Raw genomic sequence first — 72,089 nt, 5'->3', positions numbered from 1 at the left:
TTCAAAATCTGAGAAAGCTTTTCCAGAGATTGAGGAAATATCAATTAAAGCTCAACCCCGCAAAATGCACTTTTGGGGTAACTTCTGGGAAACTTTTGGGATTTGTGGTCAGCAAAAAAGGAATCGAGATTGATCCAGATAAAGTAAAAGCAATTCAAGATCTTCCACCACCCAATACAAAAAAAGAAGTTCGAGGCTTTTTGGGAAGATTAAATTATATATCTCGTTTCATTTCTCAATTAACTGACAAATGTGATCCAGTGTTCAAATTACTTCGAAAGAACAATCCTGAAGTCTGGAATGAAGAATGTCAAGAAACTTTGGATATTATTAAGAAATATTTATCCAATACCCCCATTTTAGTATCACCAATGCCTGATAGACCATTAATTTTCTACTTGACGGTCTTCAAAAATTCGATGGGATGTGTACTAGGACAGCATGATGAATCTGGAAGAAAAGAAAAAGCTATTTATTATCTGAGCAAGAAATTTACTGATTGTGAAATTCGATATCCACCAATACAAAAATTATGTTGTGCTTTGGTGTGGACTACTCGAAGACTCAGACAATATATGTTATACCATACTACTTGGTTGATATCCAAACTTGATCCTTTGAAATTCTTAATGGAATCACCAGCTTTGACAGGCAGAATGGCTAGATGGCAGATGTTATTATCTGAGTTTGATATTGTATATGTCAACCAAAAAGCAATAAAAGGAAGTGTAATAGCTGATTTTCTGGCCAGTCGTGTATCAAATGATTATCAGCCTTTGAGTTTCAATTTTCCTAATGAAGATTTGTTATGTATATCCATGAATGAAGAAATCAGAACAAATGATGCATTTACAACTTGGAAGCTTTACTTTGACGGAGCATCTAATGCTTTGGGACGAGGAATCGGGGCAGTGTTAATTTCTCCAGAAAATATTTATTATCCCTTTACAAGTAGACTGGAGTTCTTTTGCACCAATAACATGGCAGAATATGAAGCTTGTGTCATGAGATTGAAAGCAGCTATAGAAAGAAAAATCAAATGTCTCAAAATATATGGAGATTCATCTTTAGTGGTGTATCAATTGCGAGGAGAATGGGAAACAAAAGATCCCAAATTGTTGGAATATCGAAATTTTACCCTTGATTTAGTGAAAGAATTTGAGAGAGTTACCTTCAATTATCTCCCTCGAGAAGAAAATCAAATGGCAGATGCTTTGGCTACATTAGCTGCTATGTTTCAAGCAACTAAAAAAGTTGATATGATGCCAATCAAAATGCAAGTATATGAAATTCCTGCACATTGTTATAGTGTGGAAGAAGAGGTAGACGGTAAACCATGGTATCATGATATTCTGCAATATATCAAAAATCAAAGTTATCCACCAAATGCATCGGAAATTGATAAAAGAACCTTGAGAAGAATGGTTGCTGGATATTTTCTTGATGGAGAGATTATGTATAGAAGAAGCAATGATCAAATGCTATTGAGATGTTTAAATACCAGCGAAGCTAAAAGCATCATTGAAGAAGTACACAGTGGAATATGTGGAACACATGCAAATGGTCTTTCCATGGCCAGAAAAATAATGAGATATGGATACTATTAGGCTACCATGCACACAGATTGCATTGATTATGCAAGGAAATGTCATAAATGCCAGATATATGCAGACAAGATTCATGTACCCCCATCTCCTTTACATGTAATGACAGCACCCTGGCCATTTTCTATGTGGGGAATAGATGTCATTGGTGCAATCACACCAAAAGCATCGAATGGACATTGTTTCATTCTTGTGGCAATTGATTATTTTACCAAATGGGTTGAAGCTATTTCATATACCAATATTAAGAGGTCCACAGTCTGTAAATTCATAAAGAAAGAGATAGTTTGCCGATATGGTCTACCAGAAAGGATCATTACAGATAATGCTCTGAACCTAAACAACAAAATGATGACCAAACTTTGTGCACAGTTTAAAATCAAACATGCAAACTCAGTGGCATATCGTCCAAAGATGAATGGGGCAGTTGAAGCAGCAAATAAGAACATCAAGAGAATCATTACAAAGACCACTGAAACTTACAAAGATTGGCACGAAAAGTTACCTTTTGCTCTATATGCATACCGAACTACTGTTCGAACATCTATTGGGGAAACACCGTTTTCTTTAGTCTACGGGATGGAAGCAGTCTTACCAATTGAAGTTGAGATTCCATCGCTTCGAATATTGAGAGAAACAAAATTGGATGAATCTGAATGGATCCAAGCTAGAGTTGATCAATTGAACCTTGTTGAGGAGAAAATATTGAAAGCTATTTGCCATGGACAGATGTATCAAAAACGGAGGATGAAGTCTCATGACAAAAAAGTACATCCAAGAGAATTCCAAGAGGGTGATCTAGTACTAAAAAAGATCTTGCCTATACATAAAGATTTCCGTGGGAAATGGATGCCTAATTGGGAAGGGCCATACGTTGTAAAAAAGGCCTTTTCCGGAGGAGCATTGATCTTAGCAGAAATGGATGGAAAAATTCTGAGAAATCCAATAAAATCGGATTATGTCAAGAAATATTATGCTTGAAGAAAAAAGAAAAAAAAAGAAAAAGAAAAAAAAGAAGAGAGAAAAAAGAAAAAAAGAGAAAAAAGAAAAAAAGGGGGGTCAAGGTGAAAACCCGCAAAGGGCATCTTGTAACCAAATGAAGGATTTGAGTTGAAAACCTGAAAAGGCGGCTCAAATGTAGGTTGATATTAGGCATCTGGCAATTGAACTCTTTTAAGATTTTGACAGTTTGGGAGAAACTTCACATCTACAAGCATTTCGACAACGTTTGAGATCTTCCAGACAAAAGCTTACATCATTTCTCTAAGTTGTGTCAACTTGATTAATTTAGAAATACTTATGCTTATAATTTGTTGAGACATTTGAATTTTTATCATTCTTATGCTTGCCAGAACTTTGAATACAATTCTATCTATTTCAAGTTCAATTTATTTGAGATTCAATTTATTTTTGAAAATTCAATTTATTCTTTTATATGAATTAACATAATTTTGAAATAATTTAAAGATTTCTGAATATCACTTTATGTTAATACTTTTAAATACATGGAATACAAAGTAAGCAAATCATCACCATCTTAAAGCCATGAACATCAAGAATGTTACACGGGATGCTACCGACAACAAGGTCGAATCCGTCAAATCTACTCATCAATTGCTCCAACCGATCACCATTCAGTTCTTGCACCTCTGTTTTCAAAGATATACTAAGACAGTAGAAGGCGATCTTTGCAGCACTGATTCCAGCAAAAAGAAACAAGACATTGATATCACTGGGAAACATGTCTCTATACAGATCCTTGTGTATGGTTTTTAAGGAAACCTAGAAGTATTTCCACCTCATCAGGTTCAAGTGGAGCAACTTTATTCCTTCCAACCCATACTAGATTCCATTTTCAGCACTCATTAAGAACATACTTCTGGACACTCGAAGGTGGCTCATTGTCATAAGCTTCAAGAACCTTACAGATCCTTTCTGTCAATTTGGCACTTCCTGTACATGTTTATAAACAGTTCAACTTTGTTCTTGGATCCCAGGAAGGCCATCATTTCTTTGTCAATGGAAAAGCATCAGCACATGGAGGAAGCAGAATAAAGAGAAAATCTGTTCTTAATTAGCAGAATTATGAATATAACCCTTGTCAGTGTAGTAGCATGAAAATGTTTCGAATCTACAAATTATGGCTTTACATCTAATAAGTACTGTGATATCCCAGTCCAAACCTTAACTGGAATAAATGCAATGTGCTTATAGCATCTTCTGGAAGTGTTCTTTGAGTTATCTGATCTGGTTTGGCAGAACCAATCATTGAATTTGGAAGATGAATGTGCTCATAGCATCTTCTGGAAGTGTTCTTTGAGTTATCTAATCTGGTTTGGCATAACCAATCATTGAATTTGGAAGATGAATGTGCTCATAGCATCTTCTGGAAGTGTTCTTTGAGTTATCTGATCTGGTTTGGCATAACCAATCATTGAATTTGGAAGATGAATTTGCTAATAGCATCTTCTGGAAGTGTTCTTTGAGTTATCTGATCTGGTTTGGCAGAACCAATCATTGAATTTGGAAGATGAATTTGCTCATAGTAGAAATAAGGAGACTCAATAGCATCTTCTGGAAGTGTTCTTTGAGTTATCTGATCTGGTTTGGTAGGAACTACAGAACCAATCATTGGAATTAAAAGATGAACTGCATGATCGTCTTCATTAAGAAGCTTCTTTTCAAGCTTCTTTTGCTTATTCCTTTCCCAAAAATCATAGCCCAGGTTTCGCCTTTTCTTGTAATTGGGATCATCACATAATGGCTTCCCATCTTTTACCGGAAGAAGTGCGTCAGCATCTTTAGTCATTTGAGAAGCACATATAAAATCTATCAATTTTGCAATTGATGAATCTGGACCACATTTCTCCAGGGCTATTGAAGTTTCAGCCTCTGAGAATCCCATTTTTGTCAAGTATAACAGTTTATTCTCCTCATCAGAATCAGAATTCAAGATTTCTCGATATTAAAAGAACTATCGATATCTGTGAAATCATCTGAAAAGGTCACTTCATAATCAGATGAGTTGTTATCAGAATCAACATGTTGCCTGAATGCAAGCTTTTCAAGAGCCTATACTATTGAGTTTTATTCTCAAGAGGTTTTTGTGACATTATATCTACATCTACATTTGTCAAAGATGATAGATTCTCTGATTTGAAGAAGAAAGATCTATTGGGTTTTTACAATTGAAGAAATACTCAATTCACCAATCTGAAATCAAATAACTTAACATTCATGCATCATATTTAGATGTTTGCAAAAATAGGTGCATTTTCATTCATTTTCATCTATGTTGAATTTTTAACAGGAATTTCAAAGATTTTAGCAAAGATTCAAATCTATCATTTGATGGATTGACATTTCCAGAGAAAGTTCATAATGAGAAGAACTCATCTGAAGAAGGAAGAAGAAGTTCATAATGAGAAGAATTTGTTCAACCTTTTGCCTGAATTCATCACTTGATGGATCAGCTTTTCCAGAGAAAGTTCATAATGAGAAGAACTCATCTGAAGAAGGAAGAAGAAGTTCATAATAAGAAGAACTTGTTCAACCTTTTACCTGAATTCATCAATTGATGGATCAGCCTTTCCAGAGAAAGTTCATAATGAGAAGAACTCATCTGAAGAAGGAAGAAGAAGTTCATAATGAGAAGAATTTGTTCAACCTTTTGCCTGAATTCATCACTTGATGGATTATCTTTTCCAGAAAGAGTTCATAATGAGAAGAACTCATCTGAAGAAGGAATAAGAAGTTCATAATGAGAAGAATTTGTTCAACCTTTTGCTCAAATCTATCACTTGATAGATTAGCTTTTCCAGTTCGAGTTCATAATAAGAAGAACTCATCTGAAGAAGGATGAAGAAGTTCATAATGAGAAGAATTTGTTCAACCTTTTGCTCAAATCTATCACTTGATAGATTAGCTTTTCCAGTTCGAGTTCATAATAAGAAGAACTCATCTGAAGAAGGATGAAGAAGTTCATAATGAGAAGAATTTGTTCAGATTTTTGCTCAAATCCATCACTTGATGGATCAACTTTTCTAGAGAAAGTTCATAATGAGAAGAACTCATCGAAAGAAGGATGAAGAAGTTCATAATGAGAAGAACTCATCAAGAGCTTATTCAACCTTTTGAATGACTCTATCACAAAAAGAAAGAGGTCAACATCATCCCCAACGGAAAGTTCATAATGAGAAGAACTCATTTGAAAGAAAGAGAAGAAGTTATTCAACATCTCCATGCATAATCAAGTGAAGCCAAATGGATAAAAAATTTTATTATCTTTTCATCTTTGCCCTATTCCTGTTAACACAAGAATGAGCAAAGAGGGGCAGCTGAAGATACTAATTTTTTACCCATATTGATTTATTATTATTATTTTTATTATTATTATTATTATTATTATTATTATTATTATTATTATTAAATATATTAAATGCATATATAAATAATAATAAAAAAATATATACAAGCCCAATCGACCGGCCCAATTACAATGGCCCAAATACAGAAGCCCAATGAAACCCTAAACCAGATTAGGGTTTCTCTCTACCCAGCCGCCTCAGCTTGCTGCCGTTGGATCTGGCATGATCCAACGGTCCAAGAACCTCCAGATGCAAACCCTAGGGTATGATACCCTAGGGCCACGCGGCCGCCGCTGCTGCTCTCGCCGTCTCCACCGCTGCCACGTCCCAACCGAAGGCTCCAGAAGCTCCAACGCCAGCCGTCCACGCCATGGCTATGGGGTGAGTCACCACTGGTAGTCCGGTGACTCACCGAAGGGTAGTCTATTACCCGGTCCGATGACCACACCGGTGATGGCTATAAAGCCATCACCCCATCTGCGAGCAAAAAAGAGAACAGACAGAGACGGAGAGAAAAACAGAGAAACAAGATACTAAAAAAAACTACTACCAACGATCTCAGCAGCAAAGAAACAGAAAAGAAAGAAAAGAAAAAGAAAGAAGAGAAACTTACCGAGGAAGCCCCGACCACCGGACCTCACCAAAACCTTCGAAAAACCGAAGGTATATTTCTTAGATTTGCTCCGATCGGGAGTCGTTTAAAGGAAAAAGCCATCGGGACCGTCATTAGGACGGTCCGATCTATGTTTTAGTATAAAAAAAAAAATTCCGGCCACCGAAGGCGGTGGCCGGCGGCGGTGGTTGGCGGCGGACGAACACCGACAGACGGATGCCGGCCGTCTGGCTTCTCTCTATTTTAGAGAGAAGCGAGAGAAAAATTCTCTCTCTCAGAGAAGAGAGAGAGAGGAAAAATAGAGAAATGAAGCTGGCCCTTCGGGCCAGCCGGGTTTGGGCATTAAATAGCCCTTCCCAAACGACGCCGTTTTGGGGAGGGCTATTCGTGTAATTAATAATAGTTAAATCCTTTCCGCAGTCCTCTGAATTTGTAAACTTTACATTTTAGTCACTAAATCGAATTTATAATCCTTTTAATTTGATCTCTAAATTTTAATTTTATTTATTTTAGTCCTTTATATTAAAATAATATATTTAGGGTAAATAACAGATTTAGTCCTATAACTTTAATAATTAATATTTTAATCCCGAGTTTATATTTTTAATTTATTTTAATTTGATATTCGAATTTTAGATAAGTTTTATTTTAGTCACTAAATTAATAAAAAAAAAATATGTTTAATCCCTATAATTTTGATTAATTATGAATTAGATTTTTAATTTTAATTTTAATATAATTTAGTCACTATTTTAAATGTGTTCATTTATTTTACTGCTTTTAAATATATCATTCTAATTGTATTTTTATCGTTATTTATCTTACTGCTTTTAAATATATCATTCTAACTGTATTTTTATTGCTTTATTTAAATATTTTTATTATATAGTCATAAATATATATAATAAATAATAATTTATATTTTTTCAATAAATTATTTTAATATTTTTCAATATCGAAGAAAAGGACAGTCTTAATATAACTGGATGTCCTATTCTGGTATTTTAAAATTAAATATTATTAAAAATTATTATTTAATTTTATTTAAATTTAATTTTATTAATATCAAAGAAAAGAGCTGTCTTAAGGCACCTAGAAGTCCTTTTCTGATTTTTTTTTAATAAATAAATAAATTCTATATAATTTTGAAATAATAGGATTATAAATTAAATATATTTTGAATTTTTTAATTTTTAATAATAGAGACAATTTATAAAAAAAAAGTACCAATTTTGGGCGTTGTAGGGGTGCTAATCCTTCCCTAAACGTAACCGACCACGAATCCCTTTTTATTATTAAAAAGAACGAATTTTTGGTTAAAACGCAGATCAGTTTATCTTTTAATTGATGTTTTCTTAAAAACTCTTTTAAAAGATATTTTTTAGGTATTCGACCTACCTGACCCAAAAGGCCGATGGCGACTCCCAAATTATTTTCAAAACCATTTATTCACATCACTTTTCCCGTCAAGTAAATATTTCGTGCCCGGACGAAAACCGGTTACGACAACCATTATTATTATTATTATTATTTTTCTATATTATTCTGGATTAACTTGTTTTTTCTAACAAATATTTAGATATATGGATAGGACTTTAAATTTTTTCAAACATATACATACTTTTATAAAAAAATTAATCATACTTATATTGGAATATATTTTCTTCAAAATCCGAGTAATAGTTATTGATGGAAGAAAAGGTTGTGATTTTTTATGGTTCTCCCATTCTGATTTGAATAGAGAGTTGAAGAAAATGATGAACAATCGAGAGAGATCAAGGAAAGTGAGGTGTGTGATCCCCACCTTTCTTCAACTCGTTTGTTCTCTCTGATCTTCTTTCCAAGAAAAGTGAGAGTGTGTAATCCCCACCTTTCTTCAGCTCGTTTGCTCTCTCTCATCTTCTTTCCAAAATTCCTCTAATGTGCTCAATTTTTTCCGGCCAACAACATCAAAGCGTGCATGACTCGACGTATTACTAAACTTATCATATTATATACGACCAAACCGATTAACATCATCCCAAAACAAAATAATCAGAACTTCGTTTCTCTCGTCAACAATAATATACACAAAAGAAGAAATGAAAGGCAACTTTGAGATTGTGATGTTTAGGGCATAGATTGAGGATAGCGATACGACAAAGAAAGGATGGAAACTCAAGTATCCCCCCACACAGTCCACATTCAGTGGATCCTCTTTCTTCAACTCCAAGCTGCTGGACAACGACATGCAATCTCATCTCTTTTAAATCCAAACTTCATTTATTTTCCACATTTGGATTTAGATGAAGGACTTATAATGGGTGTGTGTACAAATTTGAATAGATCCAGCTGTAGTAGAGGTCCGTGCATATCTGCACGCTGAAATTTATTTAAGATATGAGTTTTCGCAGCATTATAGTTGAGGATGATTCGCTAACTCTAATTGAAAATCTCGAGTTTTTTTCCTTAGAAGATTGTTGATGAGAATGAATAAGGTTATATTAATCGTACATAGTTCGCTTCTTGATCTTTATTTTATCCCTTTAATGACGATCTTAGTAAATTAGTGAGAAAGTTATATGCTTGAGAGTGAAGTTACAAAAATAAATCGATGGTACAGCTCACAAGAAATCAAAACACGAACCCAAGGTTTTCAAACTGTCATTTTCCATAGCCTTTTAAGAGTTTATGTTTGCTTTTTCTTTATTTTGATCCGTCCATATAAATTCTACTCTTCTCAAAGGAATACAAAGATCAACTGTTATGTTCAAAAAAATAAAATTATTGCAACTACATGCGATTACTTGCTGATTATGTTCGACAATTTTAAGTGCCAAATTTAGATTTACTCGACGTGTACAAATCAAATGATTTAAATAATTAAAAGGATGATTGTTATTTTCAAAGATTTAAAGTTTGAGCACGATATTTGTAGAAGTATTTGAGTGTTGATTAAGAGTATTTTAAAACATATATTATATTACAATTATCCTATACTAATAAAAAAAAATTACTCGACATAATTTAATTTTTCTACTTTCATAAATTATTATTAGTTACTCCAAAGAGTTAATTACATTAATTTAAAAGGCCAACATGGATATTTCTTTAAAATACCTCTTCTGATCGTAGTTCTTAGCATTAAGTTTGGAGGGATAAATTATATAACATCTCAAACTCTATCTAAATTATTTAGGGTAAATTACACAAATGGTCCTCTGACTATATGGCTTTGCTTTATCAAGTCCCTCAACAATTAAAAAAATATAAATGGTCCTTTGACTATAGGATGTTACTTTGTTAAGTCCCCCAACTATTAAAAGTTACAAAATGATCACTGAACTATTCATATGTTTCAGACTCGCCATTTTCTGTTAAATATTGACATTCGTATGAGCTGGATGTTAATTTGATGGGTTAAATATGATAAAATATGATCCTAGAATAGTTTGAGTTGTGTTTTTTTGGTTGAGTCATCGTTTACATTATACTGTCGAGACAATGCTTGAAACATTATATCGTCGTACTAGTGCTTGAAAGCAACAACAATACCAATAGACTTCATTAAAATATGATTTTACCATATCTCAATCAGTAGGTTAAAGTTCAATTCAAATGACCGTTTTTTTTAATGAAAAATGACAAGTATGAAATATATGAATAATAGATTGATCATTTTGCAACTTTTAATAGTTGGGGGACTCAACAAAGTAATATCTTATAGTCGGGGAACTGTTTTGTAACTTTTAATAGTCAAAGGACTCAACAAAACAACATCCTATAGTCAAGGAGACCATTTGTGTATTTTACCCAAATATTCAGCAGATTCGTAAGTATCACATTCACGTCGTCGAAATGGCTCACAATTTAATACTTTCATTTCAGTACCTAAAGTGGATTATCGAACCAACTGAAACATTTAAAATCATAAATTTCTTAGAACAATATATATATATATATATATATATATATATATATATAATCAAAACTCGTTTACTTTAAAATCATATACGAGGACAAATCGATATATAAATAAATTACAGAAGCGATTCATTAAGATTCCACATTATACAAGCCCACTAAATAAAAATATCACATCAATTAATAAAAAATTAAATAAACTTGAACTAAAACATAATTTTGATATTTATCACTTAAATCATCACCAACTACTTTATTAGAGGCTAAATCCTCGAACCACAACAAATTTAGAAGTCCCAAATCAAAACAACACTTCAAAAGAGGGTTAAAACTTTTAGACTCCAATTAAAATTTTGAATTTTAGAATTAACATTATGAATAAAATAACCAAATGAAATTTTTTAAAACTTTTAGAGGCATTAATGGATGTTTCCCAAAATTTTGAGAATGAGAATGATATTTTTTTAGGTTGTCCTCCGGTTTCAAGGATTCGCCCTGATTAATCTGGACCGACTCAGGTCGTACACTTAGCTTTGGTGGATGAGTCTCCCAACGGGAATTTTCTACCTACCCAAGGACTCGAACCTAAAGACCTTGCTTAATCAATATCAAACTGCTTACCACTTAAATCAATCTGTTGGTTGGGAATGATTATTTTAAAAAAATAAACATTCATGTTATAATCATGATTTGGATATGGTATTAAAAAATATCTATTAAACTAATAATAATATTAAATATTTATATTAAAAATAAAATTATAAAATAAATAATTATATTATATTAAAGTAATTAAAATCACTGTATGTTTGATAAACGTTTGAAACTTTTCAACTGATTAATTTTTTAAAAAATTTGATTTTTCAAATATATTTGATAATGATATTAAATTTTTTATTTAGTATAAAATTTTTAACACAAAAAGTTTTGAATAGGATAAGTGGGTACATAGCAACTTTTCACATAATGTTGAAAATTTTAAGGTGATTTTATTTTCAAAAAGTATACTTCAAATAAATTATCCAAAGCTACTCAAAATAATATGACACATTATATTTATAAGATTTAAATTACAAATCAATTATATTCAGGTTTATTTTAATCAAATAACATAATCATCATAGCCACTACTTAATTTAAACTAATATAGCAAATTATTTTATAAAAAAAATTTATTAGTTATTATTTTATCAAATAATACATTATACTTTTAAATAGAATTTGATTTCTTTTAAATGTCAAGTTGTCAACTCATAAAATAATAATTTAATTTAATTCTTTAGTTTATTATAATATAAAAGCATTTAGTCTCTGATGATGTTACATGTGATTATTCTGATTTATTTGGAGAAATAACTTCATTTGATTTTCAAGGCTTGGGTAAGTATAATCCCATAATCTTTTTGACAAAACATTCCTCTTAGTTTGGTTTAAAAGTTTAAGTCCAAGTGTTGAACTCTACAGTCAACTGAGTTATCAACCAAATGTTTGATTTATTTATATATGAGAACAAAGGATGTCAACTATTGATTTCCCATCAATTTCACCATGTTTCCATACACAATTTGTGTCAAGTTTACATACCCTCCCAGTGTGCAGGATTGAACTAACATGGTCATCGTTCGAGTTAGGTCAAGTTTTTCGTTAATTTAAATCTGATTATGACTCGAACAGTATATATAGTTTTATTAAACACTAAATTTGATCCTTCTAATAAAGCGAGAATGGATGGTAACTGGTAAGCTTCATGCATATCCGAAGAGTTGCGAATAAAATAGGAGATTTTCTGGCAAAGAAAGCACAAAAGGACGACTTTGAAGGAACAGTCTTCATGGAACCACATGGAGAGGCTATCGCAAGCTTACAGGAGGATGGGAACACAATAGAGTTTAATTAGGATGCACTAATTGTCTTTCATTTCCTCACCCCAAAAAAATGAAACATACTTTGAACTCAGTGGCATTGTCTCTAAAGTGGAAACTGCAAAGACTGAAACATACTTTGTGGTTTAATCCTACACGTGCGAGGCATTCAGATGGTTAAAATCCAACAAATAAATAGGTCATTTGTAGTTGATTCAGGCTGTAGTACATCAAAACACAAGAGATGTGCAGCATGGATGGACCGAAGTAGAAGCGGGTGGGAAATGTAGTTACCCTTAAAAATTTTAAATTATTTATTGATAATATGTTTTTATTACTAAAATTTTATAAATTTGTTATTCCTTCAAATTTTATAAGATCGTCATCTCTAGCATAAAATCTTACGTTCGTCCCTAAAAGTACCCATATTTGAGAGTAGAGATAAATATAAAAAAAATTATAATAAGAAATCAATGTTTCATGAACCACTCTGCCTAAAGGTTTGAAAAAAAGTAATCTAGTCAAACAAAAGGTTTTACAAAAGTTAATTAATTAAGCAAGTAAAAGATTCAACTAATCAAGTTTTACCTACACAAAAAAGGATATAATAATAAGTAATTTTAAGCAAAATGGGTCAATTCCCCATTCATCAATACTGCATTTAATACAATGCTTGAGATGGTGATTATTGTCTCATTGAATCTGGAACTACCAAAGCCCATTAGGTAATTAATTATATTGGAAAATACTAATTTGCACCAACACCTAATTGCCTTTTGACATTCAAAAGTGAGTCCTAATTATTCAATCTCATCATAGAAATTTTCGTTCAAACTATGAGCTCAACACCTATAATTTGTCATTTGGTATCAAGAAATAATTGTGTGCACACTTACGTTCCTTAATCCTTATTTGTTTATAGATAGAATGGACAAATGATCTTTAAACTATACTGAAGTGATTTTTTTATCACTAAACTTATTGTGCGCTATAAAATACTGACAGATTTTGATAAGTGTTTACGCAACAAAGTCGTCACGAGGGTCACGGGATGGACCAAACGCCTCTTGTCCTATGGAAGCGAGAGGTCTTCTTAAATTAGGTAACCCAAGCCTTACCACAATATGCAATGTCGTGTTATCTCCTCCCAGAATAGTTGCTTGATGAGATGACCTCTGTCATGCGTCATTTTTGGTGGACCGGGAAAATTTCAGAACGAGAATGGCCTCTTATAGCTTGGACTACTATTTGTAAACAGAGGGGATAAGGAGGAGTAGGATTACGAAGATCTTTAGTCGTTCAATTTGACTATGGTTGGCAAATAGATTTGGCTTCTTATCTCAAATCCTGATTGCTTATTATCTAGAGTGTTACGAGCAAAATACTTCCCTAAGAGTGACCTTCTTAATGCACCTATTGGTAATAGGAGCTCGTATGCATGGAAAGGTATTCATAAGACACTTCAGACGCTTAAAGGATTTTTCTACTAGCGGATAGGGAATGATAGCAATCTAAACTTTCTCCGGGACAGTTAGGACAGATAAAAAGTTGCGCCTATTTTAGGTGACTAGTTTGCACTTCCTATTAATTTTTCAAGGATTCTTTGTTCCAGAAAGATGGGTGTAACGTCCCGATTTTCGGGTTAGTACTTTCGAGTAAACCCGAATGGGTTTTAAATGGCCTAAGGAAACATTAATGAGTTTTGGACTAAGGTATAATTGTTTTGATTTGGGCTTGAGCCCAATAAGGTTAAAAAATGTATTTTTAAAGTGTGCATCAAATATGGAGGACTATGAGTGCAATTTTCCCTAGCTTGGTCAGAAGGTTGAATTCTTTTAATTGCTTGGTGAAGTCACGACAGAAACATATCACCATTTTGAAAGAGCTCTTGCACCTATTTTTTTCTTCACCATTCTCTTGTCTTATTCTTCATTTCTTCTTGAGTGGTAAGAACACAACGGTGGGAACTTGTTAGTGCTCATCTATAATATGAAATTAAAAATGTAAGATTTAGAATCATTTTCTCAAGAGCTTCAAAATGAGCTCTCAACCTTGAGGTTTTTGCGAGAAAACATGGTCGAGCTCCCCCACAACACATGATCGGATACCAGTGGCAGATCCAAAAATTTATAAATAAGGGTCTAAAATTTTAATTTTCTTTTTTTTTAAATAATGGGAGTGTAATTTTTTTTTTATTTTTTCCATTTTTCTTTAACATATTATACTAAATTTCACTTTTTTTTCTTAAATAATGGGGATGCACTTGGCCCCTAGGGTGCTTAGTGCATCCGCCCTTGTCGGATACTGCCAGCAGTGCCCGGAGAAAGTTAGATGGCCAAACCACGAATTGGGATCTCCTCCTCCACTTTACTTCAACGCCGGCATGTTCGTTTATCACCTGAATCTTGTTACTTAGAGTTAAACTATTGGAAACGCTAGAAGTCACAGCTCCTACATCATTTACCGAGCAGGTTTTGCTTGAAAAAAACTTTTTCCCCCTGTTCTTTTTTTACATTAATGGTGTTTTTTTAATGATAAATTTAATTTGGGTTTTGGTTTTTTTTGGGGGAAACTGCAGGATTTTCTCAATATGTTCTTCAGGGAAATTTATATGCCTATCCCATTGGTTTACAACCTTGTTTTGGCCCTCCTATGGCGCCACCCTAGAAATGTAGAGCCTGACAAAGTGAAGGACGTTCATTATTGTGCTAAGGTAATATTTATCTTAACCCTAAATCCTAACTTCTAGATTTTAATGTCTTATTATAGAATAGTATAGGGTGATAATAGACATTTTATATCGTAGAGGATATAATTGGAGGTACTATTTATTAGTTGTCATGTAAAATTATTAGTTGTCATATAATTAATAATAGTTGTATAATGCATAATAATGGTTCATAATGCATTATAAGTTAGCAACAATAATGATTCATAGTTGGCACTAATAATGGTTGAAAAGTGATATGGCAAAATCTCACATTTAGTCATTGTAATTTAAGGTATTTTTAAGATTAGTCCTTAAAGCTTCTACTATAAATACCCTAGCTCATTTAGCTTCAAAACCATCCCAAAGCATTCTAGCTTTCTTCCAATGCTAGAGAGAATTTAGAGAGTTTCTTGAGAGTTGTTTTCTCCTTTTTATCAAGAGAGAATTATCATTGTTTTCTCCTTGGTAGATCGAGAGAGGTTGTAATTCCTATTTTCTCATAGTGAAATTCTTCTATCGTTGCCCGTGATTTTTACCCTATATTATTTAGGGGTTTTCCATGTAAATTTTGTGTCTTCTTTATTTTCATTTTTATTTTCTCAAATTATCAGTTGCGATTTTGCTCTATCCGATAGCCGTCTTCCGTAATAATTGGTATCCGAGCCAGATTTGAGTGTGTAATATCTGCTTATTGTCTTTGTGGTTGCCACCAAAAGGTGGATCCTCCAACATAAGAAAGTAAGAAGGTATTACCCATTCTTTGAAGGTTCCAGAGAACTATTCACGATAGTGAAATAGTGAGAGTTATCCGTAATAGAAGCTATGACAACGAAATTTGATATTGAAAAATTTAATGGGAGAAATTTCTCATTGTGGAAATTGAAGATGAAGGTCATCCTGAGGAAAGACGGTTGTCTAGCAGCTATCAGTGAAAGGCCAGTAGATTTCACAGAAGACAACAAATAGATCGAAATGGACGGGAGTGCTATGGCAAATTTTCATCTGGCATTAGCAGATGAAGTATTGTCAAGCATCGAGGAAAAGAAGACAGCTAAGGAGATATGAGATCATCTCACCAAATTGTACGAGGCCACATCGTTGCACAATAAAATTTTCCGTAAGAGAAAATTGTACACTCTCCGGATGCCAGAATTTACTTCAGTGACAGAGCACTTAAATACACTTAACACTTTATTTTCTCAGCTTACATCCTTAAGCTGTAAAATAGGAGAACAAGAACGTGCTGAACTTCTACTTCAAAGTCTACCGGATTCGTATGATCAACTCATTATCAACTTGACAAACAGTAATTTCACCAGTCTATTCTTCGACGACGTTGCAACTGCTATTCTACAAGAAGATAATCAGCGCAAGAATAAGGAAGACAGACAAGTAAATCTACAACAAGCAGAAGCGTTGACAATGATGAGAGGGATATCAATAGAACGTGGCCAAAGCAGCAGTCACAAATATGGTAGATCGAAGTCGAGAAACAAGAAGAATTTAAAGTGCTATAATTGTGGAAAAAAAGGGTCACTTGAAGAAGGATTGTTGGAGTCTAAATAAAAACTCCAATCCACAAGGTAATACCGCAAACACTTCAGATGATGGAGATGCTCTATGCTGTGAAGAGTCAACCACCGTGGGAGGTAGAAAAAGATATGCAGATATATGGCTCATTGATTCGGGAGCAACATATCACATGACCTCAAGAAGAGAATGGTTCCATCATTATGAATCTGTCTCAGGAGGATCAGTGTATAGTTGCAATGATCATGCCTTAGAGATCGTTGGAGTGGGAACCATCAAATTGAAGATGTATGATGGAACAATCAAAGTTATTCGAGATGTGCGGCACGTGAAAGGCCTGAAGAAAAATTTATTATCCTACGGATTGTTGGATAATAATGCAAGCAAGATTGAAACACGGAAAGGAATCATGAAGGTGTTCTGTGGAGCGCTTGTGGTGCTGAAAGGCGAAAAGATAGAAGCAAACTTGTACATGCTGAAGGGATAGACTTTGCTAGAAGCAGAAGCCTCTATTGCCTCATATAGTTCAGATTCTGCAATGCTATGGCATCAGAAACTTAGACACATGTCAGAACAAGGAATGAAAGTTCTTGTGGAGCAAAAGCTACTTACAGGCTTAACAAAGGTATCAATTACTTTGTGTGAGCATTGCATAACAAGTAAGCAGCACCGATTGAAATTCAACACACCAAATTCTAGAGGCAAAAATGTTCTAGAATTGGTTCATTCTGACGTATGGCAAGCACCAGTTATATCCCTAGGTGGAGCAAAATACTTTGTCTCATTTATTGATGACTACTCTAGGAGATGTTGGGTGTATCCTATTAAGAAGAAGTTAGATGCGTTTTCAACTTTCAAAATATTCAAAGCGCGGGTGGAACTTGATTCTGGAAATAAGATCAAGTGTTTCAGAACAGATAATGGAGGAGAATACACAAGCGAAGAATTTGATGACTTTTGCAGGAAAGAATGCATCAAAAGACAGTTCAAAGTGGCAAACACTCCTCAACAAAATGGAGTGGCAGAGCGGATGAACAGAACCTTATTAGAAAGAACAAGAGCAATGTTAAGGGATGCAGGCCTAGAAAAATCATTCTGGGCAAAAGTAGTCAATACCGCCTGTTATTTGGTGAATCGAGCTCCATCAAGTGCAATAGAGCTGAAGACACCAATGGAGATGTGGAATGGTAAACCAGCTGATTATTCAAACCTCCATGTATTTGGAAGTATTGTGTACGTGATGTATAACTCCCAAGAAATCTCAAAGCTGGATCCAAAATCCAGGAAATACAAATTATTGGGGTATGTTGATGGTGTAAAGGGGTATCGCTTGTGGGATCCCACTGCCCGTAAAGTGATAATTAACAGGGATGTTATCTTTGTAGAAGATAAGCTACAAAGAAAAGAAGAAGATGGTAGCGCTGAAAAATCAGAGACTACACAGATACATATGGAAAAGGAGTTTGAACAAGGAGATTCTTTTGAAGCAGAACCAGCACATGATGAACAAGAACCAGAGAGTTCTGAAGCTCAAACAACTCGTCAATCAGATCGTGTGAGAAGATGTTCCAATTGGCACTCAGATTATGTTATAGAAGGTAATATTGCATACTGCCTTTTAACAGAAGACGGTGAGCCATCAACATACCAGGAGGGAATAAACAGCTCAGATGTTTCACTGTGGATGATGGCGATGCAAGAAGAAATCGAAGCCCTTCATAAAAATAATACATGAGACCTTGTGCCACTACCACAAAGAAGAAAGGCAATTAGGAACAATTGGGTCTTCAAAATCAAGCGAAATGGTGACAATCAAGTTGAGAGGTATCGTGCAAGACTGGTGGTCAAAGGATATGCTCAAAAAGAAGGTATTGATTTCAATGAAATATTTTCTCCTGTGGTTCGACTAACAACAGTTCGAGTAGTTTTGGCAATGTATGCTACATTGGACTTACATCTAGTGCAGCTAGATGTTAAAACAGCTTTTCTTCATGGAAATCTTTAAGAAGAAATTTATATGCTCCAGCCTGAAGGTTTTGAAGAAAAAGAAAAGAAGAACTTGGTTTGCAGGTTGAACAAATCTCTGTACGGTCTGAAGCAGGCACCGAGGTATTGGTATAAGAGATTTGATTCCTTCATTATGTGCCTTGGATATAACAAACTTAATGCAGACCCTTGTGCTTATTTCAAGAGGTCTGGTGATAACGATTTTGTTATATTACTGTTGTATATGGATGACATGTTGGTTGCAAGACCCAACAAAGATCATATTGAAGAATTGAAGGCACAACTGGCTAGGGAATTTGAAATGAAGGACTTGGGATCAGAAAACAAGATTCTAGGGATGTAAATTCACCGAGACATAAGTAATAGGAAGATTTGACTTTCACAAAAGAATTACTTAAAGAAGATCTTGTCACGATTCAGCATGCAAGATTGTAAGCCAATTTCTACCCCTCTTCCTATTAACTTCAAATTATCCTCCAGTATGAGTCCTAGCAGTGAAGAAGAGATGATGGAGATGTCTCGAGTATCGTATGCATCGGCAGTGGGAAGTTTAATGTTCGTTATGATATGCACAAGACCAGACATTGCACAAGCAGTGGGAGTGATTAGTCGGTATATGGCGAATCCAGTCAAAGAGCATTGGAATATAGTAAAGAGGATCCTGAGATATATCAAAGGGACCTCAAATATTGCATTATGTTACGGAGGATCAAATTTACTTATCAATGGGTATGTTGATTCTGACTATGCAGGGGATTTGGATAAAAGCAAATCTACTACAGGATATGTGTTTAAAGTTGTTGGTGGAGCTGTAAGATGGCTTTCAAAATTACAGTCAGTTGTGGCTACATCCACAACAGAAGCAGAATATGTAGCATCTACACAAGCCAGTAAAGAAGAAATTTGGTTGAAGATGCTATTAGAGGAGCTTGGGCACAATCAAGAGTATGTCTCTATGTTTTGTGATAGTCAAAGCGCCTTGCATCTAGCAAGGAATACAACATTTCATTCAAGGACAAAGCACATTCGAGTTTAATACCATTTCATTCTTGAAAAGGTTGAAGAAGGACGGTAGATATGCAGAAGATCCATACCAAAGATTGTTACAGAAGACGGTTATCGGATAGAGCAAAATCGTAACTGATAATTTGGGAAAATAAAAATGAAGATAAAAGAGATACAAAATTTACGTGAAAAACCCCTAAATAATATAAGGTAAAAACCACGGGAAACGGTAGAAGAATTTCACTATGAGAAAATAGGAATTACAACCTCTCTCAATCTACCAAGGAGAAAACAATGATAATTCTCTCTTGATAAAAAAAGGAGAAAACAACTCTCAAGAAACTCTCTAAATTCTCTAGTATTTGAAGAAAGCTAGAATGCTTTGGGATGGTTTTGAAGCTAAATGAGCTAGGGTATTTATAGTTAAAACTTAAGGACTAATCTTGTAAATACCCTAAAATTAAAGTGACTAAATTGGGTATTTTACCCTTGCTATTTTTCAACAATTTTGGCTCCTAATTAATTTTTAGCCGCCCATGTGTTAGACATTCAACAATTAGCCGCCCATGTGTTGCCTCTTTCTTAGACTTTCAATAATCTCCCACTTGAAGATTTGATTGGAACAATCATATCTTCACACCATTCTTTCTACCTTGTACCTTCATGTTGCTTATGTTTCTGTCAGGCCACAAGAGGATCGGCACCGGGTAAATTTATCAGCGTTGATCGTCTTCGTCATGAAATCTGCTATGTTGTCTTTGGTATGGATCTTCTACATATCTACCGTTCCTTCTTCCACTTTTTCACGAAGGAAATGGTATTGAACTCGTATGTGCTTTTTCCTTGAATGAAATGTTGGATTCCTTGCTAGATGCAAGGCGCTTTGATTGTCACAAAACAAAGAGACATACTCTTGATTGTGCCCAAGCTCCTCCAATAACATCTTCAACCAAATTGTTTCTTTACTGGCTTGTGTAGCTGCTACATATTTTGTCTCTATTGTGTATGTAACCACAATTGACTGCAATTTTGAAACCCAGCTTACAGATCCACCAGCAACTTTGAACACATATCATGTTGTAGATTTGCTTTTATCCAAATCCCCTGCATAGTCAGAATCAACATACCCATTGATAAGTAAATTTGATCCTCCGTAACATAATGTAACATTTGAGGTCCCTTTGATGTATCTCAGGATCCTCTTTACTGTATTCCAATGCTCTTTGCATGTACCGACTAACCACTCCCACTGCTTGTGCAATGTCTGGTCTTGTGCATATCATATCGAATATCAAACTTCCCACTGCCGATGTATATGGTACTCGAGACATCTCCATCCTCTCTTCTTCACTGCTAGGACTCATACTGGAGGATAATTTGAAGTTAATAGGAAGATGGGTAGAAATTGGCTTACAATCTTGCATGTTGAATCGTGACAAGATTTTCTTCAAGTAATTCTTTTGTGAAAGCCAAATCTTCCTATTACTTCTGTCTCGGTGAATTTGCATCCCTAGAATCTTGTTTGCTAATCCCAAGTCCTTCATTTCAAATTCCCTAGCCAGTTGTGCCTTCAATTTTTCAATATGATCTTTGTTGGGTCCTGCAACCAACATGTCATCCACATACAACAGCAATATAACAAAATCGTTATCACCAGACCTCTTGAAATAAGCACAAGGGTCTGCATTAAGTCTGTTGTATCCAAGGCACATAATGAAGGAATCAAATCTCTTATACCAACACCTCGGCGTCTGCTTTAGACCGTACAGATATTTGTTCAACCTGCAAACCAAGTTCTTCTTTTCTTTTTCTTCAAAACCTTCAGGCTGGAGCATATAAATCTCTTCTTCAAGATTTCCATGAAGAAAAGCTGTTTTAACATCTAGCTGCTCTAGATGTAAATTCAATGTAGCACATATTGCCAAGACTACTCGAACTGTTGTTAGTCGAACCACAGGAGAAAATATTTCATTGAAATCAATACCTTCTTTTTGAGCATATCCTTTGACCACCAGTCTTGCACGATACCTCTCAACTTGATCGTCACCATTTCGCTTGATTTTGAAGAGCCATTTGTTACCAATTGGCTTCCTTCCTTGTGGTAGTGGCACAAGGTCCCATGTATAATTTTTATGAAGGGCTTCGATTTCTTCTTGCATCGCCATCATCCACAGTGAAGCATCTAAGCTGTTTATTGCCTCCTGGTATGTTGATGGCTCACCATCCTCTGTTAAAAGGCAATATGCAATATTTCCTTCTATAATATAATCTGAGTGCCAATTGGGACGTCTTCTCACACGATCTGATTGACGAGTTGTTGGAACTTCATAACTCTCTGGTTCTTGTTCATCATGTGCTGGTTCTGCTTTAGAAGAATCTCCTTGTTCAAACTCCTTTTCCACATGTATCTGTGTAGTTTCTGACTTTTCAGCGCTATCATCGTCTTCTTTTCTTTATAGCTTATCTTCTACAAAGATAACATCCCTACTAATGATCACTTTGCGGGCAGTGGGATCCCACAAGCTATACCCCTTTACTCCATCAGCATACCCTAAGAATTTTCATTTCTTGGATTTTGGATCTAGCTTTGAAATTTCTTGGGAGTTGTACATCACGTACACAATACTTCCAAATACATGGAGGTTTGAATAATCAACTGGTTTACCAGTCCATATCTCCATTGGTGTCTTCAACTCTATTGCACTTGATGGAGCTCGATTCACCAAATAACAGGCGGTATTGACTGCTTCTGCATAGAATGATTTTTCTAGGCCTACATCCCTCAACATTGCTCTTGTTCTTTCTAACAAGGTTCTGTTCATCCGCTCTTCCACTCTATTTTGTTGAGGAGTGTTCGCCACTGTGAACTGTCTTTGATGCCTTCTTTCCTGCAAAAGTCATCAAATTCTTCGCTTGTGTATTCTCCTCCATTATCTATTCTGAAACACTTGATCTTATTTCCAGAATCAAGTTCCACCCGCACTTTGAAGTTTTTGAAAGTTAAAAACACATCTGACTTCTTCTTAATAGGGTACACCCAACATCTCCTGGAGTAGTCATCAATAAATGAGACAAAATATTTTGCTCCCCTAGGGATGTACCTGGTGCTTGCCATACGTCAGAGTGAACCAATTCTAGAACATTTTTTCCTCTAGAATTTGACGTGTTGAATTTCAACCGGTGCTGCTTACTTGTTATACAATGCTCACACAAAGGAAGTGATACATTTGTTAAGCCGGGAAGTAGCTTTTGCTCCACAAGGACTTTCATTCCTTGTTCTGACATGTGTCCAAGTTTCTGATGCCATAGCATTGCAGAATCTGAACTACATGAGGCAACAGAGGCTTCTTCTTCTTCTAGCAAAGTCTCTCCCTTCAGTATGTACAAGTTTGCTGTTATCTTTTCTCCTTTCAGCACCACAAGCGCTCCACGGAACACCTTCATGATTCCTTTCCGTGTTTCAATCTTGCTTGCATTATTATCCAACAATCCGTAGGATAATAAATTTTTCTTTAGGCATTTCACATGCCGCACATCTCGAACAACTTTAATTGTTCCATCATACATCTTCAATTTGATGGTTCCCACGCCAACGATCTCCAAGGCATGATCATTGCAACTATACACAGATTCTCATGAGATAGGTTCATAATGATGGAACCATTCTCTTCTTGAGGTCATGTGATATGTTGCTCCTGAATCAATGAGCCATATATCTGCAAATCTTTTTCTACCTTCCACGGTGGTTGACGCTTCACAGCATAGAGCATCTCCATCATCTGAAGTGTTTGCAGTATTGCCTTGTGGATTGGAGTTTTTATTTAAACTCCAACAATCCTTCTTTAAGTGACCCTTCTTTCCACAGTTGTAACACTTTAAATTCTTCTTGCTCCTCGACTTCGGTCTACCGTGTTTGTGGCTGCTGCTTTGGCCACGTTCTGTTGATCTCCCTCTCATCGTTGTCATCATTATCATCGTTGTCAACGCTTCTGCTTGTTGCAGATTTACTTATCTGTCTTTCTTGTTCTTACGCCGATTTTCTTCTTGTAGAACAGCAACTGCAACATCATCAAAGACTAGACTGGTGACATTATTGTTTGTTAAATTGATGATGAGTTGATCATATGAATCCGGTAGACTTTGAAGTAGAAGTTCAACACATTCTTGTTCTCCTATTTTACAGCTTAAGGATGTAAGCTGAGAAAATAAAGTATTTAATGTATTTAAGTGCTCCGTCACTGAAGTGGATTCTAGCATACGGAGAGTGTACAATTTTCTTTTAAGGAAAATTTTATTGTACAATGATGTGGCCTCGTACAATTTGGTGAAATGGTCACATATCTCCTTAGTTGTCTTCTTCTCCTCGATACTTGACAATACTTCATCTGCTAATGCTAGATGAAAGTTTTTCATATCATTCCCGTCCATTTCGATCCATTTGTTGTCATCTGTGAAATCTACCGGTCTTTCACTGATAGCTGCTAGACACCCGTCTTTACTCAGGATGGCCTTCATCTTTAATTTCCACAATGAGAAATTTCTCCCATTGAATTTTTCAATATCAAATTTCGTTGCCATATCTTTAATTACGGATAGCTCCCACTATTTCACTATCGTGAATAGTTCTCTGGAACCTTCAAAGAATGGGTAATACCTTCTTACTTTCTTATGTTTGAGGATCCACCTTTTGGTGGCAACCACAAAGACAATAAGCAGATATTACACACTCTAATCTAGCTCGGATACCAATTGTTGCGGAAGACGGCTATCGGATAGAGCAAAATCGCAACTGATAATTTGAGAAAATAAAAATGAAGATAAAAGAGATACAAAATTTATTTGGAAAACCCCTAAATAATATAAGGTAAAAACCACGGGCAACGGTAGAAGAATTTCACTATGAGAAAATAGGAATTACAACATCTCTCAATCTACCAAGGAGAAAACAATGATAATTCTCTCTTGATAAAAAAAAGAAAACAACTCTCAAGAAACTCTCTAAATTCTCTAGTATTTGAAGATAGCTAGAATGTTTTGGGATGGTTTTGAAGCTAAATGAGCTAGGGTATTTATAGTTGAAACTTAAGGACTAATCTTGTAAATACCCTAAAATTAAAGTAACTAAATTGGGTATTTTACCCTTGCTAATTTTCAACAATTTTGGCTCCTAATTAATTTTTAGCCGCCCATATGTTAGACATTCAACAATTAGCCGCCCATGTGTTACCTCTTTCTTAGACTTTCAACAAAGACAACATAGCAGATTTCATGACGAAGGCGATCAACGCTGATAAATTTACCTGGTGTTGATCCTCTTATGGCCTATCAGAAACGTAAGCAACATGAAGGTACAAGGTAGAAATAATGGTGTGAAGATATGATTATTCTAATCAAATCTTCAAGTGGGAGATTATTAGTTGTCATGCAAAATTATTAGTTGTCATACAACTAATAATAGTTGTATAATGCATAATAATGGTTCATAATGCATTGTAAGTTGGCAACAATAATGATTCATAGTTGGCACTAATAATGGTTGAAAAGACGTAAGCAACATGAAGGTACAAGGTAGAAAGAATGGTGTGAAGATATGATTATTCTAATCAAATCTTCAAGTGGGAGATTATTAGTTGTCATGCAAAATTATTAGTTGTCATACAACTAATAATAGTTGTATAATGCATAATAATGGTTCATAATGCATTGTAAGTTGGCAACAATAATGGTTCATAGTTGGCACTAATAATGGTTGAAAAGTGATATGGCAAAATCTCACATTTAGTCATTGTAATTTAGGATATTTTCAAGATTAGTCCTTAAAGCTTCTACTATAAATACCCTTGCTCATTTAGCTTCAAAACCATCCCAAAGCATTCTAGCTTTCTTCCATTACTAGATATAATTTAGAGAGTTTCTTGAGAGTTGTTTTCTCATTTTTATTAAGAGAGAATTATCATTGTTTTCTTCTTGGTAGATCGAGAGAGGTTGTAATTCCTATTTTCTCATAGTGAAATTCTTCTACCGTTGCCCGTGGTTTTTACCCTATATTATTTAGGGGTTTTCCACGTAAATTTTGTGTCTTCTTTATCTTCATTTTTATTTTCTCAAATTATCAGTTGCGATTTTGCTCTATCCGATAGCCGTCTTCTGCAACACTATTGTTTTCGGTATAAAATTTCCTATAAAAGTAGAAAATGTCCTACCTTTGAGTGGAATTTGAACTATTGATTTACTTAATTGAATGTAACGAATTAAGTTTATAACGGAATCTAAAACTTAATTACTGATCTAATTTGTGTACCTCTACAAAGTAGACCTCAATAGTGAACTGAAGAATAATGGGAGCAAGTGATTGAGTTCATAGTTGTTCATATAAACGTTTGTGTCTAATATATGTGATCGCCGTCAAAAATACTTTTAAATCCATTGCTAGTAGTATTATACTGATATTATAAATACATTATGGTTGTAGGGATCAAAGCCATGGAGGTACACAGGGAAGGAAAAGAACATGGAGAGAGAAGACAAAAAGATGTTGGTGAAGAAATGGTGGGATGTTTATGAAGATGAATCTCTTGATTACAAGAATGCTTCCATTACTGAACCTAAAGATTTGAACTTTATTCTCTCCGTTTACTGAAGATGGTGATGTTGTTACACACCAATGGAGTGCTACATCAGCAGCTTAAGCAGTTCGTATTATCTGATGCCACGTGTTTTGGGAACTATTAATCTAATATTTGCACACTTAAACCAGTCTTTAAATGATATATATTATTTTTCATATATAGCGTTTAATGTTTTGTTTTAAGTTTTTGAAGGTTCAGTAGTGTTGGTGTTTTAAAATATGGACTCTTATAATATTGGAAATAAATAAGTGATGTTCTCTAATAATATTTATGCTTTATCTACGTACGATGGACCTTGATCAGTAAAAAGGTTTCCTTTAACTATTTTGAATTTATAAAAATACTCGTGATTAATAATTTATTTAAAGTTTAAGGGCTTAAATAAAAATTAAACACTTTTACTAACGTGTCATTTACATCCAACTCACAGCAGCTGCAGCTAACGTCTCATTGATCGCTTCTTAATTAAAATGAAACGAAAGTAATCATATATTATGTTTTTTGAATCCAATTACCATAAGTTTATAAAGCTCAAATGAAAGTGACTATTTGTGTAGTTTACCCATTTTTAAAAAATATATAATTTTAATTTTTTTAGTTTTAAATATTTTTTTTAAATTACCATAATGTGACATCTATCCTTTAACACCAGAATTAACTACAGTTACGATCCATACACCTAAAGTAGTAATGTTAGGCACTTGGATGATTTAAAAAAAAATTTAAGCACCTATTTGAGAAAATTGATATATTTTGGTCCCTTATTTTATAATTAAGTCTATTTTTAGGATTGAAGTGTTATTTTGATTATACTGGATTTTATTTAAGGATCAAAGTATACTTTTATTATACTAAAATTAAAAAATATTAATCACTCAAAATATGATACATGTTTGATTTATAATTTATTTTATAAAATTTATAAATGGTTCAAAGAAGTAATCGAAACTCGAGGTTTTTCCACCTTTGTGCGTCAAATAAAAGAAGGATAAATTTGATACAGGCTCTGAAATTCAATGGAGAGTCTATCATTGATCCTGAGTTAATCAAGAAGTGTGTGGAAGATTTCTTCACCAAAGCTTTCGGCACCAGCAACACTATCGAAGCGGAGAGAATGAATCTGAATTTTTCAAAGATATCAGCGGTTCAGCAAGACTTTCTAGAACATCAATTTACGGAGGATGAGGTCTGGGAAGCCATTTCATCCACCGCAACAATAAGGCAAAATGGTTATAATAATATGGGATTTTTCAAGAAGTTTTGGCCACTATTAAATGAGGATGTAATGGAATTAATGTAGAGCAATCGGATCTAGAGTCATGGACATTGTCCATCGGGTGCGAAGCTGATTCGTTCCCTACAATTTATCTTGGTCTCCCTCTAGGACCTAAGAAAAAACTCGGTATTCTTGTGGGAACCGGTGATCCAGAAATTCTACTCTCGTTTGGCAAGTTGGAAGGCAAACTGTCTCTCACTAGCTGGAAGGATAGTTCTTATTAAATCGATTTTTAATTCGTTACCGATATATTTCTTATCGCTATGCCGAAACAAATTCTTTCGAAGTTAAACTCTTTGATGAAAAATTCTCTTTGGAATGGTTCTAAGACGAGAAACAGGATTTACTAGATCAACTGAGAGTCGATTTGCAAACCAAATGAGCATGGAGGATTGGGTATAATGAATCTAGAGTTTTTGAACCGAGCCCTTCTAGGTAAATGAGTCTGGAAATTTCCTAATGATGGAGGCAGTAGTGGGAGGGGGTCATCTGCTCTAAATATTACTTGGAGACGAGTTCTGATCTTGAAAAATCAACAACCTGCTCGTGTTTTTCTGGATTTGGCGAGATGTGTTGAGCTCATTTTTTAAAGAGGATGTGATCGGGGGGATGTTTGAGAAATAATTTTCAAATCCAAATTGGTAAAGGAGAATCGATTAGGTTTTGATTGGGCTATTTATTGGCTATGTGAAATCCCACTGAAGGAAAATTTTCCACGTGTTTACACTTTATCCAGTGATAAAGAGGGTAAAGTGTCGAATTTTGGGGCAAAGAAAGGGTCTGGGTGGGAATGGGAGATTCCCTTCGTAGAAGGTTTATTTGATTGGGAAATAGGGCAGTGGGAGAACTCAAATTTTCTGCTAAATTGTTTCAGGTCGGGCGACATGAATTCAGACCGGCTCTCGTGGAAAGGAAGTGGTGACATGGTATTTTCAGTCAAATCTTTTAGTTCTATATCGGCAAAATCAAGATTCGATTCCCCACATTGGAGCAAGTGGTATGGTTGGGAATTGCACCTCAAGGGTAGAAGTTTTCGTTTGGCACTTAGTTCACTCAGGGGTTGCAGTTAAAACAGAGATGATGAAACGGGGAGTTGCGGTCATATCGGATTTTCTTTCCCCCTGTGCAGGCCGGAACCAGAAACGGTGATCCATTTATTCATTGGCTGCGAGGTAGTTTGGGATCTTTGGAATATTTTCTGCCGCTGTTGGAATTTTTCAGCAGCATTCTCGGGGGGCATTTCCATTTTCTTATATGATTGGTTTGAAGCTGCACCCGATTGCTCTTTAGATTCAATTTGGTGTTTTATACCATTTGTTGTCTTTTAGTCGGTTTGAAAATTTAGGAACGAAATTGTGTTAAAAAATCGCATGGTTCAGACTTGCTGTCTGGTTTAAAGCCAAAGTCCCCACTGCCTCTTGTTCGTTAGATGATCTGATTTGTGATCCACAGCTTGCTGATTCGGCTCCTCTAAAAAGAACATTGAAGTCTTGTCCTGTGGTATGGTCTCCGCCTCCCCATGATATCCTAAAAGTTAACGTTGATGGAGCTATGAAGGGTATTGGAGGAGTCCTTCGAATATTTTGGATTTTTCTCTTTAGCTATTGGTCAAGGTCCTCCTGTGATGGAAGAGATTTTAGCAATTAAGCATGGCTTGATGATGTTTTTGAAGTATCAGTATAGTAATAGGCATAGGATGATTATGGAAACGACTGCAAGATAGCTTTGATTTGGATTGTCAATCCGCTAACATGCCCTGATTCGTTTAACTAAACAAGGAATCGACTAGTGATTCTAGTTTCTCGGTTGATGAATAGAGTCTTTGTTATTCGTTTGATTTATTTATGCCACATTTCGGACGTGCCTTGATATATTAAGTGCGGTGGATTTTTGTAATGGTGTCTTCGGAGTCTTGAATAAAATTGAGTTACTCTTTTCTTCCTTTCACTATAAATTGCCTATCTTGTTGGGTGCTGATATGTATAAAGACGGTTTTAATGAGACCTCCTACTCTTATTAAATCTTTCATAAATTTTATTTTAAAATAATTAATATTATTAATATTTTACAAAAAAAAAATTAAAATTCTTAATTCTTTTTCTACCACTCATTTAGTTTTAGACGCCTTTACTAATTGTCTTCTAATTGTCTTCCAAATCCTTAACTTCTTAAATTTAATTTAAGAAGTTAGGTTTTGGAAATTTAGGATTTAGAGTTTTATAAATTTTGAGGTGTTTTGAGTAAAATAAAAAGAAATTAGAATTATTTTTTAAAATTTATGAACTTTATTTTTAAAAATTAAAAGCAATTAAAAATTAGATCACATATTAAATATTAATTGATTGATTGATTTTAAACAAAAAATTTTAACACTTACATTAATTAAAAAATTCGAACATATAAAGTGGACAAAAATATAATTTAAATAATTTTTTTAACTAAGCTAATAAAGAAATGAGATCATGAGAGTTTTCTCATATTATGTAAGAGCTAGCCTTAGAGATGAAACAGTGGTTTAGATATGAAGCTGGGGAAGCGGCAGAAAAGATAGATCTGGGGAAGAAAATTTATAAAAAAAATATGGGTAAATTGATTTTTTATTCATAAATTGTTTTGAGTTTACAAAAAGATCCATGATTAATAATTTATTTAAAGTTTAAGGATTTAAATAAAAACTAAATATTTTTACTAATATGACATGTCATCCAACTCACAACAGCTAATGCCCCAATGACCACGTCTTAATTAAAAGGAAACGAAAGTGACCATATATTATATCTTTTTAATCTAGTAATCATAAGTTCATAAAACTCAAACGAAAGTAACAATTGTATACTTTACCCTTTAAAAATAAAATCAAAAAAATCAAAAAAAATCTCAAAACTTTAAAAACCCTCATTCAACACCTAAACTCATGCCTGCCATTACCTTTTGCTATCTACGAAGCTTAACCTGACTTTACCTTCTCCAATAATCAATAAACCTATGAAATTACGACAAATCAACGTTTGTACATTGTGAACCCCACGTTGAAAATAGCGACACCATGCGATTATGACAATCAAACGACAAAAACTATAGCGGCGTATGACTATGAAGATGGTAAAGATTACGTCGGGAGCGGTGACCGTGGGCGATAAGGGCAATGTTGGTCGGTTAAGGTTAGGGATTTAGGATTTTTAGGGATTTAATTTTTTTTAATTTAAGAAAAATTAGGATTTTTTTTATAAATATAATAATATATTTTTTTATTTTTTTAAATAAAATTTTTAAAATCACCAGAATATGACATGTGTCACTTAACGAAGAAAATTAACGATAGTTACAATTTGATACCTAAAATAATAACGTTTGTAACGTTAAATATCTTTATGATTCAAAAATGTTTGGGTACCTATTTAAAAATAGGTGTAGTTTAGACACTTATTTTATAATTAACAATATATATATATATATATATATATATATATATATATATATATATATATATATATATATATATATATATGATGAAATTGTTTCACCCTTACCCTTTTTTTTTATTGAATAGATTTACCCTTAAGTTGGATCCTGAAAATGAGTAGAATTGTTGTAAAATCGCAGATGCTGAGGAAGATGGCAATACGAAATGCGAACAAGACTCTCAAGTGGAAGATGAACTCCCAGAAACCCCAAGCTACACCTTCCTTCTCAACCATTCCAAACCTAACCCACGCTTATCTAGACCCCAAACCCCAAACTGTTCCCTCACTCACCCACACCATCAACCTCCTCCTCCCCCGCCTCTGCCTCTCCGACCACCTCGCCACCGCTATCCACCTCATCACCGCCGCACTCACTCTCCCCAATCCTCCCCACAACCCCGACTCCCTCTCACTCCCAATCCTCGTTCACTCCCTCACCCTCCAGCCCGACTTGAAACTGCCCATGTCACTCCTCAACCGTATCCCTCGAGGTCACCCGTACGTGACCCCCATCTCCACCATGCTCATTGCTTCTTTTCTCAAAAAGGGTAGGCCTAAAGATGCTTTAAAAGTGTATAAATGGATGCTCAGGCCCGGGTCTCCTTATGATTCCATGGTGGACAAGTCTGCCTATGGGGTTTTGGTTGGTGGGTTGTGTGGTGGTGGGTTGGTTCTGGAGGGATTGATGGTTTTGAGGGATATGTTGAGGGTTCATCTTTTACCTGGGGAGGGTCTTAGAAAAAGGGTGGTTGGGAGTTTATTGAGAGAGGCTAGGGTTAGGGAAGCGATGGCATTGGATCGGCTTTTACCTCGTGTTCGATCCGATGGCGGTCTCCATAAGGTGTTGGATTTGTTGGATAACTACATTGGGAATTGGTCAGACTAGCTGGCTAGTATCAGGTATGTGATTCTGATATATGCAATTAGGTTCTCTAGTTTATTGTTCCTGAATCTGATTACAAATATTCTAATTTGTATAATTGCATTGATAGTCGTTTACATGGTTAACTAGTATGAATTGATGTTTGTTTAGTGTCTTGAAGTACCATTTGTTTTCTTACTATTATATGGTGTTTTTAGTCTCGTACTATAAGTCTAGAATTGAAATGTATTTGGGGAAGTTAATCTGATATATAATTTGGAAGAGGTTGATTGATTATATATTGGAAGAAAAATCCAATGCAGAAACATGCCATTTATTGAAGCCTGAACTGTCTAGTGACGACTGATGAAGAATTCCCAGACAAGATAACATGAGGAAAATGTTTATCTTCTTGCTTGGATGGTGTCGGTTTCTGCATGTTTATCACCCTCTCAACCATTTTAGTTCCAATTACAACAGGGCTCATGTTCTCAGTAATTTTTGAGTAGCCACAACTTACTGCAGGAACATAGCTCTCACTTACATGCAGCGTAGCACCATTAGGGGAACGTCCTCTTGAAGGAGAGCATGACTGTTGTCTTGGTCTACCAGTAAGAACTGGTTCAGCAGAAGAAGATTGAGAACATAGTGTTCTAGGCCACCATCTTGTTGCTGTGAGTTATTCCTGCCAAGTTGTGAAATAGTACTAACTGGTTTTGATGGCAAGTTGGTAACACAGAAAAATATTAATGAGTTTCAAGATAACAGGCCTCCATCCATGTTCCTTCGTAGTTTATAAAAAGGGCTTTTTGATCAGTTAATGTAGATGCAAAAATAAGGAGTCTTTTTACTTTTGCTGGTTCCTGACCACTACCAAACTTATTTTCTTAGTTGTTTCAACTTGTCCCTTGTTGAATATCTAAGATATTTGGCCTACCTGTGGCAACTTAAATATAGGGCTTTTGGTAATGCATATTTTCTGAAACAATAATGATTGTTTTCATTTGGTAATGCAAAATTTCTGAAACAATAATAGGAGTGGATCCCAAAGCCAACATTTCTTTTGGACAATTATCTTAGAATGTTGGTTGCTGATACCATTTGTATACTTTACTCTTTCAAAAAAATAAAGAATGCATCGATACCCATTTTGGACATTTTGCTTCATCATTAACTACATTTATCAAAGCATAGAACAAAAATGTTTATGCATACATTTCAAGAGGCGTACCCCATGGACTTTGATTATATAATATAGGAGATTTACTAACATAAGCTTTCTATGAAAAAACTTGTATTTAATTTCCATTCAAGCAGTATGATCATCCCATAATGCCATTTACAAGCTCTACCCAAAGAAGCAAAGCAAAATTTGTAGCACTCAGCCATTCATAATGGATGCTTTAACTTGTCATTCCCAGGTTAGTTGCTGCTGCCAAAAGCTGGTGACCAGGCAGAACTCACTTCCTTCGGATTCATTGCAACGGCATTGCTATCGCTAACCGGTGAAATATGGTTTATTCACTTTATCCCTCACCCGCTTCTGTTTCATTCAAACAAGATATTTATACAACATAAGTTCCATATACAACATATTTGATCCAAAATAAGTTCCATCAACCTATTGACTGCAACTTTGAGATATGCATTTTGAGGGTATGACACGTAACAGATATTTATACAACATGCTATTTTCTAGCTTCCATGTACTAACATAAGTGGTTTTCCAGATCCAGCCAGAGAACTGAAGGTCGAACTATTGAAAGATCTACAAATGAGGGAAAAAGGAAAAAGGGATTAGATGTAAAACATAGAGTCATATTCTCAGTGTTCCCTAGTGCAGTCATTAGGGATGCCCATAAACCAAGTACTCCCGTAGGACGCTGACTAGGTGACATAGTCATTGACGCTTTTAGTCGAACTTCTGAGATGTTGAGAACGCTGGCATTTCCAGTAAAATACAGGTGATAAGCCCCAAACAATCAAGTACCGAGCAAAACACATTTTTTTAATATCTTAATTGAAGAAGGTTCTCGCATACCCAATTTGAATGATTGGATCAACTGACACAGCTGTAGCTTTAGTATCATATAATCTACTGAGATTGACCTGCTGCGTCATCTCATGTATGCGCCATATAATAGGTTCATGAATGTTTATCAAAAATGAAGAATTATCAGGCCCCTGGTCATAAGACAATAAAAATTAACGACACCGAGTGACTGAGATTTGGGGAAAATAATAAACTCTGCTCAGGATATTGAGATTTACCATTCTCACATTGAAACCAATATATGGATAGACACATAGATCTATTGATCTATTTGTCTGCATAGTCGCTGAAATTTTCATAATATTACGTCTCCTGCCCAATTTCTGTGGACTGAAGAGAACTGGTGTTGGAGTTAATGGCAATTGGTTATCCATTTGAATACCTCTCATTCTTAATTTGAACCTGAAATAACGACATAATCCATACAACATTCACAAATAGGTAAACAACAGGAAAATCTTTCAGTAGAAGAAATTACAATTTTGGATGGCTATTCTGCCTACATGATAAGTAGACGCTAGACAGTTTACTTGGTAGTTTGCAGAAGAGAATGTCAAAAATCCAAGGTTTAGACTAAAAAATTTAGAGCCTTCTTTGAGGTGTTAAAGGAGAAAGAAGGTACGGTGCCCCCTATTACTTAATTTACATGAGAAATTTTAGAACCTTTTTCGTCTGTGTAATTTATACACAAGTGTACTTGCAATAAGCAATCTTATATCAATTGAACGTAACGAGGAAAATCCAAAATGAGTTGATATACAATTTATCACTAGAAATATAATTCCCAGCAATAGCAGGGCATAGATAAGTAAATGATACACAATAGTTGAATGAATAAAACCAAGTATAAAATTGTACATGTGGCGTGCAATGAATGGTTCAAACAAAAAAATACAGTTATTTATTTATTACTTATTTTCTGGAAGCAATTCTGTGGGGCAAACAAATTTTTATAGTGGTAACATGAATCCTGTTGTATTGTAGAATTCCAGAATCTATTAAAGCAGACATACCTGCCACAACCAGAGCCCAAGCCAGCTGAATGTGTCAAATCAAGAGTTTGCACCGACAGGTATAATAACTCCTCAAGTGTATGGTCAACAATGGACAAGCCAAGCTCAACAAGCTCGAAAATGAAATGGAACTCACATTCCGATGTAGAATGCAGTTCATGAGATTCCTTTCTAGATAACGAGGAAGGAATCCTTCCGCTAATTATTGCTGAAGGCTCTCTTTGAGGCAACCAGTCACTGATCTTAACAACATTTACTTTTTCTTCTTTTAGGATGGTAACCCGTAAAGCTCTATCAGGGCCTGTAACATCAACAGGCGGATGGTCAGAAATCTTATTGATGTTGTAATTTTTTTACCTTGATGGGTCAGTCCCATCTGCAAGGATTTCCATCAAATGCCGTCGACCAAGATCTTCCCACAAGAAAGAAACAGCAATGTTGGGAAGAAGAAAGTGCATGAATCACTGGTACCATTCACTTGCTGGTAGCGAATAGGTAAAAAGATGGAACGATTTTCAACCCTGTTCCCAGTAAATAATATTACAAATGAATATAAAAGAAACACAAAAGGGAATTCAAGAAAGGGGATTATGCATGTTCAACATGAAAAATCCGACCCAAGCTGACGGAAGATGCCCGAAAGGCCCTAATCCAACCCACTTGATTCTAATAGTCACTGCCGAAACTTGAACGACATAAGTTAAAGGTAAACGTACCTAGAAAATCCAGAACTTTAATTGAGCATAACTTTTATTCTTCAACTTACGAAATCATATAGGTCAACTGGGTTATTCCACATTTGTTTAGTGTTGGGTTACTTGTGATCTTATATTCATGTTTGAGTATCTTATTGCCAATTACTTTCAGGTTGAATCTTTAACATTATAACAGAGCCAAAGTGGGTTTCGTTCTTGCTACCTATTACCTATGTGAGGTCGTCCATATGTAGGCCCTTGTCAAGCAACATGTGACGGGGGTGTTAAATAGTGTTATCCCATGTCTATTAACTCTCGATATTTCTATGAACCCAACTGAGGTTGTTTACGTGTAGCCCTATGACTACACATAAGGGGAAGCGTTAAAGTAGTGTGATCCCACATCTGTTGAGTATTAGGTTTCTTGTGGTCTTATACCACCTAGGTTAGATGCTTAACATATATGTACGTAACTATTTTAAAAAGTAATGACCCAAAACTGGGCAAAGTGAAACCCAGAGTGACCATAAATCAAGATGGTCATACCATAAACAATCTCAAAATGACATAACTTGAACTACATCCGACCAGAACCCAACTCAACCATCAAATTTCCACCCTTGTATGTTTGGGGAACAAAAGTAGTAAATGAAAGACAAGAAGAAAAGGAATACAGGAAAATCAAACTCCTCTAGTCGATCAACTACTCTGTAAGTATCTAAGGAAGCTTCAAATGTATATAACATATGTGTATCATGTAAAGCTTCAAATGTATATAACATAGGTGTATCATGTAAAGCTTCAACTGTATGTAACATAGGTGTATCATGTAACCTGTAAGGACTTGATGAGGAATTAGGCGGAAGATAACTTTATAGCATGAGCTTTTAGTTCCACTCCAAACTTCAACCTTAAAAATAACTCATCGTGTCCATCGTCCTTTTTCAAAGAAACCAATGACCAAAACAGAATAGACTGGAAATAAAAAGGACCGTTCATGTAGTTTACTCTTAAAATTATTATTGAAAAACTTTAGTTGTTTTTTTTCTTCTCTTACGTGTTTGTTCTAGATCAAATCTAGATTAAAAATTCCGAGTTTTCTTAGCTCAAATCTAGATTAAAAATTTCATAAATTATACGATTCAACAACAAGCTCTAGTGTTAATCCACTAATGATTTCAACAACAAAATTTCATAAATTATTGTAAAATTTACTGTTGTTTAATTCGTTTAAGATTGTAAAAATTCCCAGTCATTCTCATCGGCCGAGCTTATGCCTTCTAAAAAGACTTTAGCCTCAACAAGTCCCGCAGATTGTAATCCCCTGATCTTATGAGCAAGTCCTCCTATGACTATATATATATAATCCTCCTGTAATACCCCAAATTTTTACTAGTGACTAAAATGTAAGTTTTGAAAGTTTGTTGGTTAAAGTATAAACTTTGTAAAAATTTAGAGACCCCAAAAATATAATTTTAAAAAGTTATATATTTTTGCTGGTAAATTAACATTTTGACCTAAAACAAGAATTTTCGTGAGAATCAAATTTTTGGTATGGAATTTGTGTTAAAAGCAATAAAGCTATAAAGTTTGGTATAGAAATCGGATAATCGGATTGAGTTGGAATTTCACAAAAATTTGAAGGATGTTAGATATTGGTTGGAAATATTATTTACATATTTTAGATCAGAGAAATTTAGCTCAGATCAATGTAATTTTTCAGATTTGGCCAACAGTGAAAAATGTAGTGACTAAAATATAATTTTCAAAAATTGCATGGACAAAGTAGAGAGTCAAGGTCAAATTGGTTCATCTTTAACTAAGGAATATTTTAATGGAGGATATGACAATGACATTTAGTAATTTTCAAGATTCATTAATGGTATAAGTGGAATTTCTCATTAAATAAATTTTAAATTCATTTCATTTGTATTTATGCCAAGTGTATTAGAAATTTATCCTAGAATAATAAAGAGAAGAAAAATTTTCAGCCTATTTTCTTCAAGCTGGCCGAAAGTTTCATGTATACCAAGATAAGTTCGTTAATTTGATTTTTGAAGTTATATACTTGATTTTTGGATTAAGCTATTATATATAGAATTAATCTACATGAAATTTTCTATCATTTGGTATAAATATTACATGATGAATAAGCTTATATGTTGAGATTGAAAAATTAGGGCTTATGATTTTGAAGGATTTATGGAATATTATTATGTTTTTGATGTTGGAGATTAATTCTAAAGCATGTGTGATGAATTAACTGATGTGTAAGGTCATGTAATTGGTTCGACCATAGTAGAGTTTTTGGGAATATTTGGATTTTGATGTAATTTGAAGATTTGATGATTAGAATAACATGAATTTGATGTAAGGAAGTTGAATTCATGCTTGAAATTGAGTGAAAATCAAGCCTTAGACCACTTGAAGTATTCTTCCATATGAAGAAAATTAGGGGGGAAATATTGAAAAATTTCCTATAGTCTAGAATTGATATTAGAAGTATTCTATATGATTTTGAGATTAATTTGGATCAATTTGGAACCTTGAGTTAGTAACAAGGCTAATATGCAAGATTTGAGAATTGTGGGATATTATTGCAAGAATGTGATATTTGGGGTTCTCAATGTGGATTTTAATATTTGAAATGTTGGAAATTTTAAGTTAGAAAGTTGAGTGGAGCCAATTTGCAAATTTGGTAAACTTTGAGGTGGAATTCGAAAAGTTATAGGAAATTGGGGATTTGATTGCAAGTTTTCAAATGTGAAAGTATCATTTGGGTAAAATAGAACAATTCTGGAAATTTTAATAGCATGTTGATTCCTGAGTTTAAATTACTGAGTTGGGATCAAATTACAAGTTTAAATAGATGGATGGTTAAATTCGAAAAGTCTAAGAAGCTTTGGGATGAAATTGTAAGTTTTTGAATGCTAAAGTATTGATTTGGGAGTTTTATTAAGGTGCTGAAAATTTTAGAAATTAAAGTGTAATGATCATAATGGAGAAGGATAATTATGAATTTAATGGAAAAGATAAGGTGAATTTTAGAAAGAATTCATAATTAATGGCTTGAGTGTATATTTAGCACAAGTTGAAGGGTTGATAATGGAAATAAATATTTATGAGACCGAATATACATTTTGAGAAGTTTGAAATTTTGATGGGAAACATGATTTAATTTTATATTGATTTAAGTATCGATTTTTATTTCTATTGAATTACTATTTAAGCTTAGATTATGTTAGTTTGATACTAACATATAGTTTGAATATTTTATGTTATTATATAATATCGTCAAACCACGATAAATCTAGTGATCCAAGTAACTCAAAAGGGAAGGAAAAGATGCAGGATTGAGAAGATTATCATGGAGAAGGTTTGATAAAGAGGTAAATGTGAGTGCATTTAATTTGTATTTATGTTATCAAACAAACATTGGCTTGCGATGAGCTAATTCTGAGTTACTACGTTAAGAAGTGACTCCTAATGTTATGTGAATTGTGATTCAAACCTATATGTTCATTCGGTAAGTAATAGAAGTATGGAATGAGTTAAGGAAGCTAATTAAGGAAAGTGCCTAGAATTCAAGATTTGAACTGTAAGTTTAGAAAATAACTATAAATTATAAGGAAATGATTAGAGGATGATATTTATATCGTTGAATTTGTATATCAGTCTAGTTTTGTTTAAAACAAACGGATAATTATTTTGAGTAGTGTACAAAGATATATGAATTTTTAATAGATGATAGGTCAGAAAACAGAGCACCAAAATTTGTTCAAAACAACTTCTGTAAGTCAACGTAAAAAATTCACTATAAATTGTACAAGTGGAACTAAATGCAACAACAACAACAACAAAACCCTATTCCCATATGCAATGGGGTAAGGGGGAGGTAGAGTAGTAGGCTGCCCCCAACGCATGGTTAAGAGCAGCTTCCGTGGAAGACCTCCGGCAGTCAGAAAATTAAAAATAAAGATAAAATGCAATGCATGTATAAATAAATAAGTAAATAAATATTTGAACAGTCTTCATATACAATCTTCATATGCGCGTCATATAATGGGAAGTAATCCTTGCTAATAAATCCCTGCATAATAATCTCAGCATATAGATAGAAACCTAAGACCCGACTAAAATTAAAGAGAGGAAACATGAAGAGAATGATACACAAAAGTTGAACGATAGCAAACTACGAGAATTAATAAAGTTAAAAGGGTTAAAACCTAAACTAAGGCAACATTAATCCGCTACCCTAGTTCTAAGCCTTCATTAATTCCAATGACAAAACGTATAAAAAGTAGAAGTCATGAGAATTACTATAAAGACATTAAAAGAAGACAGAAATGCTACACCCTATGGATGTGACCCGCACTAATCGACTACCCTGGTCTTAAGTCTCCATAATTTCCTATCAAAGGTCATGTCCTCGGTAAGGGCTAAATCCTTCAAATCAGATCTTAAGCAGTCTTCCCACTTCCGCCTTGGTCGTCCTCTCATTCTGGCACCGTCGACTGTAATCGACTCTACCCTCCTGACCGCATCCGACGGGTGTCGCCTAAGGACATGCCCAAACCACCGTAGTCTTCCCTCTCTCAATTTTTCGGATACAGACACCACCCCTAAGGACATCCTAATAGCAGAGTTTGGTGTCATGTCCCATAGAGTCTTACCACATGCCCATCGAAGCATTCTCATTTCTACGGCCTCCACCCTCCTTACGTGATCCTTCTTGATTGCCCAACATTCTGATCCATACAACAGCGCTGGTCTTATTGTCATTCTATAAAATTTTCCCTTAAGTTTTTGAGGCACCTTCTTGTCACACAAAACTCCAGTAGCTGCCCTCCACTTTAGCCATCCCGCCTTTATACGGTGTGTAACGTCATCATCTACACCCCCATCCTTATGTATCATAGACCCTAGATACTTAAAACAATCCTTTGAGGGGAGAACGTATCCTTCTATGCATACTTCTACATCTTCATCGTTTTGGTTCCCACTGAAGTTTGAACATAAATACTCTGTCTTTTCAATATTGATCCTAAGACCTTTTTCTTCCAAAGCAGTCTTACAGGTAGCCAGTCTACTATTCAGCTCAGTTTTTGTTTCAGCAACTAGGACAATGTCGTCAGCGAAAAGCATACACCATGGAACACCATCTGGTGTCGCACAATAGATATCGTCCATAATCAAGGCGAAGATGTAAGGGCTAAGAGCCGACCCTTGGTGGAGTCTGATTTCCACCGGGAATGCCTCGGTGTCGCCAACTATAGTCCTGACATATGTAGTAGATCTATAGTACATATCACGAATCGCCCGGATATAAGCAGTTGTGATCCGTCTCGTTTCCAAGGTCTTCCAGATCGTATCGCGGGGAACGCTATCATACGCCTTCTCAAGGTCAATTAACGCCATGTGAAGATCTCTATTTTTTCCCTATATTTCTCCATAAGCCGTCGAAGTAGATGAATTGCCTCCGTAGTAGACCTGCCTGGCATAAAGCCAAATTGGTTTTCTGAAACCCTAGTAACCTGTCTCAACCTAGCCTCTATCACCCTTTCCCATAGCTTCATGGTATGACTGAGTAGTTTAATACCTCTGTAGTTGCCACAACGTTGGGGATCTCCTTTATTCTTAAAGATTGGTATCACCGTAGACTCTCTCCACTCCTCTCTGGCATCTTGGCAGTCTCTAAAATAATATTAAAGATGTTGGTCAACCACTTAACTCCCTCTTCTCCTAGGACCAACCACACAGTGATAGGAATTTGATCTGGACCGACAGCTTTGTCCCTCCCCATCTTTCTAAGAGTCATTTTGACTTCCTCAATCCCAATCCTACTTGTAGGGCAGTCATTTGCCGTAGTATGATGGTCGGCTGGCCCATCAACGATACTATCTCTACAGGGGAGGCATCGTCATTAAATAAGCCAAAGAAGTAACTACCCCAAACCCTCTTAATATCATGATCTTTCACTAAAAGAACACCATTGTTGTCCTTAATACACCTAATGCTACCTAGATCCTTTTTCCTATTCTCCCTGGATTTTGCAAGTCTGAAGATGCCGTTTTGTCCTTCCTTGGTGTCTAATCTCTTGTACATTTCCTCGTATGCCTTTTCCTTTGCTTTAGCCGCCGTTTTCTTGGCTTCCCGCTTTGCTTCCTTGTATATTTGTTTAGCTCTCGATCTTTCTTCGTCGTATTTGCATTGTAGAAACTCCTTGAAGCAAGTTTGCTTTGTCTTCACCTTAATTTGGACTTCGTCATTCCACCACCACGATTCTTTATGCTCCTTGACCTTCCCTTTCGACAACCCAAGGGTGTTTTTTCCCACCTCTCTGATGGAACTTGCCATATTTTTCCATAACATATCAGCATTATTTGAGTTTGTAGTTCTAAAATCTGTATTAGACAAAACCTTACTCCTAAAGTCATCAGTTGTCGCTCCATGTAAGTTCTTCCAAAGGATCCTAGGTTTACCAAGTTTAGCCCTCCTATGGGTGCTCCGCCCATGGCGTACGCGAAACACCAAAACCAACAATTTGTGTTGTGAAGCACAAGCCTCTTCAAGGAACACCTTACAGTCAATGCAAGCCCATCGATCCCGATTTCGAACCAAGATGTAGTCGATTTGGGTACAATATCCCCCGCTATGGAACATAATCAAGTTCACATCTCTCTTGTTAAAGAAAGAGTTAGTGACCACCATATCGTGAGCAGTAGCAAAATCAAGCAACGAACGCCCCTCCTCGTTCCTACTGCCAAAACCGAAACCCCCATGAACACCGTCATACCCGTCGGTTGCACTACCTATATGGCCATTGAAGTCTCCCCCTATGAAAACTCTTTGGTCCTCCAGAATGCTCCTACGTACATCATCTAACTGATCCCAGAAGCAACGTTTCTCCCCCTCACCTAGGCCAACGTGTGGGGCGTACACTGAAAGGACATTCACCACTTCCTCTTCTATAATAACCTTAATCATCAAGATCCTATCCCGATATCTACAAACTTCGACTACATTTTCCTTGAGCTTAGAGGATACCAAGATACCCACCCCATTTCTAGCGTTATCTACGCCTGAATACCACAACTTGTACCCATTACACTCTCTGGCTCGAGCCTCTTTCCACCTAGTCTCCTGAATACATGCAAAATATATTTTCCTATTACTAAGTACGTCGGTCAGCTCCAACAGCCTAGCATTTAATGTGCCTACATTCAACAAACAAACTCTAAATCTAGTCTCTTTGACACCACTCTGTCTAACCCTCCCCCTATATGCCCTATGAGATCTAAAAGAATGACATGACCTCAAGTAATCATCTATAGAACGAAGCTATGAGGAACTATGAAAAAGGAATCCAAACGGGTAACCAAACGGATTTAAACAAAGGTAACTACAAAACTAAGTTTTAAACCACCAACAGTTCGTAAAATTTATAAATTCAGAATCAAAGTAAAATTACAGTTCGTAAAAAAAAAAAACTCAAACTGCATACACTTTACAGAAAAAAAATCAGCATTCACGTTTAAAGCGAAAAATGCAAGCTAAAAACTAAAAACAAAAACAACAATATGATTATGAATATTTTAGGTTAATAAAAAAGAACAAATAAAACGAGAAAATTAGATGAAAATATATATGCTCACACTTCAAGTCCCCAAGGAAAAAACACCGACCCAGATGCTCAAATACTTTTTTAAAACTCTGAGTTCCCAAATTGACTTTGATTGTTGAAATTCAAAAGAGAAAATAATGAAAGGTTCTCAATTTCAAAACCCAGCAGACAAAGACAAAAACAATTTTTAAAGTATGTGTATTAATACAAAATAATATTTCTTTGAAGGTAATGCAAACTACCATAATATGAAATTTTGATAAATTGTGTAGTTAAAGCATTTGAAAACAAATGATTAATTTTAAAGCTTAGTGAGGATTTATATTTTGATTTATTGATAAAGTGTCAAATTGAATACAATTTATTTATTTATTTAGCTATTTTGATTGAGGACAACTTGTGATAAGTCAACCTCGTATTATTTAAAGTATGTTTTCTATTTTAAATACGGATTATTTTCATAATGTTTATATAAAGTCTTATGAATGTATATGTTATGAACTGCCCAAATTATGATTTTTATGAGAATGATTGGAAAACGATTTTGAGTTGAAATATTGATTATGAAACGAATAAGATATATTTTGAAAGCTCATTGTATGTAACATTGAGAGTCGTAGGTACAATTGGCATGCCATGAGGTGGAGTGATTATGATTATGATTATGATATGGTACATTTGTGTACATTATGTGTAGCACCGTTGGTGCAAGTGATATAAATGCACTTACAGTTCATATTATGATTACGATGATAGCACTGAAGTGCTTATTGTGCACACTCGTCTTACTCATATACCTTTTATTCTCTTACATATACATTGGGCTATAAAAGTACATGTGAAAGTTATGATAATAATATGAAATAAAGGAATATGGAATTGAAATGAAAGTTCTGAAATATGTTCGAATGAAAAAAACATGAGTTGTTTATGATATTTGATGTTGATTTACATGATTTTTGATAAAATCATGAGATGACGATTTTCAGGCTTTCAAGAGGAAAACGACATGACTAGCTCGGTTTGAAAGTTTTAATGTTTTTATTTCAATTACAATTTTATTTTGTATACTTTATTTGAATTTATGTTTAATATCACTTTATTTATATTATTGTCTCTCTAAGTTCTACCTAGCGCGTGATGATTTTCATGCATAGGCTCGAATATAGAAAAGAATGTGAAGTGAGGACCTTTCTGAGCATCGTTTGGAAGTCAAACCTACCTACAGAATCAGTAAGACAACATATCTTTGATTTATTAGTGGCATGTACATTACGCTTGATGGTATGCTTTGTTGAATTTATTTTAAAATGGTATGTAATAGCAAACTAGGATTATTCTTAATTTTGGCTAATTTTAGTTATAATCGTATTTATGAATGAATAGTATAAACACTATGTTTTAATGGTTTTTAAATTAAGTAATATTTAGGCAGCTTTATATAGTTATGAAACATCACTAAACTGCATAATTACTGCTTGAACTCTATTTCGATTTCAACGATCAAATATTATTTTATGATTTATAGGAATAAGGAAAAAGTTTTTAAGTTGAAATATAAGGAAAAAGTTTTTAAGTTAAAAATTTAAGCATTTATGATCAAGAAATGTCTGAAAGGTTAATATAACTTTTATAACTCGTACTTCGAGACGTATACATGTTATGTGTGTTACGCCTCTTATCACCATTCCATTATGATCTTTGACAACAACCCCAATGATTATTTCCTTTGTTTCCCTCACAAAAGTCTCGTCCATATTAACCCTGATAGACTGGGATGTAAAAAGATGACCCCGACCTGTAAGATTGATTGAAACTGAATCAAGTCAAAACTGTTTGTGACCTGAGCAGTGGTGATCCGAAATCGACTGGAATTCGAATTGGTGTTTACTTGTACCCGAGTTAGACTTGGAAATTGTGGATTTGAACCGAACCTGCACCCGATCTGAGAATGATCTGGACCGAAATTGAACCGATAATATGATTACCGAACTCGACCTGCATCCGACTGAAATGAATCTGAACCCGAGATTAACATGGTAAATAATTGGTATTACCTGACATGTAATTAACTTAACTTGTAAATGATTCGACATGTTATTGAATTGATCTGATATTTACATGATTTATAAGTTACAATTGATGAAGTTGTGAGATTTTGAATTTATAATAAACTATGATAACTAATATGATTACATTTTAAAAGATAAAACAAATTATTAGTTATGATAATTAAATTAATATTTTTACTTTTATATCAATTATAATCTTTATATTATAAATCTTAATAATAATAAATTATTTAATTTCATTAAATAACTTAGTTATTGAATATGATTTTATTAGATTATATAAAATCAATTTAAATATTTATAAGTTTAATTTATTTTTATGTAATAATTAATTAATAATTTAAATATAATTTATCTTAAAATTTTAAAATATATATAAAAGATGAATTTTATTTGAGATTGAAATTTTAAAATTTTTAAAGAAATATTATTTTTTGGAGGGAAAATTTATTTTTAGAGGGAAAATTTATTAAAAGAAAGATTTTTTTTAGGGAAAATTGATTTTTTTTGGAAATTTAGAAGTGGTAATAGGTGGGATTGGTTTTAGTGTCCAATAAAATATTTTAATTTAATTAGGCTCGCACTCCTCTAATTATCAATATTTTTTATTTTGTTATTTAGTTTTTTATTTATTTCACTTCATTCATGGTTTAATTGCAAATCTCTTATTGAATTTTCAATTCAATGCAATTTAGTCATGTATACATTCTAATTCTAGTCATTAAATGTGAATGTTAATTTTAGAATATTTTATTTTAGTCACTTATGTTTAATGATATATATATATATATATATATATATATATATATATATATATATATATATATATATATATATATATATATACACTTATTTACATACATCATACATATATACTTTATATATATACTATATAGTTTATATATTTATACTATATAGATTATATACTCATACGTTATATATATGTAATTATATATATTATATATACTTATATATATACTTATATATACTTATGTATATACTTTATATATATATATATATATACTTATACTTTATATATATATGTACTTATATATATACATCATACATATGTACATACATTTGATCAATGATAAGTATATATATATATATATTAAACATATATTTATACTTATGTACATGCATATGTATATATACCATTGATCAATGATAAGTATGTATACATATACATATTATATAATATAAGTTTAATATATATATACACACACAAGTAGATTGTGTTATGTATTTTGCGATACAAATGGGCTTATATTAATAATATGGACTTTTATATATATACATATATACTTTTTATATTAGGCTTACAAATGGGTTTTTATAAATATTGAGTTATGTAATTTGTAATACGAGCTTATATTAATAAAATATACTTGTATTTATTTCAAATATTTATATATTATATACATATATATATATATATATATATATATATATATATATATTATAGTTCTTTTAATTTGATATTTGAATGTTCCTTGAATGACCTTGAATGATGTTTAATTTATTTAAATTATAATTTATAATTTTATGTTTAATCAATTTAATCCTTAAAATTATATTATAAAATCCAAAACTTTATAAACTTTTATTTCTCAACTTTTGAAATGAATGCAATTCAGTCCATTTTTTTACTAATTTCAGCTTCACAAGTTACAATTATTTTGATTTGATCCCTATATGTTGTTTAATTTATTTAAATCTTAACTTGTAATTTCATATTTGTTCAATTTAGTCCTTCATATTATATTTGTATATGAAATTGGCCCATACTTATTTATATTTTTATAATTTACTTCAAACCCAACAAATCAAATAATAAACTTCATTTCAAACTCTATATATTATATCATAATCTCCAAACCCTTTAAACTTTTTTCACCATCTTTTTAAATAGATTCAATTTTGTCCATTTTTATATTAATTTCAACTTAAAATTTTATAATTATTTCGATTTGATCCCTCATCCTTGCATGTTGTTTAATTTATTTAAATTATTGTTTGTAATTTCATGTTTATTTAATTTAGACATTATAATTATATTTTTATTAAAATTGACTCATAATTATTTATATTTTTTGTAATTTACTCCAAATCATATACAACTACAAATTACAATTTTTCATTTATGAAATACAAAAAATAATTAACCCAAAAATAACCGACTTGAACTCAATTCGTACCCGATAAGATCCGACCTGAATTTTGTTTGTCAATGATGTAACCCGATCTGAACGAGATCTGACTGAAAACTATCCGAACCTGAATTAACTGCTTCGGACCTAAACCGTTTTGACCTGAACTAATATCGATCAGAATTGAAATTAACCCAATCCGAACTCGAATTGAATCTGATGTCAAATCAACCTGAACATGACCCGAACTGATTTGATTTGAATCTGACCTGATCTGATTTGAACCTTCAAATTGACATGACACGATATGTATCCGATTTGACTTGATCTGACAAGATCCTACTAAAACTTAAACGATTACTTAATTTTATATTTCTATTCAATTTGGGGTCTCCTCCATTTCACTCCCCTATCAACCCCAAGCCCATATGAATCATATTTAACAGCCAACGTAAAATCTGAGAGGAGTAGAATCGCATTGTCAAAGGACCAACCTAGCATGTTGCACCTCATGGTCTTCGATAATGGCTTGCATTGCACTGTTCGATAATGACGTGATTCAGGGATGGACCCGGCTCTCTAAATATCTCAAATTATCATAAATTTTAAATATTTTATTATTATTAAAAGTCTGTTTTTGTCTCCTCTTATAATTTTATAAATTTATTTTTATAAAAAATTTATAAATTTATCCCTAACATAAAATCTTATGTCGATTCCATCCTATTTCCCTTCCTTCAAAAGAAAGCACGGATGTTCGAATGGGGCTTCTCGTACGTTTGGTTTTTCTTGGAAAATGAAGATGATAGTCCTCGCCATCTTGGAAACGGTAAGCAGTGAATGGGCATTTCTTAGGGATGTAACTTCCTTCAATAGCTTCACGAGCTGGGTCATGAACCCCAATGCAATGCTCTTCCAGAAGCAGTTTCCTTAGAGCTTAAAAGCACTTTGGGTTGCTTCAGAAAACTCTCTGGATAGCGTTGGCAAAGGGAAGTCAAAAATAGTAGACAGCAACTTCTAGAAACCAATCTGACACATAGTATGAATAAAAATTACGTTGTAAACGAAATGCGTTATCCGGGAGTCGAACCCGGATCTATTGCTTGGAAGGCAATTATCCTAACCGTTGGACTACAAAACGCTTGTTGATGCTAACTACAATAGAATAATTAATGTCTCTATAAGATGCTAGTTAAAAATAATCATGTCTGGGCAGTGATGGTATTATGTCTCATTCTTTTGTTTTTGATTAAAACGTAGAAGAGATGACAAAAGACAACGAAATAATGAGTGAAAGATGTACCATAACAATTAAGCAACGTTTAAAAATAGTGAATCTTCGTCATTACAAAACCATGCCCACAACAATGCAGACTCTTTAACATTCTTCTTATGGCTTATATAAGAAATGCAGTGTCCACCAAACACAAAACTTTCATCTTTGCACATATCAGTAAACCCTTGATTATGTACTGAGGGATACTTGGATCGGTTCTAAAAATACTGCCCCTCTGCTCTACCTGTATGAAGAATTGCAATTAATTGTGATCCAAAGCATCAAAGCTGTATGTTAATATTTTAACGCCAAGGGAAACATAACTATCAAAGTACTAAATCTTGTTTTCGTTGAGGGAACTTTTGACTTCTTCAAGATAAATCTTCGAAATGTCGCTGGTCGAGTTCCCAACAATCAATATTATACACGTGTCGAAGCTGTCTCTCATACTTTGTGGAGAGGCATTGTGGGTTTACAGATTCAGGAGCGCTTCTTAGGTTGACAATGAAAGTTATTTTGCATGAATACTTGCCCGATTAGAGCCACACTCGCAAGTTTTTGACAATATAGCTTATAGGTTGGTGCTTCGAGTCGCATGACACACAAGGTATTTCATGGTTATTATTACACATTATACTTGCACTTATCCTGTGAGGCATCATATTCATCACCTGTCCCAGTATCTGGTACTGCGTTTTCGATTGCAGTTTGCACCCGAATTTCCCGTAGACCAGCACCTTCTCGCCTCCATCATAGGATTATCTTTCCAGTATACCAACAGGCCAAACAAGCTTTTTGTATTGTTTACGAACTTGGTGTCACCTCACATGAGCCTGAAATTAATTATATGCAGAATGAACTTTTGATTCACATTATCAAGAGACCAAAGGAGAAGAGAAAACATGAAAAGCAACTTTGGGAACTTATTGTCAAGAGACATCAGAAGCAGCTATTAAGAATCATTCTTGCAGGTTTCAATAACCCTATAAATAGAGATAATTGATGTAAAGTACCTGAATTTTCAGGATTCGATTTCTTAACTTCAAAAACTCATTGCTTCCTTTCCAGCCACGATACTTGTGTTGGATCTCTGAAGCAGCAGTGTGCCACTAGTCTCCGAAATGACTCATCTTTTGATGTCTATTGCAAGACCCAAGAATACCAAATTCAAGTGATACTGCGGACATATCATCGTTGCCTTTAGTCGATTGTCTGAAATGGGATGACCGGCCCTGGAAACTGCTTGAATTAGAGCTGCTGCATGAGCTAGCTGATTTTCTAACAGCAACAAGGGACCCTTTCAATGTGAAATTCTCATCTAATGCCCCATCAGACCGAGCAACTCGGGAAGCAGCCTTTATGGCCTCTTGTGCCGCCGTAGTTGCTGCATTGTTATCTACCACATTTTGGTTAACGGTCACCGAAGAAAGACGGGTAAGCAATAACTGTTTCTTCTCTGCAAAAAATCAATACAAAGCTGTCAAAACCATTATTTTATAATCATTTGTCATCCAGAATCTGTGGACCTTTGCCATCTTCGTGAACTTTGTTTTGTTTATCAGACACTCAAAAAGCTTTTGCTTTAGCAAATAAAGAATCAAACCCTCTTTAGATTATATTCAATCATTTGCACTTCCCATTCCCGTTGAACATATGTTATTTTTCAACCTACACTTATCACATTCCTCAACTGAACAACCCAACGACTTTCTCCCTCAGACAATATGGAACAATTTCGCCAAATGAACTAGCAAGTTCATTTCCTCTTGTGCTGTACTTTTAACAGCCATTGCTGCAGGTGATATAAAATGGAACACGTCTGAGAAGAAACTCGACAACGAATAACATTGCTCGTCAAAACCTCAGCAGAAACTTCAATTTCGCCAAATATACAGCCCCATTTAGCTGCACCAGAAAGCTCTTTGTTATGCAAAAGATTTTCCAACAAGTAAGCATTCATGGATAAGCACGATTTCATGAAGACGAACGATGTTTTCAAGGAACATTACATGCAAAATCATATTTATACCTTTGTTCCAACACCTGAATAAGCCGAGTCAGGTGAGAAATCGACGATGCTAAATAACTGTTCATGAGAAGAGAATATTTACGTTGAAAAAGTTATGCGTTTGCCGAGAGTGGAACACATGTCTATTGCTTGGAAGGCAGTTATCCTAACTGCTTGATAGCTTGTACCATATAATTCTTTATCGAAGTATGAAATGCGTAGTTAAGAATGGTAAATAACACTGGTTTATTGCTATCACCATCACCATATTATCCTATCGACTTGTCTCTAATATGAACAGTTAGGGTAAGTACGTGTATAAACCAAAATGTGAATTTTTTTTAATAGTTATTTATTTTATTGGTGATATTTATTTTAAAATTTATTTTATTTATAGTATAAAAAATTTTATATTATTAATATATGTGTCTACTTTAAAATACACTTTTAGATTTGTCACTGTCTAGAAAGAAATATAATTATTGGATTCTTTCTTCTCCAAGATTCAACGTACATTCACAAAAAAATATTTTTGAATTCGTCGCTCGTTTTATTGTTTGAAATAGAGACATAGCATCAGTAAATGGATAGTTCCCAGGAAAGAAAGGAATGGCCGGAGAAACTGGTGACTGTGATGTAGTGATGGTAATAATGAAGATTTGTGATTCAAATTTTATTTGGAGAGTGAAGACGTGAAGGTGCTAGTGAGGATTAGAGATTTTAATATTTTCTTAATTTAATCATGACATATATATTAATAAAATAATAATACAAAATAGCACATATAAAAAAAATATTAATAAAATAAATCAAAGTGTCTTAAATAAGATGAATTCTAAAATTGAATGATTAAATTAAAAACATTTAAGTTTTAGTGATCAAAATAAAAGTGAGAAGATAATGTGCTATGAATGGTGTAATTTACCTTAATATTATATATATATATATATTTTGTTGTTCAAGTTTGAATATGACTTGAGATGTGGTTCAATTTTTACCCAAACTCACACATATTATGTTATTTTTGTTTAGTATTTAATAATTATATTTTATGTTTTTTTTAAATATAACAAGTTTTTAATATTTATACTAAGTATTATAGATTTGAGCTTGAATTACAATACATATCAAAATTTAAGAAAATGATGCATTAATTAAAAACAGAAAATAAAGAAAATAGATCGAATATGGTTGATTTTATGTATTGAATTGAAATCTGAAACAATTTTTCTTTTTTTTAAAAAAAAAACTAAATATTAGATGAAACTTTAGATTTGAACACGTTTTGTTCTTCAACTATCACTTCTGTTCTAGTTTGATCTTTCAATTTTTTTTTTAATTATAGATAATGTTTAGTTTTAGTTTCATTTTGATCATCCTCTATTAAATATTAACAATGATGTAGACGTGTCACCGTAAGATAATGATACATCATCATTAAAAAATAAAAATATCACACCAGCAGTTCTGTTAATTTTTTAACAATAGGACTAAAATGAAACAAAAATATAACGTTAAGTATGATTTTAAAAAAATGGATAATCAAAACGGAACAAAAGTGATAGTTTGGATACTAAACATATAATTTATCCATAACCCAAACAAAAATGTAATCATTTGCCAAGGAATAACGGATTGCGGAGCCAGCAAACATGGTGGTATATTCATTCAACAAGCAAGAACGGATGCTTGTCGATTCATCAGAACAATCTTAACTATAAGCGAAGGATTAAGACTCGAATCCTCCAAAAAATCTCTTTTTACGTTTGGAATCTCTTTCTCTCTCTCCTTTTACTCTATATATATATATATAGCAAACCATGTTTGATACTATTAAGCCTTGTCTAAAACTTCTTTCATGCCCAAAATTTATCCCCATGGCCATGGCTTCTCACGTATCCGACAACCTACAAGGTATCTATCCGTACATATTTTTGCCTATGATCTTTCCGCATACATACATAAATACATACATATTGGTGTTGTTGTTAATGAAATTAGAGTTAAATTTGCAGAAGTTGAAAGATCTATATCAGAAGCAGCTCCTTGTCATTACGTTCTAAAGATACAGTCATTTTCATTACTTGCGAAGAACGGCATCGAAAAATATGAATCTGCAGAATTCCAAGCTAGTGGCTACAAATGGTACTATTGGCTGAATTAATGAATTATGGCATTTATTTGTTTATATGGTAATTGATAAGCTTAGCCTGTCATTTTTCCGTGCGCTCTCACAGGAAGCTGATACTGTATCCGAATGGGAACCGAAGCCGAAATGTGAAAGAGCACCTTTCTCTCTACTTGGTTTTCTCCGATGTCGGTTCGCTCTTCCGACAGGGTTTGGAGGTCCATGCCGTTTTTCGGTTTTTCTTGCTTGATCAGAGCAAGGATGAGTACTTGGTAGTTCATGGTATTTTAATTCCATGCTGCTTTTCTTCGTCATTTCAACTTTTGAATGTACGTACGTATGCATGTAAGGAAGCTGTGGATTTGATTTTGTTATTGTCATGTGGTGCCTATAGATGCCAAGGAGAACAATAGGAGGTTTCACAGATTGAAGCATCAATGGGGATTTGATCAGCTCATCCCGATTCGAACGTTTAACGATGTCTCGAACGGATACCTACTCGACGACACTTGCATATTCGGAGCTGAAGTGTTCATCACCAAGGAAACAAGACCAGGACGAGCCGAATGCTTGTCTGTGGTAAAAGATGCCATTAGTATCAAGCATGTCTGGAGGATTGAAAACTTTTCCAAATTAGATTCAGAATTATTGGAATCAAATGTGTTCATTTCTGGTGATCAGAAATGGTATGGCATCCATTAATACGAATACGAATACGAATATGGTACATTTTCAGGGTCTACTGCTGTATGACATTCTGGAAATGCAGGAAAATACAGCTTTATCCGAAAGGAAGACGACATGGATCTGGCACTCATATCTCTCTGTATTTGGCTTTGGATGATTCATCCACTCTTACGGATGATTCAAAAATATTCGCGGAGTTCACTTTGCGTATCCAGGATCAGCTGCAGAGTAGGCACATTGCCGGAAAAGGTACAAAAACCGAAACGAATAGCCTAATAACAATCATTTTCATCAAGTATATCATACCAGAATCACAAAATTCCTGTTTGTGTTGCAGTTAATCACTGGTTTAGTGAGTCAAGCCAGGAAAGTGGTTGGGCGAAATTCGTTTCGTTGCCGTATTTCCACCATACTGGCACCGGCTGCCTGGTGAAGGATATCTGTGTAGTGGAAGCAGAGGTGATCGTTCACGCGGTTGCTAGTGCATTGTAGATATAATGATTACAAGATCGATTTCGTATCGAAACAGATTACGACAAGACAATATGTTGTGTACTTTTTGATGGAATTACTTAGAATTTACAACATGCCTTGTCATTGTAATACAAAACTTGGACAATGTATATTGATTTGGATGATTTTTACATGCAAAACCTCTCTTTATTAATAAATCAGGGAGATAGAGCAGCAGCAGAGACATATCTGTCTCTACCTCCTTTGGAAGTTCAATTTTCCAGTAAAAAAGGTGAAAAGAGAAGCCAATGCAACGGGGAAGATGATGAGAACAAAGGCAAGCGGACCTAGATACTTATGATGATAACCAAAATAATCTTCTATGAAAGCAGAAACCGTCATGGTTTCTCCGAAAGCCTGTATTTCTTTATCGATATCTTCATACTGCGACACGAATATGGCATTCAGCAACCAAGACGTGGGGGAAAAGTAGCATAGCCAGACCCACCAACTCGGCATTTTCTGCAAGAGGCCATCAGTTTTGATTTTATTTCCCGGTTTATGCTTAAACATGTCGAATGCAGCGAATAGTCATAGCTTACTGGTACTGGCAGGTAATACCCAGAGAACAAATTCATGGTGGAGGTAGCAAATGAGCCCAAAATGAAAGCCACTTGAACGTTGGGTGTTACTGACACTGTTATCATTCCTAAGTGGGTGAAGCATAGCTCTGAACACCATATTGTGTAAAATGACCATAATACTTTATTGGCTGACCAGTAGTAACCGATCATTGGATATGTGATGATCACGTATAGAAGCGCCGAAGTAAGCATGTATGGGATCTCAACTATGACCTGCAAAATTGATCGAAACCGAGTCGTTTGCAAAACAAAAATGACATTTTGTACCATAATTGTCTGTCTACTATGGTTATTTCATTGGTGCTTGATTTTGAACCAGATAACTTCTGAGGGAAGTTTAAACCTGTGCAAATGAGTATGCCCACAGAGTGTACATTCCTGCAAACATTTCCCGGTACATAACTGATCTCTGGATCGAAACGAATGGTATAACCGATGAGCTACTGTTTATGCCGAAGAATATGGATGCGTACATCACACCAAGTGCATTAAACAGGTCATGTTGGTTTTTGATAACTGTCGTTTTGATGTCAAAATAAATTCTTCTTCTCAATTATATATAAGAAAGAAATACGTAGTAAAGAGAAGTAAAATTGATCCACATAGACTTAGAAAATTCTCAAATTAAGGTTTGAATTACCTTGATCAGGCGAAATGCAGTAGATAAAGGGGAGTTTTGGTAAAAAAATTAAATAATAAAAAGCAATTTAAAGTAAAAATAAAGAAAATATATAATGTAAAGTTGAAAATAAATATGGTAAAAACATCCTCAAGCCTCGCTTTGACTCAATTTCCTTCGGATCATTGAATTAGATTTTCCCTTCGGGATTCACGTCGGTTACTTTGTCTACAAGGACAATCCTCGTGACTCCCGTTTGTATATCGAATACCCAAAGCAATCTTTGATTCCGATTTTGAAAATTGATCTGATCAACATCAATTGTCGTAGAACAACAACCGTTTAAGTTCGTGAAGGCCGACTCAGATTGTTGTTTCAATAACTATTAATTCTTATCTCAATTCCCTCTTAGCAAGATAATCTTGCCAAGTGTGTTCCCAGGAATTCGAATGTACTTTCAATAAGTTAATTCATCCTCCCACACATTTAATCACAACATCATCTTGACCAAAATCAATCTTTAATTTTGAAATCGTTGCTTGTTCAAAGGGTTTTGATGAGGTTGCCGAATTGCAAAATTAGTGTTCCAAGATGTGAGGGAAAACGATGGAACAGTTACTTCCACACGTAATCGTTACATCTTCTAAGGGTGCAGGTGAGGTTTCCGAAGTGCAATGTTTGACAATGGAGTGTCTTGAAAAGAAGGGGAACTTGAATAATTGTATCGCTTCATGTTATTGATCCAAGGGAATATACTACTTATGTCAAAGACTAAATCTTCAAGAATGTCAATTCGAGAAAGTGTTTGATAGAATGTTGCAGGTTGCTTCTGATCGGAAGCTGAAGCAAGATCAGATGATGGAGGTTTTCGTTTTCAGAGGCATGGAATTCAATGAAGCATATGACCCTCATCCGATAAGAACCGCATAGAACGGTTCATCATATTGGGATACCGACAGTGGAGAAGACAACATGCATGCTTGAGGACGATGGCCGGTACACAATAACCGAGGTGGAGGAAAAGAAACTCGAAAAGAACGTCTGAAAACAACACCAAAATCATGGGAATCAACGTACACGTAAGAAATTTCAAGAGCTTTTGATATGCGAGAGATTGTGTTTTGGAATCTCAAAAGCTCACATTGAATATCTGTCCCAGGCTCATGCAAATCAAAGATCAAAGTTAACAATTTACTGTGTTTGGAAATGCAAAGCCAATAAGTTAAAAGTAAAGATACATTAAATAAAAAAATCTTCTCTTATCCAAAACCAGTTCAACTATTTCTTTTCTACCCCCACCAGCCTTAAGCTTTCTACTAGTAGTTTCTTTAGCTGTCTTCTCAGGTTCCTGTCACGACAATGAGGAAAAATTCATGTAAGCCGCAAAACCAATGCATAATCAACTCCCGAATTCAAATTGTAGAGAAAGAGAGTAATAACACTATTGTCGTGATCGAGTAATTAAATAAATAATTTAACAAGTGACACCACAAAACAAATACAATTATGGCCTACATCCCAAGAGAAGAATGGGAAAAAAAACTAAAACACATGGAATGAAAAAATAATACGAAAGAAACATGAATTATTAACAGGTAAAATTTGCTCCAACACGATTTCTTAGAAGTGCCGAGGCCTATATAACACCTTTAACAAAACATTATAAAAAAAATACATAAATATAATGATTGCCAAGTCCAGTTTCCAGTTTCATGAGCAAAGCAGAGACACCTCTTGAAAATATCACTGAGCGCTTGAAATGCAACCCCACTGGTGGCTTTCTATCAATACCATTGGGATTGGAACGATTACAAACTAGTGGACAAAATATCTTAGAGCTTAGCATTGGTTAAGGAAATTAAAGCATGCATTTGGTTCCTTGCAAACAAGTGCACCGAGAAATTATAAAAGGCAACCAATCTAGACGCAAGCATCGAAGAGTGTATTACCTTCCATACTTTCCCCTTTATGAAGATTATCTAACACCTAATATACTTCTCAAAACTTTAAAAACAAAACAAAAACCGACCTTTGGTGCTTTCTTTTTTTCAAATAAAAATCTTACCAAAACCACACATGAGACAAACTAAATTATGAAAGGTCACGCAGTTTAGTTTATTGCAAGTAGACAATATCTGTATGTGCCAAACAAATAACCCATTAATGCAGATTCAAAAAGTAACATGATATATGAGATGCAATCAGTCGAAACAAATAAAAATGTAAATATATCAACCACCAGGTAAGAGAAGAGAACAATAGTGATGGTTAATCAAAATGCATAGTGGAGCTATACCTTCCGTTTAATTGGTGCAGATGTGTTGGCAACTGGATTAAAAAATGACTCTAATCTGGAAAGAGAAGGGTATAAGAGATAGTAAGCATTAGCATAAAAGCTTATAGCATCATTTTATGTAACCACGCTTTACTTACCGGCCCTGTGAGGACTTGTTCTTGGCTGCTTTAATTTTCTCTATTCCCTAATGAACAAAAGAAAACATAATCAAATGATTATAAAAGTTTGAGTTAATAAGAGAGGAAATACCTTCGTCACCCTGTCGATATTGAATCCATTTTCATTAACCAGAAAGGTTATCAACCCCTACAAAAATTGTCAAATTAATGCAGCTGCATTGAACTTGAAATATGGTTACACATTACTCAGAACAATATATGTAATTAGGACAGGGATTACGCACTTCAGTATCTGGAGCACTCCACTTCAGATCAAGTTGCTCATCATCCATGCAGACTAGTGGTTCTTTAAAAAGCCGACGAGCCTCTTCATATGGCCAATCATCAGGTATTGAGTACCTGAATATGGAAAATGTTGTTATTAATGTTAACTAAAATTAGTAAACGAAGAAAAATGTATGAATCATTTCACACCACATATAATCAATCCAGACCTCTCTCTGTTTATGCTCTGAAGTATTTGCTCTATAGAACCATGCTGACGAATAAGCTTCAAAGCTGTCTGTCCGCCAATACCTGGGGATAGCTTCAGAATGAAATCATATACCAAATACAAAACCTAAATTTTAATACATAAAGGTCAGACACTATAAAGGAAACTCCCACATACCTCTAATATTGTCACAATAATCACATCCAGAAAGAATGCACAAGTCAATGAACTGATCCATGGTAAGATTCAGCCCCTCCAGAACCTAACACATCTCCCCCATCAGAAAAGCACACCCAAAATCAATATAGTTCATAAGTAATAAAATGCTTAAAGCACCTTTGCAACATCAAACTCCATGACTGGAACTTTTCTTGAGCTTGGGTCCATTAAATGTCGAAGAAATTTAGGAGTTCCAAAGGTTAAAGAGTCCATGTCCTCAGAAGCCACAGCATAAACCTGATAAATAAGAAGGCGTGATTTCAACCCCTAAAGGTAGTAGGTCATTGAAAATAAATGGTGCAAATACCGGAAATTAAAGTAGGCTGCTTCTTAAAATAGTATTAGAAAAAAAATCAACTTTTTCAACCTCATAAAGGTAAATAGGGTTATTGCATGTCCATTTTCAGGACTGATAAACCCCTAGTAGACAAACAACTTATCATGATCAACTGGACACTTGCCTTTCCAGAATTGCAGAGTGCAGCACATTGGGCCTCTGCTTCAGAAGGAGCCTGTGAAAACAAAAAACACAGCTCTGTAGAATGAATTTATGAAAATCTCACACTCAATGGACTCAAATAGTTGACACTCACATCAATCACAGGCACCCCCATAAGTCTTAAAAGCTGTTTACAGTCTTCATTATGCTGCCTTGTCACCTGCAAACAGTAGAGAGAAATGAAGCAACAACACATTTTGGCACAGTTTTATTTTATCCTGGTCTTATATTTTTAGATCATAACTAAACATCCAGAAATAAATGCCAAAGAAAACAGTGTGTTGTCATATCAATTATCTGGTCTTGGGAGAAAATGGATGAGAAAATAACTTACTTTCACTGTCCGCTTGCTGAATTTTTCAATGTCCTCCTGATTTCCACTCTAATAATAAAATAATAGCAAATTAGTTTGCCTTAGTGGTAAAACAAAAAAAGAAAACTTTACTTATCACTCTGCGTGTGACTGAAGAGAAAATACCTCCCTGGCTTCTTGCAAATCCTCTGTAGCATCTAACCTCTTTGAGTTACTACATAACAAATTTCAAATAAAATCATGAAAAAGCGGCATTCTACTCGTTAAGTTCTGGCAATATTGCAGGGGAGGTGGAAAGCAATAAAAAATTTGTATCAATTGCAACAAAATACCGCTTAGCCAGCTCTTGTTTTTTCAAATCAGGAGGCTGCCCATCAAAAACATAGCTGAAAGAAAATACCATAAGCATTAGCACAAACAAAAGACCTGTGGGATGTAGCACCATACACGCAGCATACGCACATGATGTGCATGAGTTAAAATGACTGACTAATTAACTTCTTTCTAAATAAAGGAAAAGAAAAGGAGAAGAAACACATTACATAGGTTTAAGCCCAGCTTCAAGAAGCCGAATTGTGCGAGTAAACATGCCTTGCAGATGACTAAGGAATAAGCCATGTCAACATTTTATAAGGTAAATAATATTAAACATGACGAGTGAAAAATGTAATTGAAAAGGGAACTGCTAACCATAAATCTGTAAAAAAAATACAGAAAAATTAAAGAATGAAGAGAAAATATATTAAAAACCTGGTAACTTCACCAGCTTCATTGGTGAGCGTTTCACTCCCAACGCGTCCCACCACAATCTACAGTCAACCCAAAATTTAAAATGAAAAATACATTATTAGCTAGTCTTAGCCCTCGAATGGCTATAAAATAGAAAGCTTTGGTTTTCTTAATTTTTTTTCGAGGGGACAATAAAACGAACGAGAAACTGGTAAATGCTCATGCTAGCGTCGATGGCAATCTTGCGACCAAAATAGCTTTCTAATTTCTGTTCCTTCATGGCCTTTGGTGCATTGTCAGCCAGAAGCTTGGTTAAACCCTAATCATTAAAGTTAAAATCCGAAACATTGATCAATTTTCTAGCAAAGAAAACCCCAATTTATTCAGTTGAAAAAAAAATGTTTAGAAACGCTTGAAATAAAAAACGCACCTTAATGCCCATTGTTGGTTGAGAAAAGAGGAAGAGCAGTGACTAATGTTTTGGTAGGATTCTCTTTTGTTTCCTTCACTAGGTTTAGTATTTCCCGCCTTTCAGAACTACTATTATACTTCAGAGAAAAAAAAAACGAAGGCCAAACTACGCCAATTGTCACTAATATTTGGGTAAGTGGTCGTTTTCACTACTGATGTTTAAAAAGTCACAAATCAGTCACTAACATTATCGTTTGTTATAAAATAGTCATTCGACGTTAACTGTCGTTAACAATCGTTATTGTAGTAACGAAATACTGATGTGACGCGTTAAACCAGCTAACTTATCATGTTTGACTAATCGTTTGACTCTTCTTCTTCTTCTTTTTCCATTAATCACCCAATATCATTTCAGACAAAACCATGCAAGAAAAAATATAGTAACAAAAAAGATAACAGCAAAAGTAAAGACAAAACCATGGCGGCCACCTTTTGTCTTCTTCTTATTTTTTTCATGTTTCAATTGCTCCTAGTCTTGCCCTAAACCAGAAGTATAAACCTTATTTTTCACTTCCATGTTTTGTTGCTCCTATACATATATAATATAATGTACACAATAGTAAGGGCATAAATGACCACCAGAGCAATGAAAAGAACTCTTCGATTATACGGATAAAAGACCCCAACTAAAGCAACGATGAAAATGAAAAATGTACTAGAAAAGGAAGCAAATGAATAACAGTCAACAGATTGTTCGGAAAAAAAAAAAGACAATTAGCTTCGGCGAATGATACTCACAGAGTAAAGAGCTGGGTGCCGCAACCAAGAGCGGTAGCAAACAAAGACTTGTTCTTGGGGAACCTGAACACATCACCATGAATATAATTCCACCCAGACTCCTCATGGTCATCCGCAGATTTGTCATCATGTGCATACCTATAAAGGAATACATGAATTTGAAAACAAAACCAAGTATAATTGAGAATTAGATATGGATTACCATGCATCAAATACATATGAAAATGAATCGTACTTGACGAAATCGTTCTTAAGGACTCGCATAAAAATAATGGGCAGTAAACCAGTTAATAATAAAACGGTGACACGTAAAAATGAGATGCTTGAAGAGATGATAGCTGGGTGCCGCAACCAAGAGCGGTAGCAAACAAAGACTTGTTCTTGGGGAACCTGAACACATCACCATGAATATAATTCCACCCAGACTCCTCATGGTCATCCGCAGATTTGTCATCATGTGCATACCTATAAAGGAATACATGAATTTGAAAACAAAACCAAGTATAATTGAGAATTAGATATGGATTACCATGCATCAAATACATATGAAAATGAATCGTACTTGACGAAATCGTTCTTAAGGACTCGCATAAAAATAATGGGCAGTAAACCAGTTAATAATAAAACGGTGACACGTAAAAATGAGATGCTTGAAGAGATGATATTTGTAGTCGGATGGATCGACCTTACCTTTCTTGTCAACTTTCTCTAAGAAACCCTAAATAAGAAGATCGTCATAGTACATCTCGGATACTCTTATTACATCATGGTGCGAGATCACCTTATTTGTCGAAACATTCAAGTCCATTGCCTGTTTGGGTGCCGAAAAAATGAATTCCCAGAAATTTAAAGAGAGATTGTCGTACCTGAATACAACAATGATCCTTGTGATATGCTAAGCAAAGACCACATAGAGCAGATGGCACTTTTAACATCCCAAACTATGGGTTAGTGACTAAATTGTAAAACTTCAGAATGTGGTGATTAAAGTATGATATTTGAATAGTTCAATGAGTTATTCAGAAATATTTCCTGAAGGTTTTAGTAATTATTAAAGGAATCAAAGGGCAAAATAGTCATTTAGCCTGAAAGATATTTTTTCCCTCGTATAAGATAAGGGAACCACGTGGGGAAAGGAGAGATTTCTCCAGAGTTTTCTTATTCATTCTCCCAGCCGTAGACTCCAACTTGCAAAGGTAAGATTTATTAATAGTTGATTATTAGTTGAAATTTAAGTTGGGTTTCGATCATTAGATGATAACTAAGCTTAAGGAAAGCTTAAGTTATCTTAAAATCAAAAAATGATAGAATTAGGAGAGATTAAAGATTATGAGTTCTTGAATGAAATCTTGATATAGAGTTGATAATTAGAATTAGAAGTTGAATTTGGCTTGTAATCAATCTAAATAAGGAATATGAAGTGTTAGAATGAGATTTGGAACATGTTGATATTTGCGTATGATTCTTGAATGCCATATAAAGGATATGATTGGGAGGTTAAAGAAGTGATTATTAAGTAGAAATAAGTGTAAATATGTGTATGAAAGTTAGGAATATTAAAGAAGGTGAAATGAAGTGTTAAGAGGAAAATGAAGGGATTTTCATGTTAAAATGACATTTCTGGGTTATGTACATCGGTACATCTTCAATGGGTACCGATGCACTCTCATGTGATTAAATAAGAAGATGATATAATATATATAATATGTATAATAAAGAGAAAGTGGTATACACTTGGTGGTATAAATACCCATAATTATATGGACATGTAATATAGGTTAGGTAATGAGGAATTATGGATATATATGACTAGGAGAAGATATAAGAACCATGGGTAAATATATAATAAGTGTACACAAACTCTAGGGAATGTTATAAGTGGAAGGAACTATATGACATATAGTACATTGTAGGGCAATGATTTATGTGAAATATGATAACCAAATATGAGTAATCTGTAACTAATATGATGGACTCATATGATTAAATGAAGACTGAAATATGTTGAGTAACATGATGATATGAAAATGAGAATCAGATGTAACTAAGAAACACTGGCATAAGTTATTATACTAACATTTAATAGTAGTTATATAAGAATTATATAGGAAATCATATGTGAATATAGGTTTAGATAATAAAATATGTGAGGTTGAATTAAGTAAATATATGGAATTAATATAAACTTTGTATGTTGTAAGGGATTATGCAAATTGATAAGATAAGTTATATGGTATTGATACAAGGGTATATGCATAAAATTATATGAGATGAGCTGTGAAGCTTTGTGATATGCTATGAGAAATGACCCATGTGAATACATGAGCTTATATAAATTAGTGATGTGAATGTATATGTGAATATAAGTAATATGAGCTACGTGCTTATGAGATATGAATATAGAACACGAGCTATGTGAAAATAAGTTAAGTAATTACATGTGCAAATAGAAATGTTATGTGAAAAGCTATGTGGCTATGTGAAGATGTGTAATGGTATAAAAAATAATGCTCATGTTATGTGATATGAGAGCTAGGGGTATAGTTGACATGCCAAGAGTCGAGGGATTATCAGTGGTCATTCAGGACAAACAGTGGTCCTTTGGGACATAGTGGTTCTTTGGAATAATCAGTGGTCCTTCGGGACAAACAGTGGTCCTTCGGGACATAGTGGTTCTTCAGAACAATCAGTGGTTCTTCGGGACATAGTGGTCATTCGGGACAAATATTTAGTGCCCCTTGAGGGAATTATACGAGTTGTGGTGACAGCATAGCATATCTTTAGTTCTCACATGTGTACATGGGCTAATAAAGAGATAATATAAATAAACTTGATATGATGATATGTTTGTTTCCTTGTGAAATGTTATGTGTGATATATGATTGTACAAATGATAATTATAAGATCATATGATAAAAGGAATCTATGATAATGATAAAAATGAATATGATGATATAGTTGCTTGATTGTATATGTTATATGATATAAGTGAGTACATGTTAAGATATATGATATGAACATGAGAGATTATATGAACTAGAGAATAAGATATATGAATGATAATGATATGTATGTATATATGTATGTATGTAGTGTATTTGTTACATGAATAAGGATATGAGTGGTATGATATAATAATAGTAATTATTCATGCATGATTACAAGTTATAGTTTACATTATATGTTTATTTGACTCACTAAGTCATCGACTTAGCGTGTGAGTGTTTCACACGTAGGTTCTAAAAAACGAGAGGAGAAGTGAAGAGGAGCAAGACATGTCAGACTCTCCTTTCCACAGATCATATCAGATTTGTAGTTAAGTGTAGATATTTGGATGTATATAGTGTGTTGGTATGTAACGAAATTGTGAATTACTAATGCTCTGACTAATTTGTTTATTTTGGTCCAACTTGTGTGAATTAACATCTTTTATTTTAATGAAAGTTTAAAATTTTCATGATTTTCTTTAAGAGTCAAAGTTTGAAAAGTCAATGTGACATCTCGGACTCAGATCCGAGTCAGATACGGGTTGGGGGTGTTACATGTAATGGTATCAGAGCTACATTTAAGCCGATTCTAGGCTTAAAACGAAGTGAAAAGTGTTTTAAAAAGTATACATGCCAACACAAAGTGAAAACTTTTCTGATCTAATAGTGTAAGGAGTGTATTATCCTATTAATAGAGTTAAATCGTTATATTAAATTAGATATCTGATCATTAGAGCTTTCAAAATGAAGCGAAAGGCAATAGACCTGAAGGTAATAGCAATTCACTTGCCCTAGCCAGGCAGGGCGAAGAGCGAACACCTCAGGGAATGCCTGTATAAGATTAAAGAATGTTTTTCATTATATTAAATGAATGTATAGAAGTAGTTAAAATAGTTAAGAGCACCCATGTTCAAGAGTGAATTTGATAAAGGTTCTGTTGTTATATACATTTGGTTAAATGATATGAAGATAATGCTAGAAGGTTTTTATTTCTCTAAAGTGGAGAAGTTAAATTGAGTATTTTCATTACTACGTGGGCAAGCTAGAGTATGGTGGACAAATGTCACCATAAGAACGTTAAAAGATCAAATGATGGGGTTAGAATTGTAGAAGAGTTCAAGAATAAGTGTAACACCCTTAAATCATATCCTACCCGAATATAAGTCCGATGTGTCACATTGACTTTTCAAACTTTGACTCTTACTGAAAATCCCAGGAATTTTTAAAAACTTTCATTAAGACGAAATACATTAATTTACATAAGACCATAAAATACAAAATCGATCAGATTATTCATAATTAACACTTATTACATGCCAACATTCTATACATAACCAAGTACATACTTTGTCAATTACTTCTGATCTGATCTTCTAGTATGATACTGTCTTTACCACTCTACTCTTGCTCTTCTCGTTTCTTGGTACCTACGTGTAAATCACTTACACGCTAAGTCATAGACTTAGTGAGGCATATAAAACATATAATATTTCATATAACATAAATCATACATAAACATATACCATCATTATCATTAAGGAACACACATAACATCATATGGTTCATGTAACACATTTCAAAACACTTACCTTTGATAACCATTTATAAACCCATCGTATACATATCACATTCAATATGTTTGTTTGATCTCTTTATTAGCCCATGTACACTATTGAGAACTTAAGGTAGGTGAGTACATTGAGGTTGTGCACCAATGCTGTCACCACAGCTCGTATCAATTCCCTCATGGGGAACCAAACCTTAGTTCAGTATTCGTCCTGAATGACCAGTCCATAGATTCCGAAGAACCTAGGTAAACAATCCATATGTCCCGAAGAACATAGGTAAATAGTCCATATATCCAGAGAAACATAGGTAAACAGTCCATATGTCCCAAAGAACATAGGTAAACAGTCCATATGTCCTGAATAACATAGGTAAACCCTCGACCCTTGGCATGCCAACTATACCACTAGCTCTCTTATCACATAACATGGGCATTAACATTCATAACAGTTCAATTTACTTATTCATATCCTTTCTCTTATGAACATATATCTTTTCTTTTCAGTCACGTACCAATTGTACGTGTAATCATTAATCTTATAATCACATGTTCATTCTCTTCGGTCACATACCATATGTATGTAAACATATATCTAATATCATATAACACGCATCACAAATGCATGTATTCACATAAATCATTTCTTATAGCTTTATTCATATCACATATTCATATAAGCTCATATCTTATTTCACATATACCTTCCATATAACTTATATATCTCATAATCACACAAATCATAACATTGATCACCAATTAAATAACATTTTAGGAGTTACTTCTTACCATAGTAACTCCATCACTGGCTCATCGCAAGCCAAATGTTTATTCAATAATATAAGTACAAATTAAATTGCACTCACCTTAGCTTTGGTTTGATTCGATTCTAATCCTTCAGTTGATTCAGAACGGAATCACGTTCTATATCTACATAATCATACATAGATCTATATCAGTATCATAACTAATATACTCTAATGGTTCACTCTTTAGACCAAAAGAAAAGTCAATTTCATCTTTTAATGAAGGTATGCATCGATGCATTACTGATGCATCGTGTAAAATGTATTCGATGTTGTATTATTGTTGAGACGCATCGATGCACTCCTTATGCATCAATGCACCAATTGCATTCGATGTTTCATTATTAATGGGATGCATCGATGCACTACTTATGCATCGATGCATGAATTGCATTCGATGTCTTTATTTTAAAAGAGTGCATCGATGCACTACCAATGCATCGGTGCACATTCAAAAAAAATTTAGGTTTTAACCTTGATGCATCGATGCACAATGAATATGCATCGATGCACTCTGCCCAGAATCCTCTTTTTGAACCCGAAAATCATTCATTTGGGATTAAATCCTTCATGTTTCATCCCCTTTCATATTCCTAACTTTCATATACATGTTTAAACTCATTTATAATAAATTATCTCGTCTTTAACCTTCATATCCTCTCATCTTTATTAACTTCAAGAATCATACCAGATTTTTAACATGTTTTAAATCTAATTCTAACACTCCATATTCCTTAGTTAGATTGATGACAAGTCAAATTCCTTCTCAAAATTCACTTACTAACTCTTTTCCAGAATTTCCTTAAGAAACTTATTTTCTTTAATCTTTCATAACTTCTTTATCTTTTTATTTTAGGACAACTTAAGCTTTCCATAAGCTTAAGTATTACCTAATGATCAAAACTCACTCTTAAAATTAACAAATAATTAGCTAACAATGAATCTTACCTTTGTAAGCTTGGCTCTTCTCTCTCTCGTACATGAAGAAGAAGAAGAAGAAGATGAAGAGAATATCTCTTCATCCTTATCCCCTCTAACATATATATCCTTATCATATCTATTTTTAATTCATTTATTAATCAAATGACCATTTTGCCCTCTACTTCATTTGATAATTACTAACAACTTTTAGGATTTATTTCCAGATAAATCATTGAACTAATCCATTATTCTACTTTAATCACCAATTTCTGCAACTTTACCATTTAGTCACTAACCCATAGTTTGGGATGTTACAACTCTCCCCTCCTTATAAGAAAATTCGTCCTCGAATTTTCATTGCACAAGGAGTTAAAATACTTTCTATACTTCTACTATTCATTTTCACCTATTACTTCTTCAATAAATCTTTCGTGATATCATAAACTTCACTTCATTGCTTAATTCTTCCATTAACTTTTTCCCTGAATTCTAATGGGATACCTTCAATATATCCTACTTACTCGAACACTCTGCCCTAATAAAGTTGTCATTGCTACATCACTATAAATAATTTCTAATTACATTCTCAATTCTTTCACAAAATTACTTCTAATCGATGAATATGCAAACCCATATCAAACAATAGTATAATGTATCTATTATACCGTAAAAAAAATACCTGCTATTATCTCTGAATCATTAAAATCTTCATTAGTATTACTATTATACACTCGAGCAGTGGATCGTATTTCCTGTTGAGTAGAGGATTCAAGTTGGCTTCTGCCTCTACCTCTTCCTCTCTGATACATCGAAGCATATCGCTCCGATTGTACAGACTCTGTTGTTCCTAATGGACAATCTCTTACGAAATGTCCCGTTTCACCACATCTAAAACAAGCTCCAGAAACCATTCTACATATTCCACCATGGTATTTTCCACAAGTCTGACAATATCTTTGTTGTGTTCTGTCCTCATCAGATCCTACTGACTGAGTCTGTCTCACTTTCATTTGGTTTGATTCTCTAACAGAGGATACTACCGATCCAGATCTTGCCTGAGACTGAAAACCAAAATCTCTACCTCTCTTGAGTGTTGCAGAACTTGATGAAGCCCCTATTCTTTTAGATGGTTGGTTTCTTTGATCCTTAAACCTTTCATTCTGAGCTCTCTCTAGAGCTTTAGCATGATTTACGATTTCTTGAAACGAGGACAAGTTCAACACTATTAACATTTCTTTCGATCTCGGGCGCAAGCCCTCTACAAACCATTCACACGCATCCTTCTCTGTTGGAATTAACTCGGCCGCAAAACGACTTAACTTGTTAAATTCACACTCATATTCATATACAGTGAAATCTAATTGCTTTAGATTTAAGAATTCTTGCTTCATTTGTCTGATAAACTGGTCTCCTATATACTTGTGCTTAAATTCTTCTAAGAACAAGGACCAGATCACTTGGTTATTTGTCATTCTCAAAGTGACATTTGTCCAACAGATTCTTGCTTGCCCACGAAGCAAGGAAACCACTCCATCTAACTTTTCCACATCAGAACAGTGGAGTCCATCTAACATTATTTTCACATCATTGAGCCAAAGGTCCGCAATAACAGGACCTTCCTCAACTTCACCTTTGAATTCAGGAGCTCTAATCTCTTTAATTCCTTTGCTACATTCATCCTCTGAGTAGAGGAAATAAGAGGTTAAAACGCGTCAGAATAGCGTCCAACGTCATGAAGAAAACATCTTGATCTTGTACAAGCACTCTAGTAGGTGACTGTTCTTCACCTTGCCTGGCCAGGGCAGGTGAATTACTACTTTCCGCGGGTCGATCATCTCCCGCTTCATTTCTAAAACTACCTTGTCCAGACATCTATAAAATACAACCATATAGTTCTATTAGCAAAACAATATACTTACTATTCCATCAGATCAGAAGTTTCCACTATTTTGTTGGCATGTATACCTTATAAGACACTCTAGTCTTCGGTTTATGCCGAGAATTGACTAAACCGTAGCTCTGATACCATTAAATGTAACACCCTTAACTCATATCCTACCCGAATACAAGTCCGAGGTGTCACATTGACTTTTCAAACTTTGACTCTTACTAAAACTCCCAGGAATTTTTAAAAACTTTCATTAAAACGAAATACATTAATTTACATAAGACCATAAAATACAAAATCGATCAGAGTATTCATAATTAACACTTATTACATGCCAACATTCTATACATAACCAAGTACATACATTGTCAATTACTTCTAATCTGATCTTCTAGTAATGATATTGTCTTTACCACTTCTATTCTTGCTCTTCTCGTTTCTTGGTACCTACGTGTAAATCATTTACACGCTAAGTCATAGACTTAGTGAGGCATATAAAACATATAATATTTCATATAACATAAATCATACATAAACATATACCATCATTATCATTAAGGAACACACATAACATCATATGGTTCATGTAACACATTTCAAAACACTTACCTTTGATAACCATTTATAAACCCATCGTATACATATCACATTCAATATGTTTGTTTGATCTCTTTATTAGCCCATGTATACTATTGAGAACTTAAGGTATGTGAGTACATTGAGGTTGTGCACCAATGCTGTCACCACAGCTCGTATCAATTCCCTCATGGGGCACCGAACCTTAGTTCAGTATTCGTCCCGAAGGACCAGTCCATAGATTCCGAAGAACCTAGGTAAACAGTCCATATGTCCCGAAGAACATAGGTAAACAGTCCATATGTCCCGAGGAACATAGGTAAACAATCCATATGTCCCGAAGAACATAGGTAAACAGTCCATATGTCCCGAAGAACATAGGTAAACCCTCGACCCTTGGTATGCCAACTATACCACTAGCTCTCTTATCACATAACATGGGCATTAACATTCATAACAGATCAATTTACTTATTCATATCCTTTCTCTTATAAACATATATCTTTTCTTTTCAGTCACGTACCAAATGTACGTGTAATCATTAATCTTATAATCACATGTTCATTCTCTTCGGTCACATACCATATGTATGTGTAAACATATATCTAATATCATATAACACGCATCACAAATGCATGTATTCACATAAATCATTTCTTATAGCTTTATTCATATCACATATTCATATAAGCTCATATCTTATTTCACATATATCTTCCATATAACTTGTATATCTCATAATCACACAAATCATAATATTGATCACCAATCAAAAACATTTTAGGAGTTACTTCTTACCATAGTAACTCCATCACTGGCTTATCGCAAGCCAAATGTTTATTCAATAATATAAGTACAAATTAAATTGCACTCACCTTAGCTTTGCTTTGATTCGATTCTAATTCTTCAGTTGATTCAGAACGGAATCACGTTCTATATCTACATAATCATACATAGATCTATATCAGTATCATAACTAATATACTCTAATGGTTCACTCTTTAGACCAAAAGAAAAGTCAATTTCATCTTTTAATAAAGGTATGCATCGATGCACTACTGATGCATCGGTGCATAAAATGTATTCGATGTTGTATTATTGTTGAGATGCATCGATGCACTTCTTATGCATCGATGCACCAATTGCATTCGATGTTTCATTATCAATGGGATGCATCGATGCACTACTTATGCATCGATGCATGAATTGCATTCGATGTCTTTATTTTAAAAGAGTGCATCGATGCACTACCAATGCATCGGTGCACATTCAAACAATTTATGGGTTTTAACCTTGATGCATCGATGCATAATGAATATGCATCGATGCACTCTGCCCAGAATCCTCTTTTTGAACCCGAAAATCATTCATTTTGGATTAAATCCTTCATGTTTCATCCCCTTTCATATTCCTAACTTTCATATACATGTTTAAACTCATTTATAATAAATTATCTCGTGTTTAACCTTAATATCCCTCCTCTTTATTAACTTCAAGAATCATACCAGATTTTTAACATGTTTTAAATCTAATTCTAACACTCCATATTCCTTAATTAGATTGATGACAAGTCAAATTCCTTCTCAAAATTCACTTACTAACTCTTTTCCAGAATTTCCTTAAGAAACTATATTCTTTAATCTTTCATAACTTCTTTATCTTTTGATTTTAGGACAACTTAAGCTTTCAATAAGCTTAAGTATTACCTAATGATCAAAACTCACTCTTAAAATTAACAAATAATCAGCTAACAAGGAATCTTACCTTTGTAAGCTCGGCTCTCTCTCTCGTACATGAAGAAGAAGAAGAAGAATATGAAGAGAATATCTCTTCATCCTTATCCCCTCTAACATATATATCCTTATCATATCTATTTTTAATTCATTTATTAATCAAATGACCATTTTGCCCTCTACTTTATTTGATAATTACTAACAACTTTTAGGATTTATTTCTAGATAAATCATTGAACTAATCCATTCTTCTACTTTAATCACCAAATTTCTGCAACTTTACCATTTAGTCACTAACCCATAGTTTGGGATGTTACAATAAGTGCATCAGCGATACGTTTATAAGATGAATGAAATCATAGTTATGAATTTGAAACAAATGGATAGTTTTGTGTATAAGCAAGAGTGTGGATATGATAAAGGTTTGTAATTTAGAAGGAAAGAGTTAACGTAGGCTAAAAAGATTACGTGATGAAAACTTAT

At 34.1% G+C, this 72,089-nt stretch overlaps 4 protein-coding genes, 1 non-coding gene and 2 pseudogenes across 6 annotated transcripts; 3 read left to right on the top strand and 4 right to left on the bottom strand.

Moving 5' to 3' along the window:
• Positions 1 to 13,018: 13,018 nt before the first annotated feature.
• On the top strand, positions 13,019 to 26,387 carry LOC120181809 (annotated as a pseudogene).
• A 4,672-nt stretch (positions 26,388 to 31,059) lies between these two features.
• LOC120181806 (pentatricopeptide repeat-containing protein At1g12775, mitochondrial-like) lies at positions 31,060 to 33,826 on the top strand. 2 transcript variants are annotated; one of them, XM_039186863.1, is made up of 2 exons: positions 31,060 to 31,870; positions 33,254 to 33,826. In XM_039186863.1, the coding sequence occupies exon 1, from the start codon at positions 31,083 to 31,085 to the stop codon at positions 31,854 to 31,856; it is 774 nt and encodes a 257-aa protein (XP_039042794.1). In that variant the 5' UTR covers positions 31,060 to 31,082; the 3' UTR covers positions 31,857 to 31,870; positions 33,254 to 33,826. The 2 variants fall into 2 exon arrangements, with proteins under 2 accessions (XP_039042794.1, XP_039042795.1); XM_039186864.1 differs by lacking the exon at positions 33,254 to 33,826 and adding an exon at positions 32,156 to 32,629.
• On the bottom strand, positions 32,167 to 50,822 carry LOC120181808 (annotated as a pseudogene).
• On the bottom strand, positions 48,509 to 48,581 carry TRNAG-UCC. The gene has a single exon. It is a non-coding gene; the product is annotated as a tRNA-Gly (tRNA).
• Positions 50,823 to 52,520: 1,698 nt separating the features above from the next.
• LOC120181804 lies at positions 52,521 to 54,094 on the top strand. The gene is made up of 6 exons (XM_039186860.1): positions 52,521 to 52,637; positions 52,739 to 52,868; positions 52,961 to 53,133; positions 53,246 to 53,537; positions 53,621 to 53,787; positions 53,876 to 54,094. The coding sequence occupies exons 1-6, from the start codon at positions 52,544 to 52,546 to the stop codon at positions 54,028 to 54,030; spliced, it is 1,011 nt and encodes a 336-aa protein (XP_039042791.1). The 5' UTR covers positions 52,521 to 52,543; the 3' UTR covers positions 54,031 to 54,094.
• A 152-nt stretch (positions 54,095 to 54,246) lies between these two features.
• Positions 54,247 to 55,110, bottom strand: LOC120181807 (pleiotropic drug resistance protein 3-like). Its single transcript, XM_039186865.1, has 3 exons — positions 54,979 to 55,110; positions 54,594 to 54,848; positions 54,247 to 54,513 (listed from the first exon to the last, which is right to left on the bottom strand). Exons 1-3 carry the CDS (start codon positions 55,108 to 55,110, stop codon positions 54,247 to 54,249), a joined length of 654 nt encoding a protein of 217 aa, XP_039042796.1.
• Positions 55,111 to 56,461: 1,351 nt separating this feature from the next.
• On the bottom strand, positions 56,462 to 60,429 carry LOC120181811 (flap endonuclease 1-like). The gene is made up of 17 exons (XM_039186866.1): positions 60,353 to 60,429; positions 60,125 to 60,241; positions 59,944 to 60,002; positions 59,736 to 59,795; positions 59,526 to 59,579; positions 59,359 to 59,407; positions 59,215 to 59,262; positions 58,975 to 59,040; positions 58,843 to 58,893; positions 58,499 to 58,618; positions 58,340 to 58,424; positions 58,164 to 58,245; positions 57,954 to 58,068; positions 57,800 to 57,856; positions 57,688 to 57,734; positions 57,551 to 57,605; positions 56,462 to 56,602 (listed from the first exon to the last, which is right to left on the bottom strand). Exons 1-17 carry the CDS (start codon positions 60,362 to 60,364, stop codon positions 56,477 to 56,479), a joined length of 1,203 nt encoding a protein of 400 aa, XP_039042797.1. The 5' UTR covers positions 60,365 to 60,429; the 3' UTR covers positions 56,462 to 56,476.
• Between the last annotated feature and the right edge of the window lie 11,660 nt (positions 60,430 to 72,089).

The sequence above is a fragment of the Hibiscus syriacus genome, unplaced genomic scaffold (genome assembly GCF_006381635.1).
Source record: "Hibiscus syriacus cultivar Baekdansim isolate YM2019G1 unplaced genomic scaffold, ASM638163v2 tig00112535_pilon, whole genome shotgun sequence".
Classification (NCBI taxonomy): domain Eukaryota; kingdom Viridiplantae; phylum Streptophyta; class Magnoliopsida; order Malvales; family Malvaceae; genus Hibiscus; species Hibiscus syriacus.
The sequence above is the reverse complement of the archived record's forward strand: the minus strand, read 5'-3'. Positions and strand labels throughout refer to the sequence as shown.

Bases quoted from the DNA above. Each gene is read 5' to 3' on its own strand.
- LOC120181806 (XM_039186863.1), top strand. From the start codon at position 31,083: ATGAGTAGAATTGTTGTAAAATCGCAGATGCTGAGGAAGATGGCAATA.
- LOC120181804 (XM_039186860.1), top strand. From the start codon at position 52,544: ATGTTTGATACTATTAAGCCTTGTCTAAAACTTCTTTCATGCCCAAAA. The intron at 52,869-52,960 runs GTACTATTGGCT...GCGCTCTCACAG, and splicing joins CAAGCTAGTGGCTACAAATG to GAAGCTGATACTGTATCCGA. The intron at 53,538-53,620 runs GTATGGCATCCA...CTGGAAATGCAG, and splicing joins ATTTCTGGTGATCAGAAATG to GAAAATACAGCTTTATCCGA.
- LOC120181807 (XM_039186865.1), bottom strand. From the start codon at position 55,110: ATGTACGCATCCATATTCTTCGGCATAAACAGTAGCTCATCGGTTATA. The intron at 54,849-54,978 runs GTTTAAACTTCC...TCAATTTTGCAG, and splicing joins GGGCATACTCATTTGCACAG to GTCATAGTTGAGATCCCATA. The intron at 54,514-54,593 runs GTAAGCTATGAC...GGCCTCTTGCAG, and splicing joins GGTATTACCTGCCAGTACCA to AAAATGCCGAGTTGGTGGGT.
- LOC120181811 (XM_039186866.1), bottom strand. The intron at 59,580-59,735 runs GTAATGTGTTTC...ATTTTCTTTCAG, and splicing joins GAAGCTGGGCTTAAACCTAT to CTATGTTTTTGATGGGCAGC. The intron at 59,408-59,525 runs GTATTTTGTTGC...TTTGTTATGTAG, and splicing joins AAACAAGAGCTGGCTAAGCG to TAACTCAAAGAGGTTAGATG.